A 71450-nucleotide genomic window follows, 5' to 3' on the forward strand; every position below is an offset into this window, starting at 1 on the left:
GATGCTACACGTAACTTGTTAATTCCGCCAGCTAACGCTTAAAAGGGAGATTTAATGTTGTGAACTAACTAGATGCTATTAAAGAGCAGACCAAGTGAGTCGTAATTATATTTAAATCACATCAAAACACAGAGAAAATCTAATACTCCGGCTTTAAAGTATGAGAAATTACTCAAGCCTTGATAAGCTAATTTATTAAGTAAAACGTCTCTCTCTTAACCAGGGGTTTTAAACGACATTCCGTTGAGTTAGCTTATGTCATTAACTAATTCTACAACAAGTCTGAACACGGAAAATCAGTGTTCAGAGTAAGTTACTTCGCCTAGTTAACTTAACATCTGGATCCGCCGTTTGTACAACTCATGTAGTTAAGATAATTGATTTGTAAAGCTTGTAAGTAAGCTATCGAGGGGGGTATATAGCAACTGCATTCTGCGCTAATGTTCAGTTCCTACACTGCGGGACAGATCTTACAGTGAAACCTTACAAACCAGCATGCGTGGTAACGCTAACTCAATTCATGATTTATTGACACCAAATCCACAGCTGAGTGCTGCAGCAGCGATATCATACTGACAATTAAATCTGAATACTTCCCAGATGTCACCTAAAAACGACGCGTCAGAAAACATGCACAGAGATAAGTAAAACTGGCGACAGTGTGTCAGTGAGTTGACACGAGTTAATCCTTAACCCCCAATCCTCCGTGAGGCCTACAAATCCTGAGGCCAAAACGGCTTTTCTTGCTGAAGTATACCCGAATCGTTTGCCTCCAACGTGGCACTCCTTTGTAACCAAGACCAGGGCTTCACGGCCTAAGTAACCTGCGCGTAATAACACTGGTCTATTCGCTTTCAGTCCACCGGGCTGGGGGTTTCAGGACACTGTGAAATAATGATATCAAACAAATACGTTTTTATTTTGTAGTAAAACCGTCTGCACAAACCTCGCTGTCTTACCTCTGCTTTTACTGACAGCGCTGGGGTTGTATGCGAGTTGTGTCTCTCTTCGTTTCCACAAGATGGCTGAAAATGGGTCACATGACAACGCATATCCCCAAAAAGACCCGGATGCCGGGAACTGGAGGGGGGGCTAACCAGAACCATTGAGTTTTAACGTGGTAACGTAGTATGATATTCATCGAAATTAAATCACGCACTGGTAATGTTAGGGGTAACTCAAAGGCGTAAAAGCGTTTTTTGGCTTACTTTCATTTACTTTCTAACTTGTAAGGAAAGTAAATAGGTAATTTTAAACAAAGTAAAATAAAGCGCAACTACTTCACTAAAAACCCAAAACAGTCAACGGCATCAGGTCCAGTGATGAAAATCTGGAGGGGATCAGAGATTAAGTAGTACACCGATTTTGTAAAAGAAGACAGAGTTGATTTTCTACAAACTCTCAAGTCACATCTCCTCCCGATATGTCGGATTACACACGTTTTTCCATCTTATATTATGTATTTTTAGCGAGAGTGTAAGTGTAGAATGTAGAGGCAGAAGTGTTCAAAGAACATGTACCTTTAATTATTGCATTCATCGTGGTATAATATAGTCTGTGATTGATTTTCGTACTGGCCCAGTTTCACTGCAGAAAGTACAGTGCTACACTAGCATTTAAGTACACAAAGTGAAAAGTAAAATGACTAACATTACTTGCCCAGTTTGATTACACAGACTACAAGTGAAACCTACAAGCAGTAAGAAATAAGATGAGAGAGATACATGGCATGCAACCTGGAGCCATTCTGGGAACTGCCAGGTACGTCATGTTAAATACAAGCATGGGTTTACTGTACTGATAGCGATTAGTCGATTTGATGTGTGGTGCACCAAGTGCTAAAAATGAAGTTTAGGCTGCATTTCCCAAATGAACACAGACCATCCATAAATGTTCTTTGCTTTGTTTTTCAAAGCTGACGTTTAGTTTAATACTATTTATTCCATATTGCTGAAATCTAAACCCATTTGCCAATGACACTTTAGCCCGCACAGCTCTGAGGAGAATGCTGTAAAAGTGTTTTTAGTAAGTATTTCGCTCTGGTTTCCTCGTCAGTTTAATCTAAATAAACAGACAAAATAAATAAATAAATGAAATTCAATACATTGCATTAATTCCAGTAACAAATGAGTAAAGACTGAGGGGTAAACAGAAAAAAAAAAAACATCAGCAGATTTCAATAGCTGACAAGGAAGTAGCGACAGAGAAACGCATAAAACAGAAGTTTTTTTCTCACTCTCGCCCAGTGCACATTTGAAAGACACCTCAAACAACACATCAGACAGCAGTCTGCAAGGTAGGACCGTGAAATCGCACACACGCAGAGCAATACATTAGTTTCAGGCTCTTTTAAAAATCAGTGTTATAAAATCCAGTCTGCAACTGAACTACGCTGTCAGACAGTACATTGAGTCAACAAGCTCAAATGATTATTTCCACAATTTGCACGCATAGTCTAGCTCATGCCTGCTGAAAGTGAAATAATCACTTGTCTATGGAAGGTTTGATCTTTAAGTTTCTGTTCATTGGTAACAGGAAAAAAAAAAATAGTTGTTACACGTGGTGGTTGTTGTTACCTTTTGTGTTTTGGAAACACGAAATTTCTTTTTTCATTTTTATTTCATTTTAAACTGAGTGCAGAGTGTCTTGTATAAAATGCAACATGCTATAAACTGTACAAAACAATGTATGGAATTTGCTGCGCACAGTACAAATTATATTCTACGAAAGAGAGTACAGTTCATTTGTGTGTAGTATGGTGAAGTGAGAATAGATTACATTTTGGAGAAATAGTAAAGAGTGTTCAGATTATTGTGAATTAAGTGCAGAGTACAATGTGTCAAATAAAATTGAGGTTACATGGTATATCGAACGATGTGTAATTTATTTTTTTTTTAAAGAACATGTCTGTAAGAAAAGAAATGTATTTGGTTTTCTAAAAAAAAAGATTATGCTGTGTTAATAATGGGTTATACTGATACTGATATTGTTTAGAGTATATTTTAGGAGTTAAGACTACTTTGCGCTAATCTTAATTAAGATTAAGTTAAGTGTATTTACTTAAGGAGATGTTGTGTAGAGCATCAAATTCAATTCAGAGTATCAGCATTAAAGTGTTAGCTCCAGACAGACTTTTCGTGAGTAGCTGCCAGCCACACGTCTGAGAAAGGGAAGAGTGTGGTTAAGAAACAGGACTGTCTGACTCATAACTTTGTCTGACAGAGTTGAAACTTTATCGCTGTGAACTAATGTGAACTAATTTTCATGGCAACAATTGCATTTAATCAATCTGTGCTCTGCAGTGACTGCTAAGAAGGACAGACTACAATGCAGAGCCAGTTCAGCTTAACAAAGTCATATTCACTTCAAAAAAGTGTAACATTTCTGTTCGTCATAACATACCTGGTGTGTGTTTGTGTGTTTAAGAGAGAGAAAGCAATGGAGGCCGTGCATTTCAGTGGACCCATTCTACCCTTTTAATCACATCTGGTCAGTCAGTTATTAGTGTGATTCAAAGGTGATACTACACACAGTCCCTTACGCAGTTGCTGCTTTATTTAGACTCAACACAGAGAGTGGTTCTTACATGTTCTTTTTGTTCACCTTCAGGTGGTTGAAAACTGGATATCAGCAACAGAAATGACACTTTGCACAAAGTAAGTCAGGCTAATTAATTATGCATTATTAATTACAACCATATGGGTTTCAGCTACACTTCATATGTGCATCTCAGGGTATTTGGTTTTTGATTTTTAAATAACATATTTGAGTGCTCTGACCAGTGCATTTTTTTTTCATTTTGCAAGGCCAGAAATAATCTGGTGTTGTTACACACAACCTGTCAAAACACAATTTTATTGTTACATATTTAGTTACACAAGTCATGAGGCTCATGGAGATGGATTTTTTTAATCTCTAAGTAAACATTTTGAATTATTTATATTTGTTGCATTTACAGGCAGATTGGAAAAGGAATACTTTGTAGTAATGACAGTTCATTTTTCTATTATCTGAAGAAATGCAGAAATAGCTGTCCAAAGATCTTGTTTGAAAGACAAAAAATGGCTTTTGTTAGTTATACAAATTAAAAACTGTTCAATATTTAATTTGCTCATCTCACAGAACAAATTGTTTTTTATGAATATTTCCATTGGTAGTCTGTGTTTTGACATTCCATATATATTTCTTTATTAGTCATAATAGTAATATCTTTATTAATCATACTAATAATTTATGTCACAATTCTTAAAGCAATAATAATAATAATAATAATAATAATTATTATTATTATTATCATTGTTATCATTATGATGATGATGATGATAAGTTATAGATGTTTTATGTTTTTAATAACTGTATACTTTAAAAAGTTCCTTTTACTTTTTACAGCTCACACATTTTTCAAATATCTAGTGTTTCTTCTTCATGTGTACTTTTGAATGATACAAAATAATCAGTGTGAAAAATGTGCAAATAATTAATATTTTAAGACAATTCAGAAATAGTTGTTACAGATTGGTTAAATGCAATGCAATTGCACTGGGACGAATGACATGACTGCTGCGTATGCTAAATTTAATGCTGAATTTGAATTGAATCATACGTAGCAACAATGCTTTCTGTTGACTAAAAACATAAAAGCATTACATTTTTTTTTCTGACCTATTTTGTTTCCCCCATCAGCTATAACATGAGTGACAACTGTTCCTTTGAGGAAGTGGATAAGCTGATGCGTTCACTGGAGTTGGTAATATATGTGCCTACCTTTGTTTTTGGGATGGTGCTGAACACCATGGCTCTGGTGGTCTTTTGCATCCTGTTACGAAAGTGGACAGAGTCAACCATCTACATGACGAACTTGGCTTTGATGGATCTTCTCCTTCTCATGCTGTTGCCCTTTAAGATGCACGCCACAAACACCTGCTGGTCTCCCGGCATGAAGCCCTTCTGCTCCTTTTTGGAGAACATGTATTTCGTCGGCATGTACGGAAGCATCTACACCATTGTCTGCATAGCTATAGATCGTTACATAGCCATCCGACATCCGTTTCGCGCCCGGGAGCTGCGATCCAAAAAGATCTCCCTATGCGTGTGTTTGGCCATATGGGGAATCGTCCTCTTGGCAACCTCACCTACTTACACGTTTGGAGAAAAGAGACTCAAAGAGTTTCACTGTTTCCATGAGTTTTCCAAGAAGGGCTGGCACCCAGCTCTTATCGTGTCCGTGGAGCTGTGTGGATTCCTCCTTCCAGCCACTGTGCTGGTGGTCTGTTCTTGTCTGAGCATACATGGTCTTCGGGAATCTGAGAGTGGCAGTCGAGACACCCAGGCCGGCGTGAGGATCATATTCAGCAGCCTGTGTGCCTTTCTGGTGCCTTTTACGCCATGCCACGTGGGCATCTTCCTGCAGTTTCTTGTCCGTAATGAGGTCATCACCGACTGCGAACACAAAAAAAAAATTTCTTTATTCGTACAGCTTGCAATGTGTCTGGCTAACATCACCTGCTGCCTTGACGCTCTCTGTTACTATTTCATTGCCAAAGAGGTTCGGTCCACCAAACCTCAAAGACTGTCTATCAGCGTGAGAAAAAACACCAGCACTTCCGAGACATAAAGCACTGATGAGAACTGTTTGCAGTCTTCCTCTTCTTCTTCCTAATGGAGGGCAGAGCTCATCAGGAAATTTCAGGATTACTATCAGCTTTTCCATGAAGTGTCCATGAGTGAATGGAACCTTCAGGAGGTCAGTTCTTTGCACACGACTACCCGAGAATGAAGTGAAATCACTGTTTGACTGTGTAGCTTTTATGTGTTGAATACATCTCAGGCTTGGAGAGGAACCTTGAAACTTCTCACACGCGACAGGCACTTGTCAAGTTTTACTGAAATGAGTCATTAAGGGTTTTTTTTTTTTTTTGTAATGTGTCCTGAAAAAGCTTGATGTTGACATTATGAGGAATTCAAGATGGTGACATATTACGGATGTAAGAACTGGTGATCAAACTGGTGGTTTCTCTTAACTGGTTTTGTCAGTAGTGGTAAGAGTCACATGGAGCTCTATCACATTTCAGATTCAAATTTTTTTTTTTTTTTTTTTAGTGCTTATTATTTTATTTTGTTTTGTTTTGTTTCTTGCTGAAAGGAAGCTGTTTCTGTTTTCATATGCAGGTTACAATTCAACTACAGCATTTGCAAATCTTTCAGAACAACACTGCACTGATCTGTATTTCCCACAGTTCCTTCAAAAAGTAGGAAGAAACGAGTTTTTCTGACACCCATTAATCTTTGTTTGGCTTCCTCCTTCTCATTGTAGAATCGTGGCAAGTCATGCGCCGACACCACGACACGTGGGCAACAATATACACTCTGGGGCACCAGCAGCACACCAGTGTCGCAAGCAGTCTTTGAAATAAACAATGTCTTTGTTTTGTTCAATTCTAAAGGTATCCTTAGATTCTCTGTAGTCTGTTTGCCCTGACAAAAGCATTACTGTAGTGCGTGTGTGTTGTGTTTGTTTCTTTGTTCTTGCTCCTTTGGTAATCCACCACGATGTGTACATTATTTTTATTTTTGTAATTGTGGATGCTGATTATAAATATGTTGCGACACTTACGCAATCGGCAACAGTTCACAGTGTATACGTGTATGTTTTACATGTGTATTCATAATGCCCCACTTCCTGCTTTGTAACTTATTGCAGTCACAATATAAACCATCTATTTTGAGTATGTAACTTGTCAGTGCTTTAACGGTTTCGTCGAATCTGTTTATTTCCCAATCGATGGCTTTATCTGAACACAGTTTGGTTTGCATTTCGCAGTCTATCAGGTCTGCCTAAACTGATAAGAGAAATTACACCACTTGTCCCCTCCTAAACCTTTTCATGAGGTCTGCGCATCCACGCGGAAGTTAATCCGATCAAACCAGACACTTACGTGGAAACGTTCTCGTTCTCAAGACTGTAGTCAAGAAAACCTGACAAACTAAATTAAAGATACACTTACAAAATCACATCTCTAACGCAAGCACATCTCTAACGCAAAACAACATAAAAAAACCTGCCCTAACTGCTAACAGTGATATACGAGATTAATCAAGGTTATTTTGGTTTTGCGCTCGCCCAATAAAACCACCCTTAAAACAGCGTTTCATGATTGAGAACAGGCTGAAGGATGGAACTTATGAATCAACGATTTAAGACACACTGCCTTGGACTGTTAAACACTACGCACCTGTTTTAAGACTCTCCGACGCTTATCCCGCGCAAGTGAAAATTGTGAACTAGAGGGATGGGGGCGGGGAGGAGGCCAAAACGTTGTGGCTGTATTTTCATGGCATTTGAGAAGAAATAAAGAGAAAGAGAAATAAAGAGAGAGAAATAAAGTTATAGCAGTGTTCACATATTGTCCCCAGTTATGCAGAGGCAAGCGAGATGTCATTTCCTTTTCTGTCAGTCGTAACAAAACGTTGCATCACAGTTCAAGCAAATCTGCAACCTCCACAGCGGTGTGCCTTTACCTTTGACTCCAGCAGAGCTTGAGATATTTGTAATTTACCACTGCGGCCAGAGGATGTCGCTGTTGATATAGTATTTAACTGATATAGTCGAGCCCTGCACGCTGACTGTGTGACCTATTCTGCACTGCTTTGTTTAAAGAGTTTCTCAGTGAGCATAGTCCAGTCCTGTTGTAACCTGATATAACCACCATATATTGGGTCCATAAGCAAGAGGCAACTACTTTCAATATGTCTCATCTGCTTTTATTCTGTGGGGAGAGAATTCCATAGAGAGTATGCATATAGAAAAACAAATATGAATGTCAGTTTGATTTTTTTTTTTTTAATGATTACAGAGTTATCAGACTAAGGTGTTGTCAGCTGCATTAAAAGCAGTAATTACTTTTCTCTAAGTGCAATGCCTGTTCACCCCTCAAGAGACGGTTAAGTGAAACCTCCCACTATTTCCTGTCTTGTAACATGTAAGAAAAAAAAACAAAAAAAACCCCAAAACAAAACAAAGCCAAAGGACTAAGATAGAGCCACTTGCTCTTCATGCAGAAATCAGACCACACTTCTATATAAGGGGCGTTTTCTCTCTCTCACTCTAACTCTCTCTCTCAAAAACAAAACATCTTTCCTGTTCTTCTCTCACACTCACACTCTGTCTCTCTACTCTTTTGTGGCGATTTGGAGCTATGTCTTGCAACAACGCCACTGTTCTTAACAGAAGCTGTGACACGTCTCATTTCAGATACCCGCTGTTCGCAGGAACATACAGTGTTGTGCTGGCGCTTGGTCTACCGCTCAATACCGTGGCTCTGTGGACGTTTGTTTGCCGCCTGGGTTTGACAAGATCTGTGCCAGTCATCTACATGGCCAATCTGGCCATGTCTGACCTGCTGTTCATTCTCTCCTTGCCTCTGAGAATTTTCTACTTTTCCACGGGACGCTGGCCCCTTGGAAACTTGGCCTGCATGATTCCGGGGACCCTGTTCTCAGTTAATCTCTACTCCAGCTCCCTCTTCATCACCTTCATCAGTGTGGACCGGCTGCTGGCCGTGGTGTACCCGTTACGTTCGCGCCCGCTGAGGACGGTGCCCATCGCCTGGACGATCTGCACCGTCGTGTGGCTGGCGATAATCGCACTGGCCGTTCCCATCGCCAACAACCACCCTGCCAACTGGGACAAACACTGCGAAGTGTGGCGCTGCTTTGAGAACTACACGGAAGCTGAGTGGCACTTTGGCTTCTACATCCTCTGTCTGGTCACGTTTCTTGGCATTCTGGTGCCGTTTGTTATCATTGTGGGCTGCACTGTGGCGGTGGTCAAGGAGCTCAGGAGCCAGAATGCATCTTCGTCCTCTTCATCCACAGCCGAGACACTGTTGAAAAGGTACAAGATGGTGAAGCTGTTTGTGTTCAACCTGTTGATATATGCTGTGTGTTTTATCCCATTTCATGTGGCGTTCATCTTGTACGGTCTACACAAACTTTGTTTCCTCAAATATAACTTCTTTGACTTTCAAACCATCACTCTTTGCATGGCCAGTTCCAACAGCTGCCTGGATCCACTGATCTACTATTTCAGTGCCATGTCAGTTCAGAGGCAAAACTATAAGGTGGCCCAGAGCTCATGCTGAAATAAGATTGAATTTGTATTCATTTGTATCCTGTGCACTGTTCTGTGTGTGGTAGCAATTAACATGAGCCACTGCTGATATCTTGTATGAGTTTGCGTGTGCGTGTGCGTGTGCATGTGCGTGTGTGAGTGCGTGCGTGCATGCGTGCGTGCGTGTGCGTGTGTGTGTGTGTGCCTGTGTGTGTTTGTGTGTGTGCGTGTTTGTGTTTGTTTTGCATGGGTCAGTGTAATATCATGCAATTCACAGAAATATGACTGGCCAAACAGGGTATAAAAAGCAACCCAGATGCGAAAACGAAAAAGATGCAGCTACGGCCTGTGGAATCGGACAGATGAATGGTTATCGAAAGAGGATACCACAGAAGACTAAATCCATACATGGCGCACTTTAGTGGTTCTAGTGGCTCTGTGGTCCATGTCATTTTTAACCTGAACATCATTTGGAAGGGTAAAAATGAAAAAGGTCCTCTGTGCAGAAGCAGATTCGGTTCTGTGTGTGTGTGTGTGTGTGTGTGTATATATATATTATGTTTAAAGCACATACATAAGGGATGGACTGCACAGGAACTGATCCATTATAAAATCATAAGCATGATCACTGGGGACGTCTGGCAAAAAAAAAATATGCTGTACTATTTTGCTGTTGGATACATTTTTGTTTGCATAATAAATTCTGCTTTTTTCGCACATTACGGGTTTGTGTTAAATGTCTTGATTGTGCTAGATTTACATTTGGAAGGGATCTCGTTTTTGGGAAGTTGCACTAATCTCTGAGCATCTTAACAACACACCCTGTCATCTCCCAGGCTGCCTCCACCATCTCTGTAACATCTCAAAGTTAACTTCAGCTGAAAACAAACTCATCACCTTGAGTACTTTAAGTGAAGGAGTAATGACTCTATGGTTGTGTTTTCTCCAAAAAAAACCCCATAATTCGCTGTCATTCCTGTGGTTTAACAAAAGTACAGGATCATCAGCTGGAAACAAGGTTCTCACAATATTAACAGCTAAAAATGACTTTCAATGGCCTCTCACGTGTTCCGATAATGCTCTCTAACCAAGCACTGGTCAAAGAACATGAATAAACAGTCATCGTTGTTTAAGAGTATTCCTTTTTCTGCGTCAGAATGTTCACGAGGTGACTGAACACCCATGCATCCAGACAGTATTTAAGTCTTCTAGTTCTCAACTGATCAAACTGATGAAGTTTTTAAATGTTTTGGTTATTGACATTACGAAATAAATATATATTCACGTGAGAAATACGGGTTACTGTTTGACATTCCAGTGGAGATGCAGTGGTCTTCAGCACCTGCTCAAATGGGTCTCTCAGTGTAAAACCCAAGCTTAACCAGAAATCCACAAACGCTCAAATCTAATGATTCATCATCATCATCATCATCATCATGACTGGGATTCACCTGCACCTTCATCATAGCTTAAGCAAAGGAGTATGCAGTGTCATGTTATTGTCCTCTGCGCTCTCATCAGTAACTCAAATCTAACTTCCTTTTTCCTCTGTGTGGGTTGTGCTGCTATGTTACTTATTCTGAAAACACCCTTCCATTTCTTGATTGCACTACAGCAAGTAAGCTAAGTACACATCTTCTTAAATGCACCACTGCAAACATTTATACTACCAGCTTCTATCCTCTACAACCCGCAGTGATGAGTCATCTCAGACCATCCGACTGTGCAGATAATATGCGCTGCATGTCTTGACGTATATTCTTCCTAACGTTATTTGATTCAGTATTGAAAGGGAGCAAAAAAGAGAATTTGTATTCTTGACCGGATTATTTCCCAGACTAGGATTAAGAATGAAACAAACTTCACAAATGCACTTTATAATTCAGGAAAGAATCAATATCCCATATATATATATATATATATATATATATATATATATGTATATATATATATATGTGTGTGTGTGTGTGTGTGTGTGTGTGTATGAGTTTTAAGGTTGAGATATAATGTCGAATGAGATATTTCATTAGGTTTCTTTTCTTTGTTGCTATGTAAACTGCTTATTAGCGTGTGAAATATGTCAGAGGAAAAAAACTAAACACCAAGACGGGAAAACATAATCAAGACAAGTGTTTGGGAGAACATTCCAAACTGAGACTTTGATAAAAATGATCCTTTGAGGGAACTTGGAGTGAGCAGATCTGGCTGAGAATGAAAAAAATAATTGTTTTATTTATTTAGGCAGTGAGGAAGCAATTTTCTTAATGCATAGCTAAACTGCCCGATCTAACAATCCTGTGAGGTAATATGGAGGATGTGCTGATATTTCTGTATCACACTATATTTGCTATAGTATACTATTCTGAACTACACTCATATGGACCCTGTATTACCCTATATTTGCTATAGTATACTATTCTGAACTATACTCATACAGACCCTGCTGCAGTCTTTATCCCTTGTGATTAATCCAGACTAATCTAAACATGACTTTACTATACCAGACTAATGATCATCATCTGACAACCAAGTGTCAGCCAGAGGAGAATGGACTCTCCACTCTTCTAGAACGTTGGTTCAACCACAGGGACTTTCTTCCCATCTCTGCTTCTAAACCACACTTGTGGGTGGGGGTGGGTGCAGGCCTGGTATTATGTAAAGCGTTGTCACTAGTGTAGAATGTCTAGTGTAGAACGTGCTACACGAATGATTGAATATTGACTTGCATATGACAACCTGCACATAAATGCTGATTGGAAACGAAACGCATAAAAGAAACATTTCAGGTTTCAATATTTTATTGATAGGCAGTTGGTCACTATACAAGCAAACAGAGTGTGCAGAGAAAGGGAACGGCAGGATTGGGTCCTTTAGAAGTTTTTTTTTTTGTTTTTTTTTTTTAACATAATCCTAAATCCTCCCTTTTTTTTTTTTTAAAGCGACTTCAGCCCAGGCTCCTCACTCTCAAACGATTTAAATAAAAAAAAAAAAAAGAAAAGAAAAAAGAAGTGATTCTGAGTTCTGCAGCAAAACAAAAAACTGTGTGAGACATCATGCAGAAAAGGAACAGTCCAACCATTAATGGTGCAAGAATATATAAGAACATGACGACTCCACCAGAGAGGTTACAGGATCTGCTACCTCAAGGACAGAACACGTACTATGAGAAAGATCTCGAGCCACATATGATGAGAGAGCTTCTGATGTCAGATCAAAAATACGCAGATTCACCCTAAACATCCTTCATGTTTAACTGATATAAAGTGAAGCAGATTTCTACTGTAAAATATGTAGAGCACAGAATTCTATTATGTACACGGAATATGAGCCACATCAAATTAGCCTAGGTCCTAATCTACACCTGACAGTTATTTTCAATTTTCTACAAACTTTATTTACACAAAGTAAATATTACAAAGATAAGAGAAGAGAGATAAGAGAATGAAATAAAACAAAGTAGATGACTTTGTTGATGATGAACAGTGGGTAAATGACACGAAACACTGCTAAAATATGAAATCCAAGATAAGAAAACTCTACATGCTCAATAATAATATTGCTTATTTACCTTGAAAAACAATGTGCGAATTAATTATCAAATAATTCATACATTTGTCAAAATATGAGGTATATTTTTTTTTTTGGCATTTAAAAGACAATTTTCCAATTCTGGATTTCTTATTTAACACAGATTTGTACAACCTAATAACACTGAATTCACAATGGCAGAAAAAAAACAAACAAATCAACCAACCAACAAACAAGACAGGAAATACATTGGTGCATAGTGTGTGTCATAACCACTGACTAAGTAGGTCAGTCCTGTCCTACAAAATTCTAACACAGCAGAGCAGACACAGGGAGAGAGTGAGAATCAGAGTGGGAGAGAGAGAATCAGAGAGAGCGAGAGACAGAATCAGAGAGCGAGAGAGAGAGAGAGGGAGAGAGAGAGAGAGAGGGAGAGAGAATTAGAGAGAGAGAGAGGGAGATGTATTGACAAACTCCAAATTAACCCTTCACGCTTTTCAGACTTATCTGCATTTATGCAAAGGAAATGAAAAAGAGAAAGAAAATCAAAAGAAAAAGAACAAAACTGACATCTCAAATCAAATCGACATCTCAAAGTCAATACAATACAAATAGTAAAACAAAAACTTCCTCGAAGCTACTTCAGATATACAGATCATTGTTTCCAAAAGAATATAATAAATAATATTAACAACAAGAACAATAATAACAACAGCAGAGACACAAACAACCTTTGTAAACTAATACATTACACAATACACAGACACACACACGCACACACACACACACACACACACACAAACACAAACATACAGACACACACACACACAAATATCTATGTATTGAGTATGAGACTGTTAAAGTGCAGTATAGCTGTACAGACAGGATATGGTGTTTCCGGGGAGAAGGGTGTGTTTCTGGCTTTAAGCTTAATCACAGATAACTGTCTCCACTACAAACTTGTTCTCGAAATGACGGATGCTGTGGCAGTTCCGCGTCGATCGCTTGTCAATGCCTAGGAGGAGAAAAAAAGCGAAAGGTCAGAGGTCGAATAGGCCAGTTTGAATGTAGCTCTCTACTGAGGGCTACATTCAAACTGGCCTACAGCTATACAGCATCATGTTTACATCAACTGTGAGAGCGAGTCGATACTTCTTTGCATGAGACAAGCTGACGAAACTCAACCAGCATTTGATAAGAGGCAAAAACGTCTGAATTAATCTACGACATCTCGAAAAACATTTCTTATGTGTGTGCGTATGTGTGTGCGTTGGGTTTTTTTTTTTTCAGTGATTAAATTCTACTCATCTTCGTACTGAAATCTGAATCCCCGTGTGCGTGTGTGGAGATTCAACTTTAAAAAGCTCATTTTATAAAAAGAACACCGTCACTGTCTAGCCACACAGCGTCACCAGATCCTTATGCTCCCGTAGCCTAGCAACCATCTGTGCTGCCGTACAAGAGACAGAGAAAGAGAGAGCCTCTCCATCAGAGGAGTTAAAAAAAATCCCACACACACAGTACGCACACATACACGCATCACATCCTCTCTCCCGTGGAGCTCTCTAATTGGAGCTGTACTGCTTATGAGTCATCCACACACACCGACTCACACACGTTACTCATGAGGGGAGCCAGTGACTACGCGCTCTGAGCCTACACACTTTTACAGCCCTGGATTTCCTCTTGAACAAGCTCCCGTTTGCCAAAAAAAGAAGAAGAAGAAGAAGAGGAGAAGGAGGAGGCGGATTTGTGTAATGTGTAGTGAAAGGATCTAAGTTTTGCGGGCGGAAGTTTGCTTCGGATTTGGCCAGTTGACCGCTCCACACAGCTGACTGAGATGTCTGGTGAATCTTAAAACTGAGAGACAAGGCGTTGTTATAAGGCCCCTTGCTAAAAAGCGGAACGAAAGCCTGAGAGCGCCGAACGAAAAAATGTAATAAAATGTGACTGAACAGGAAGCTTAAGGTTTCAGAAAAGGACAGGTGCCATTTTAGCAGAAGTGGTGGCTAAAGTAAGAAATGGCATGATGAAAGTGCAAAAACAGTGAGGAAGAGAGAGAGAGAGAGAGAGAGAGAGAGAGTGAGAAAGAGAGAGAGAGATGGCGAGAAGACAGCAAGAGACAGGCAAGAGAGTAAAATAGAAATACAGAGATAAAGAGAGAAAGAGATAAAGAGATAAAGTGGGTGGGTCGGGGGGGGGGACAGAGACGATGAGAGACAAAGAGAACGATCGGGAGGACAGATAACGAGAAGAGTCACTGTAAGCGAAAACGAAGAGAGAAGAGGTGAGTGGAGGACAGAAGGACGTGAAACGACGTGAGAGAGGAGAAGAGAGGGGAGGCGCGAGCGTAAGGACTCACGTCTGCGCTGGCTCCGGCGCCTCAGTCTGAACGTCTCCTTGCCGTAACAGAGCCTGTGAATGAACGGGCCGAGGAGACGCAGGTTTCGAACGCGTCCGGTCACCACCATCTCCTCCTGAACCATGTATGTCTGTGGCAAGTATGTTCCCCTCTGCAAAAACCATGCAAACAAACCCAAAATTACACTCATATTACTCATAATGAAACACACACACACACACGCACACCACAGCAACTTAGCATTCAGAAAACAGCGAAACCTGTAAGCTGATTCTTACTATGTGCTCGGTGCCCTAGAAGTTAACCTATATGTCGTTTCTCTTTGTTAACTGAGGGATAAGTTGCACAGAGACGGTTTCAGCTGCGGATGTATTTGCTCTCATATTGACTAACTGTGACTGTATTACCTTTGATACGTCTTTAAAAAACAAAACAAAACAAAACAAAAACCAACAAACCGAAAAAAAAAGAAAAAAGAAAAAAAAGTGTCTATCTGACAATTCCGTGAGGTGACTCAGTTACAGTCTTGGCAGGCATTCCTTTTCCTCCTCTAGCCAAAGCGAGGTGAAAAGATGACGGGAGCCAATACCTTGACGTTAACCAGGAGCTCCCACAGATTCCTGGGCGGCATGACCATGGTTGTATTAAGTTCGATCACGTAGCACTTGCCCAGCGCAATGTCATGATAGGCGGTGAGACCCTGGGATACAAACAAACAAACAAACAAGCAAACAAGAAGATCAGCAACAACTTTAAAACAGAAATTTGTTCAATGAGACTAGTGGCTGAGTTCCTTTTTTTTAAAGAAACTACTATCAAACAGGCTCAGATTAAGAGCAGGAAAAGGAGCATTTTGCATCTCCTCTAATGTAAACGGACATCTCATTCATTCGTAAAAAAGCAAAGAAAAATTCAAACTATGCAAAAAGGCAGAGCTACACGTTAATGATTAGAGCGACAAAGTGAAATAAAGTTTCCCTGGACTGATTAAACACAAGAAAGAAAGAAAAAAAAAACCCATTATATTTCATGCTCTGTGAGTTGGAATGTCCACTGTATGTTTATGGTATCTGGATGAATAGGTCCATCCCTCCACTAGCAGAGTATCTGTGACTTCCTCACCCTGTGGAAGTCGTGGATGATGTCAGCAGGATCGGAGCTTCCGAAATCTGGAACGGGAACGCTGATCTGCTCGTAGTTATCTTTGAGGTAGATGCCAACGTTCTCCTCCAGCTCCTGATGGCCCAGCAGGGGAGCATACACCGAATCCTCGTACATCACGTGACAGTGGAAAAGACTGTCTTCGGGAATCTGCCCGGGGCACAATAAACGGTTATTAAATGCACGTTAATATGTAACCACAATTAGGCCGTTCGTCACAAGAGTGCCGAGGCCCAGGGTTCCAATGGAATCTCTGCATGGAATGTTTTGAGCAGAATGGAACAAATGAGGTCATAATGAAGGAGAGAACAGCGATTGGTCATTCAGGCTCACCTGGGCTGTGAAGTAGTAGCGATAGACATATATGGATGCTAGGACCAGGCCAGACATGAAGATGACCAGGCCAAATGTGAGGCAGCATAGTCCATTCAGAGGGGACTTCTTTGACCTGAGGGGAAGAACCAGTTCCTCCTATAGGAAACAAAAAGGATATACATATTGACTTATTTTTGTAAGGAAAATGCAGGCATCATTTGGCATCCACTGGAAAGATGAGACAGAATTTTGTTCACGTGGAGTTAAGATTTTTTTTTTTTTCCTTTTTTTTTAAATCTCAACAGGCAGACGGGCGCAAATTGTCTTTGTGTCCGGCTTTGCCAAGAAATTAGTCACTCAGAGCATCTCTGGACGTCAGTGTAGTGAGCAACAGCATCCCACCTACAGTCTCTCGGTTAATGCGCGGCTGATCCAGCCCACGCCGCTTACACCCTTCAGCATAGAAATGAATGAAACAGACTGCTGACAGAGCTACTATGCCTGGCTGAGGGAATATAATTAGAGCTGTACTGTACTTCCACACTCCATATTTGTTCTGACTTCTTAGTCACGTACAGGGAACATGTCAAGAGAGGCTGGTACAATTTGCTTGGGCATGCAGCCAAAGCAGAACAGCATCATGAAACTGAACAGTACAATAATACCTGTCCTTAATAAAAAATCGTATTACAGATTCAACATGACAACGTAATGATAAGAAGATTTGTTGCATCGGCCTTTGAACCATTAAGGCAGGCTTACAGATGCTTGGGGGACGATAGAACATGTTAATGTTATAATGACCTTGTTTTGGTCTTTCTCCTTTTAATGAGATCTGATGGTTGGAACAATGCCAACATCCTCCCCTCAAAAGGATGATGAGAGAGAGAGAGAGAGAGAGAGAGGGGGGGGGGGGGGCATCTTTCACTTCATATCTCCATTACATCCTAATTACTGTCTCTATTCAGGACAGTAGCACATGTGGAATTTAAATAGGGCATCAACGAATTTCCCATCGGTTTTAACCCAGAATCTACATTTTTAACTTGGCACGGGTGATGCTGTGGGAAAAAAACCCCACTTAATTTTAATGTCAATACCGTAATTCTACTTGGGTATCGAGCATGAATTTTTAAAAAGCAGATTAATTCTATGTCATCCATTTTGCAAGAGTATACAACCTATTGAGTAACATGGCTGTCGCCCTCATTTGGCACGGGTAAAGTGGATAGAATGTTGCCTACGTAAAAAAAAAAAAAAAAAAAAGATAAAGAAAAGAAAATCCCGCGGTGAGGTTGATTTGCAACATTATTCCCGAAGTGGTAACGAATTAGGTTTAATGTGTGTGATAAACAGTCTACAGGTTCGCACGATACAAATATAAGTAACACCTCCCGGACACTCTGTTCTCTGTAGCAAACCCTGTCCTGTTTCTGCAGTGTCTGACCAAAGCAGTGATGTAATGTTAGCGTCGCAGCTCTATGCTGTTGGGCATTCACATTAGTCGGACTGTGGTCCAAACATCTTTATTTAGGCAACGACAAAATAACTTATTCATCATTTAACTTTGGCACCAAGTATACCATCCTATATAATCTTAATTCATTGGAATATGACATTGTTGCCATTATCATCGCCCGACTCAAGGGTCAAATAACTTTGTGTGTAAATTCAGCATTTAATCTGTCAAAGAAATAAAAATCGTTGCAATTATCAATATAATTTACTGGTAGAATGTATTCATTGTATCGCTGTAATATTTAAGGCTCATCGAAACATCTATTCGAAAACTGTACGTGCTATTGTCTAAGAACAGCGCACTGTCTAAATCCATCAAAGTCAATGCAAACAACAAAGGGATTTGGTATGAGAATGAACTCACGTGAGGATAAGACATGAGAATATCCTCTTTGTCTCCATCGTTCTCCTTCTCGGGTTTCTGTGCTGAAACCGGTTGAAAAGTTATCTTCACCATGTCTGCGCCTTTTTCCTCGGTTCCCTGTAGTCTCTGTAGGTAGAATTAATATCCTAATCCCGACCACCACTAAGGATGATCTCTCTGGGCTGTGTGTGAGGAGCTCCAAGAGGGCGAATTTAAAAGGGATGAGGATGGCTTCCGGTGTGATGTCAACGTAAAAGTCACTTTGTGGTCCTGATATTGTAACGGCTTGGTTTTTTATGTTATTAAAACCGAGTTCTCAAACATTCGAAATGTCTAGACACAAAAGAACTCATTTTTAATCATATTTGATGATATCTGCGTTTGAAAGTATATCCAAACATTTTACTGAACTTCTACATATAATTAGCTCAACCGCCGTTAGCCTACAGTGTTGTTCAGCTGCTTTTACAAAATGTATATTTCAAACGCGATTAAAGTATGCAAATGTGCTCTGAACATAAATACAACTGTGTCATAATATTTTTGTGGATTTCGTCCCCAAGCAGGTTGTATTACAAATCAGTGTTCTGTCTCCGAGAGGGGACTTTTATTGTTAATTCTACTTCCGAACCTTATTTTGGGAAAGCCTATTTACGATAGCATACTACGCACTCCGATTTGCATCAACTCTCCGGAAGTTAATAAATAACTTTGCCTTCAGTAGTTCTTTATATGGTTCTACTTTGATTTACCTGCTGATGAATCTGGCATGTAATTTTTATTTCCACGATATTTTCACCTCTTCTCTAAAATCAGAGAAAAGTGGTGACGCTTGATATGTTTCTCGGTTATTAAATTAAAGGTGAAGTCACGTTTACTCTAGATCTTAGACTATATTGGGCATGGGACCACGTCACTGAAATCAGATGATGTCTGATGTAGGCTCAGATCGACAATTGACACCATTTAGCAGATTAACATCTATTCAACTTGGATTGAAATTGGATGTCCTCCAGTACTTCCAATACAGAGTAATCACAAATGTCCTTTTTCCAATATAGGGACACCCTGACAGTTTGTTTTCATTGTTTGTGCTGGTAATAGGTCAGGCTTTATTGCCTTTTGAAACAATTTATAATCAAACTATTAACAACTTGTTTATTTGATCAAACTGTCTATCAAACCATAGACAGATTCTTGTACATGATTCTGAAGAACAAGGGCACACTGACTCTCAATAGCAGTTGAAATGACTGCGAATGGCTCTTTAACCTTGCTGTGAGCTTGATGTCACACTAAAAAAAAACAAAAAAACGAAACAACAATAATTCTGTGGTGAACATCTACACAGATAAAATGTCACGTTTTGCTTCCTGTGTAACTAGCACAGACAGACTATAACGTGTAAATGGATTAATATCCTCTCAGTGTGGAACATTCTGAATCAAGACTGTCATTTTCGTTAGAGTGATGCGTGTAAAACTGGCCCAGTATCAGTTCCCATGCGAGAGGCAACACTGTTCTTGTGAAGCTGACCTAGGAGGCCAAGAATTTTACCCTGATAATGTGTCGCACGAACACCAAATGTATGATCTGGCGCAAACTGTTTTATCTGCACTCAAAAGGAACATAAAACTTACAGCGTCTCTGTTACTGAACAGCTTGCCTGGCAGCCTGCAGGAAGGGGTGGGGTATGGGGTGTGGGGGGGGTGGGGGTTGTGGTTTGAGTGTTGCCAGATATGACACCAGAGTCCAACACTTTTAATCCAAAATTTGAGCCTTAAATAAAAAGAGGAAAAAGAGGGGGGGGAAAAAAGAGAAATTGGTAAGAAAAGAATAGGTCACAGCTCAGTCATATTTTAAGGTTTTTGTTTTCTTATAAAGGGTTGACACTGAAACATTGGCACGAACAGTCGTTTCCACTTGCTGAAGTCTCTGCCAGTGAGGCTGGTCTGTGCTAGATGATTCTAGAACTGTCTCAAGCCATCTGTCTTTGCAAAGACTTTTCTTTCCAAAGAACAAAACAAGCAAGTAGCTCTTTTTTTTTTTCTTTTTTTTTTTTTGAAGTGTCAATTTGAAAAAAAAAAAAGAAAAGAAAAGAAAAGAAAAAAGGCCCAGCGCTTTAATTTCTTAAGAACACGCCAAGCTGTGGGAAACTACATATTGATACTAAATCTATGAGATGCGAAGAAACTCGACCACAAAATGTGAGTGTGGGTGAAGCAAGCTCTGATCTATTTCTCAATACTTCCAATATGACTCCTGACATATATGCATATATTGTTCACCTCAGATGCCGTCAGACAAGGAAGTGCCATATTAATGTGTTACACAATTGTAGGTAGACTATCCTAGGGAAACAGCACTATGCAGCACTGTATTAATATGTTACACCATATGGTTCACAGGTTTCACTGCAACCCAGAACTGATGTATTTTAAATGATCAACAGCTCATCAAAATTCTTGTCTAGCTGAATCAATCATTTGAAGTTGTGTTTTGTGTCCCGTTGGTCTTCAGACCTGAGCTTGAGAAACAGTGTTCAGTTATCAGTTCACTTATAATATTAGTTAACTTAAACTTTTGAGCTCACTGATTCCAAGCTACACAGCCTATTTATAGCGTTTCGTTGCGCTTCGGAGTAACTGTGAATCATTCTCGGTTTCAGTCCAACTGGTACAGGGACAAAAATCTTAGTTGTTCACTTTAGCTATCAGTACGATTGAAACACACTGAAATTTGGAACGCAGGCACTCACTAACTCACATTGTTCAAACTGAATCTCCAGACTTGACAGGGTTCCTAATATAGTTGGTCACTCTTTCTCGATTAGACAAAGGAGGTTCTGGTGGTTCTGGTGCCCCCCCTTCTGGAATGAAATGGCAATGCAATGATTTTGATATTTAATTAAAATGTCATGATACAGAGATGGCTTATTTATGCGTGTTATGTTTTATATAAATTAAAAAGCAAAAACATACAAACAAACAAACAAACAAACAAAAGCCCTGTGTTTTGACCTATATCAGTGATGCACACACTCAGATAAGACAATTTATTTATTACACATTATTTAACAAGATTCAGAACAATGAGAAAACTTGCAAACACAAGTCTGATCAAAGACAGTAGATCTATCTGTCATTAAGTACTGAGTAGTACTAGACCCAACCCAACTGAACTACTGCTTGGGCCAAAGGTCTACGATGATCCATGTGCTTTTTTTGTTGCATAATATCTTTCTTCAGAGTGTGTGTTGCTTGAAGTTTACCAGGTGACACCCTCTTACCCTACATGAATGTGTGATCAGCAGTTGCCTGCCTCTACTGGTAAACTTTTTGTTTGCAAGAATGTAATGTTGCAAACGTAGTGTGTATTCTAAAAACTCAACCAGTTTATAAATAACTTACATGTAATATTTATTATATGTGTTTATTAAAAAAAGCAAAATCTTAAAATCTTTAAGTCTTACATCAGCTGTTCCCACGGACACACTCGAATGTCAGTTATAGAGAATGTCAGCTGGAGAAGCTAAGACCCTAAAACCACTTTGTGGTGGGTGCATGTGTAGTATAAACGGTGATGACAATATTTCCATAAACAGTGACGTAATAATACCTCTGTCTTGCTTTAGGGAAGAGTAGTGCCCCCTGAAGTTTACTGTTCTACCATGTTCTTTGTACATGTAAGTAATAAGTGAGAGAGTGAAATCTGGCTACTGTAATTAACTGGTCATTTTGCCAGTGCTGTGATAACACTGTTTGCATGTGAAAACTGTTAAAAGTTAACATGGGCCCACCAAAAACTGTATGGATTAAACACTCACAGGTATGAGTATTAGTGTAATAGGAAGCTTCCTTGATTAAACTGATTTGAAATCAGTGGTCATGTGTTCATGGTTCACCACGGAACCACCAGAGCTCCTCAGTAAAAGCTGCGGTCACATGAGCAGAGGAAGACGGCGTCTAAAGAGATAAACAAAGAGAAGCGACATGCAGTTTTGCTGAGAAAGAGACATACAGACAGACAGACAGAGGCCATAGGGTGAGGGTAAGAGAGCAACCAGTGTTTCAACAACAACAAATATTTCACTGAAACATTTATGTTCGAAGGCAGTCTGACTTATGTTAAAACAGACTCAAAACAGATTGTCAGAAACTAGGGAACGACCTAAGTTGTTTTTTAGAAATATCCTATAGAAGTTCGATGATACACTGGGTCCATTGTTAATTCTAACCTACGTTAGTCTCAGAGACTTTTTACATACCAGTTGCAGAAACTGGTGTCCATTTGAAAAAGGACATTTTGCTAAACTAGGTTAACAAAGTAAAAGCCGAAATCTGACATCAACATCTGCATTAGTTGCAACTGATTCCAAATGTGACACGTTGTTTACATGAGAGTCGTAAAGTACCTGTGTAATTACAATGTTATGCATCTAGAAACATTTAGACTTATATACAGATTTAATAGATTTATTACTAAACGTCGGTTTAATAACATTACCACAAGGCAAATTAAATTTGATCAAGAGAGATTTGGGATTAGTCCATGTATTCTCTATGTATCCACAGGTTCCAATACGTGGTTGTACAGAGGTAGGACAAAGACTTGACTGTTGATTGGCTGTTTTTCTGTGAGAGCACGTCGTCACCTAGTCGCGCAGACAGTCAGTGCATTCACATGTAAATTAGACCTCATAAATGTCCCCCGACAATAGCCCACTTTGGACAATATATGTAGTGCTTGTTAGCTCAGCGTGTCGACTTTTGTTTGCAGCTGAGGTTGCAAACCATCTGCCACACTCAGGAGTCGTAACGGCACTGCATATTTTCACCGCTTTGCACAACACAGAATAACGTCAACATGGCCCCTGCTTCTCGCTATGGGAGGGACGGACTGGACAGGAGAGAGGATGAATTACACGGTATTAGAGGAGACAGAAAGGTAAATATGGTATCTTTTATCGACAAATGAGAAATAGGTATCTATCAGTTAATGTAACTCATTAAGCTAACTGTACATTTCTGCTCCTTAGACGAGAAAACCTCTTGTGGAGAAGAAGAGACGCGCCCGAATTAATGAAAGTTTACAGGAGCTGAGGCTACTTCTAGCCGATACAGATGTAAGTTATACTCTGTTTCATCACTCCCAAATAGTTTCCCATCCCAACAATCCAATAGGGGCATTCAAAGTAACCTCTGATTTCTCGGTAGGCTCAAACGAAGATGGAAAACGCCGAAGTTTTGGAAATGACGGTGAAACGAGTTGAAAGTATTCTGCAAAACAAGGCAAAAGGTGCCATTCAAACTTTTATTATGTTTAATATAACGTACGTGGCTAAACACTCTCAGACAAACGCACTCCTCTTAAGTCTGTGAGTCACTCATTACTTTTTTGCGTTTTTTTCTGTTTTACAGAGGCGGACAATTTTAGCCGTGAGGCGAATGAAAGGTTTGCCGCTGGCTACATCCAGTGCATGCATGAAGTGCACACATTTGTGTCCAGCTGTCCGGGAATTGACTCAACGATAGCGGCGGATCTCCTAAATCATTTACTGGAATGTATGCCTTTGAACGACGAGGATCGCTTCCAAGACATCCTCTCGGATTTGATGACAGAGTCTCACACGAACTGTAGCACTTGGTCGAACGAGGGAATGTATGCTATGCTGTCCCCCGGTGGGAGGAGTGTGGCTAGCGGTAGTTCTTCTGCCCTCTCCCCGACTCCCTCCACTACCTCGAGCGACGACATCTGCTCTGACCTCGACGACACGGACAGCGAGCAAAACCACATTGCTGATGCCACGGAGAACCAGCATGTCCCAAACATGCCAACCATGTTCTATTCCAAATCCATGTGGAGGCCCTGGTAGACGAGACGGAGCGTTTAGAATAACTGCATGCTATGTAGCTTGTTATTAAATTATCTATTTTGAGTGTCGGAAATTATTCAAAAACAGATCAAGATTTAAGTTTATGCATCTTGGCATTCACTTCTCTGAATGAGGAGGAGCCGGTCATTGCCTTGTTTTAGTGAGTCTTACATAGCCTATATAAAAAGCTCTTTTTGGTGACAACCCCGCTGGTGCATTTGAATTTATTTAAAGTTTTGTTTGGATGAGCTATTACGTCATCGGTGTCTTTTTTTTTTTACTGGCCTGCGTTTAATGGGAATATTTATTGTAATTATTCTTACCAGGCAGATATGTAAATATGTGATTGCTTTGTGTTTAGACTTTGGCTTCTGTTACTTGAAGCCATAGAACAGTGAACAAAACTCCTCTTATAATAAAATTACATTTAGAAATGTACATATGTCAGTCAGCCGAAGCATAAGGTTCGAGCAGTAGTGTAAAGGTGTGTACTCTCTCTCTCTCTCTCTCTCACACACACACACACACGACACACACTGTGTGTTTGTTTGGTTAACTCCACCTTAATGCAGACTTTTCATGTTCACTGCTGACATTGCTCACTTCATTAAAAACTCATTGTTTTATCCCAGTCCTGTCGTGCCCTGATATAATTTATTTCACAAGTTAAAATTGCACGCTAGTTAAAACTGTACACAATTGTACACATCCTAAATTGGGTCTTCGTGTGTCTTGAATTCTCAGCTGTGGCCGTTTGAAGCTTATTTTCAAATGTCAGTCAACAGTAGATGACTCTGTCATTTGTTTATTAACTATGCTGAACAGTAGGCCTATAAGGTAATTTATAGCATGTGATGGCCTTACGTTGTGAAATGAACAGCTCAAAATAGCGGGACCGGCCGAAAGATGAGCAACCTTGCAAAGTCGAACGTCACACCTCAGTATTTTAAATATGAGAGCGTCCGCACTTGCTCTTCAGTTTCCTTTGTACTTCACTGGTGTGAAAAATTACGCCCTCCCATGGCTGTTACCATGCTTGTACAAGGCAACGGAACGGTGGTCCTTCCCAGAGGTGCAGATGTAGGCTATGAACAATTAACAATTCAACACTTAGTGTATTCAGGCGACGAGGGGGATGTCGGGGTAAGGGCGATTCCAAGGGCCCAGCACTGACTGGGTGCCCTCATAGAACAGTATCAATAACACTTAAGGTTTCTACCGGCGACCCTGAGTGTTCTCTTACCTCGCATATAGTGAGTGGAGAAACTAGGCTACTTGCCTTACTTCGCTCCTTATGACCTAACAAGAGACCGGCGCGTGTAAATTCTTAAATCCTGTGCAGAATTCTGAACACAGGCAAGGCATTGCTCCTGTCACACATGCAACACACTACAGGGCGGCCGTGAAAACGTCCAACACGTCCGATAGCCTAATTTTTCGGAGGAGAGCTTTAGTTTGAATTTGCGCCGAGTCTTTATCCAAAAATTAAATGTGCAATGGGCTACCTAAAGGTATCAGAGCCTATTCAGACACTCAATATATTTATCATAGGACATACAATATGTCGTTATAATCAAATTAGATCTAAACTAAGTCGAGGCTAACTTTACATTATGTAAGAGGCAAAGTTTTCTTGGTGTCACACCCGGTAAACTAAATAATTAATTTTATGCTTTCTCATTTGACATCAATTTCAGTCGCTGTCGTCTAGCTGATGTAAAACACAGACGCTGAAAACGTTCAGGTCGCATCGCATCAGTTAGCACGACAGGCGCAACCAATTTTTAATCTACTCAGTTTAACGGTTAAATGAGTCTTCTCCTGTTGGGTGATATTTAAGTACGAGTCAGAAATATCCGAGAACACTAAATACGTATTAATTCTTTGAAATATACATATATGTTTCACATGCAATTGTCAGGCTGTTGTCTAATTGGGATTCATTTAACACTGTAGGATTAACGGCGTCTACAAGGTGATGGTTGTTCACGGTTTTCTCACTTGGACCTGAATGAGGTTAGGTGTGAATATATGTGAGCATGAATGACCCCAGTCCCTTTCATCAGGCACTCTACAGCAGTGTAACATCCTCTTGACAGTTTGTCCGTGTCTGCGTTCAAAGCCGCTATAAGAACAAGGCCTAACATCAAGCAGTGGTGTTCATTACGGCTCAAATCGGACGTGTGTTGTAAAAAGGTCATATACGGACTATGTTTTGAACTCAAACTGCCCTGTCTCATCTTGAACATATGGCACTGAAACGGTCTTTCTTTCAACGGACTGCACACATGGGTTATAACGGTCGGTTTCTGAGGCAGCCGCTCTGGAGTTGGCTGTCCAACGTATTTTGTTAGACCTAATGACTAAAGACGTGCTGCTGCATCAAATGTTGATCCAAAACTAGCCCGATCACAGAATCCTGTCCGCTGAGAAACATCTTTGCAAACAGATGAAATGAACATAAATCAATAAGTTCGTGAAAGAATCGTTAGTTTTATGTATAGAAAAACAGTGGGAAACAAACTACAGTGTGAAGAACAAAAAATCACGTCGAGTTACATCAAGCACATATTTTCATTTAGAAATGACCAAATAATTTATATGTTTATTTAACTCGTAGTAACACAACATAAACATAACGTTTTTTTTTTTTTAAAAAACGTATTTATTTCTAAAAATAAACAACATTTTATACCGTTTTATTGGGCTTTTGCCCATCAGACAACACAAATGTAAAGAAACAAGTATAAGATTTCTGAAATGACATTTAGTGTGTGATCACTTTCATTTGATGTACAAAGCATCTGCTGCGGAAAAAAAATTCTCGTTAGCTCAATCTCGAGACATGAAAAGAAAATCTCGGTGTCGTCTCTCTCCTATTACCCCTCCCACCCCACCCCACTGATGTCTGTGCAACGAAGCTCCAGTCAACCCCCCCCCCCCCCCCCTCCCCTTGAGAAGTCAGCAATATCCCATTCGAGCCTAGGGTTTCAGGATACTTTGGTTGATCGTGTGATTCATGCACAGGGCACAAACAGTCTAGGTTATCACAAAAAATATGCCAAGTTTCCGCTGGAATGCTCGTCACCAATCCGGTTTGAAACGTTCGATTAAATTTGCGCTGCACTTGACGCTCAAGATCTACAGAACAACACTGAATAACGCTACATAGCCTACTGATACGGCTCTGAAACTGTAGCTTACGGATAGACCCTTGATCAAAGCTGATCGGTAAATGATCAACCGGATAAAATGGAAATTCCTCAACTCCTCAAAGAGAATAAATATCACTCTCCACAATTAAAAAAGTGCACTCTGTAACAGAAAAGATATTAAGCACCAGTCACCATAATTACCATTCTCCTGATCTATGGCAGATCCTATACAGGACTGTTATCAATGAAAACGGCAACCTAAACAGCACACAACTGCCCACACCATTTCCTACATTCAGGATATCCCGTTTTTCTGGTATATTAAAATAGTTTATTTTGTCTATTTCAGAAGACACATAAAATCCTCTGTATTAGTATTTCACTTGATACAAAAATAAAATTAAAATAAAATAAAATAAAATAAAATACAAATACAAATTTTCTTGACGTTCTTTTCTTGATGTGCTTTCCATAAAACTAGAAAGAAAACTAGGACACATGTACTCATATTTTGAGTTGAGGGGTAATTTGGAAACAACTGAATCTCAGCATATTGTCTCCAGTCAGAGAGAAAGTTGAACATCCATACAGCCAACAGCAACAAAAACAAAAACAACAACAACAACACGAACAACAAGAAGAATGACAAGAGGAAAAAAAAAACTAATTCAATAAAAACTATGAATAAACAATAGAGAAAAAAAGCATAATTTAAGAACTAGTCACAGAAACAGCATTACTATTTCAATAAAATAAGAAGTAAAAGAACTAGCTACCATTTACAGGGAAAACAGCATTTGCCTGACATTGGCTTTTGCACAATGCAGAGTTAGTGTGACTGGCAGGTGAAAACCTTTAACACAGTGTAGGATCCTGCAACCGGGAGGTCACTGAGGATCATTGTAGCCAAGGTCACACATTATAACACTCTCCCCTATTCAAAATTCACATATTCCATACTTATTCATACACGCATGCATATGTACAAGCACACAAACACACACACACACACACACACACACACACACACACACCACAACACAAACACACACACACACACTTCAGTGGTCCATTAAGGCATACCAACAGCACACGCCCTGTTATGAAGTCCAAATACACACTTCACCGTGAGTAAAAAAAAAAAAAAAAGGTCATGCCCTGTAAAGGACAGAGCAGACTGTTGCTAGGTTACGGGGCCGGGACACGGAGAGGTATCTGTTTGGTGGGAGTCTTGTCGGGTCTTTCTCGGGGGACTGATTTCGTTTGTCTCCACCTCCCCCATGTGCAGGTCTGGAGGGTCCTCTTCGGTAAGGGTCTCTGACATGCCCACACAACCAACGCACTCCTGCACACAACAAGAAGACACACAGTTAACCATACACAGGTCAGATTAGGTCACTCGCTTCACTCTCACACACACACATTCACACCCACGAGCGCACATGGTAACACACACTCCCGCAAAAACCTACAGAGGTGAAATACCACAACCATAGCATACAAAGATGTAAGATAAGGCTCCGCTCTACGGCTTTACATACACTGCACAGTTAATGAACGTTAAGGACAACTGAGTTTTGTGTTCACATAATCCTGAAGACCCGAAGTGAAAGACACCCTGTTCCTACAGGGACATGCACACATTAGACCTGATAATTAATTGTTAAATAAGCCTAACAGCGGACGTGAAAAGACAATAATTAACTGAAAACTCTCGGTGGGAAATCACATCTTCCCTGCTGTCCTGCGACATCTTTCCCCCCGAGAGATTCCGTAGCTATTCAAGACAACTGGATAACCACTTTTTTTTTTTTCTCGGGTAAACTCTTAAGTTTGTGAGAGAGGTCAACTTGAAACTTAGGTATGAAGCAGTAAGAGCCTGTTCAGTGGATGTGGTGTATTCGACTCTCCACGGGCTCCAATGAGAAATGTACTATGGGGCTGAACAGATGTTCTTATTGACTGTTGAGAACTGGTTCTGTGGTGCGTACCTTGACGTCGATGACTTTGGGTAAGCCTCCTCTCTTCATCCAGGAGTGGACTTCGGCCAGTTCCCGTTTCTGTTCTTCGGTGAAGCGTGGCTGGTTTTTCTGCATCTGTCGCAGCTTCTCCCGGTCCTCTTGCAGGACTTTCTGCTTGTCTCTGTGAAGGCCACGATAACACATACACACACGCACACACACACGCAGACGCACACACACGTACACGCACACACACGCAAACACACAGACACAAACACTACCACTCAGAGGCCGAATTTCTGTGGGTGTAATAGAGTCATAAAGATATTTAACTGATGCAAACAAACACACGAAATCAAAAATGACCAGATTGGATTTGGAACCGTCACAGACAGTTTGTCTGTTTTAGAATTAAAATAAACGTTACTAATTTTGTATCGTATTAAACTCAGGACATGAGCTCATTTCCTGTGCCCATTTTCAGAGGGAGATATCACGTTAAACTTCACTTCCCCCTAATGGGCAAAAATAGAACTACAACCAAAAAAAAAAATCCTAGTTTGGTCCCTCGTCTCTCAGAATTTAGCCAAAACAAACACATAAGGTCAAAAGTCAGTGGAAACAAAAGGAACATTTATTCCACTCCTATAAACTAAGATAACGTTCTATGCATTTCTGTTTTCACTTTCTCTTCGCTCTTTTCCTGTAACCTCCTCTCCTCTCCTGATGCCTTACTCGCTTTTGTAAACAAACAATAATTAGAATAATACTGATATTAGTATTTCATTGGGTTGAGTATGGTGGGGGTTGTGGCTTTGGGAGTCAGAGTTCGAGTCAAAGTCCCATTGCGGGGAGTGGGAAGGGAGTGAATGAGGGGGGGTTGGGGGTGGGGGGGGGGTTCTCCTCTCTCCTCCCGCTCACCGTGGGGGAAGCTGGTATGTCATCATAACGCCTTCGTCCACGTTGGCCATGAGGAGCCACATGGGCTCCTGCAGTACATACTTGATGAAATGCTCGCTCTCCTCCACCTCCATCGGACCCGCCCCGCCGTGCCCCTTGGCCTTGTGGGAATTCTGAGACGAGTCGACGCTGCCGAAGTAGTTACTGCTGTTGTTGCTGGCGTGGCTGCTCCCTGGGGAAAGGAAGGAAAAGCCGGAGAGAAAATCCCGTCAGTCGGTTTTTCTGGGCTGTTCACTCGTCTAAGCTGAACTGTGAAATACGTCAGATTCACCCTTGATCGGACTTCTCTGCTGATCAGCATGTCCTTACTGAACAAGAAGAGCTAGGGGGAACTTCAAAGGAGTCGATGATGTCACAGGGGCAGTGATGTAATATTCAGCCTCGATTTGAGTTGTGCCCCAAGTGATTCGTTAACTGCCATAAAAATCTTACTCCCTTTCCCTCATCGTCACACGTCACTTAGGAAAAAAATGAACAGACCTGTTCCGCTGGCCGATCCCGCGCTCCCTGACATTCCGTTGGAACCAGAGCCCATGGAGCCCGACGTAGCCGACCCGGTTCCAGAATGGGAATCTTCGGGCAGGAGGATGTCCAACAAGTCGCTGGACGATGAGAGGGCATCGCTCTGGTGACCGTCGGCGTCCTAAAAAATAGATTTAGAAGTGTTTTTGACCGTCTACGCAAACCACACACTCCGCGATCGTTTCCGGCCCCTGCTGTCAGTTCTCTCTGCTCACGGCTCCGTGACCCCTCTCTCAAAGAGTGGAAGTCACTCTCGGTCACTTTAAATGAGCTGTTAAAGCAGAGATGTGATTAAGCGCCATCGTGAAACATCAAGTGTTTTGAGTAAGGACAAATCCTGACTAGGGTGTATGAACAATGGTGAGTGAATTTTTTAAAATCAGTTGAAGTCTGAATGAAACAAGGCTGCATCAGATGACCGCTGTCGTGAAGTCACACAGTCAAACTTAATATGAACGTTTTGAAAAGGGCAGCTTGCACACGGTCAGTGGAAGGTTATAGAATGAGAAGGAAAGTTTGACCACGACGAGCGAAATGTAAGCAACATAAAGAACTATTCCAGATAAATAAGAATGAAAAACTGAAATAAAAACTCCGTCAAAGATACAACGTTTATCTCTTGATGGAAATGTAGCAGCATCCCCAAAATGAAAGTCCTTCAAAAATATGCTTTGTCATATTTGGGACGGTAAATGTGTGTGTGTCTGCAAACACACACTTAGACACAGATGCAAAACAAACACACATAAAACACACACACAGACACACACACACACACAAATTTGGCATATGAGCGTGTGTGTGTCTGTGTGTGTGTTTGTGTGTGCGCGCGTGCGCCTGTGACTGTGAGAGTGAAGAACACAGTTCACGTACAGCACAGAGAGAATGTAAGTGCATGTTTTTCATACAGCAGACAACATGCAGATTGATCTAAAATACCAGAAAAGAAATGATGGGGGAAAAAGAGTGCTGTGCAATGGCAGGAATAAGTTGTATCTTAGTCACCATAGCAACTGTCCACCATTTTGATAGGCATATCAGTGCTGACATTCAATGCAATAACATGCTATTTCAACAACGGAGCAATTCAATTTTTCAATTACATCAATCAATTACACTGTAGAGCTAATATCAACATGGTGGACAAAGCCACAGTAAACACAGTCCAGGCCGTACATTTGGGAAGAAGATTAACAGCTTAAAAGAAAGTCCCATAATCAGACTAAAAAGAAAAGCATTCGTATTGCTTTGATCACATGGCATAGGGGGTGGAGATAGGAAGTCGGAAATAGGGATGCGGGGGGGGGGGGGGGGGGCAGGGCATGGTGGGGAGCAGAATGTGAGATGGGCAAGACAGTAAGTGAGAGGGAGAAGATTAGAGTAAGAGTGGAGAGCAGGAAGTGAGAGGATAGAGACAGGAAGTGAGTGGGGAGCAGGAAATGACAGAGTAGAGACAGGAAGCGATAGGGGAGTAGTAAGTGATGGGGGGGGGGGGGGGGGGTCAGAGGTGAGGGGAGCAGAAAGTGAGAGGTGGGAGACAAGGGAATGGGGGTGGGAGAGCAGGAAGTGAGAACGAGGTTACAGGAAGCGCAAAGAAGGAACAGGAAGTGAGGTTACAGGAAGCCCAAAGAAGGAACAGGAAGTGAGAGAAAAGGATGCAGGAAGTGCAAAGAAGGATACAGGAAGTGCAAACAGGGAGCAGGAAGAGAGAGGGAAGGGAGGAACCAGGAAGGGAACAGTTGTGTGTTGAGGGCCTACCTCTTCGCTGTGAGACCTGAGTTTAGAGATTAGTCTATCCCCAGATAAAACCCCAACATCTGTCTTTCTGAGCCCGGAATACAAGATTCCCATCGGCAGAGGAAAACGAGGAGACCCTCCACTGAGGCCTACTAGACCAGGCCAAGCGAATGGGTGCTAAAGGGTGTAAGGGACACAGGGATTAACATAGGCCTTGATTACGTAAATATAGTTTTTAACGACTGCGTTCTACAGACGCCTTCTTTATTGTGCTTCAACATGGCAGCTTTAGATCAGTCACTCTAAGGTTAATTTGAATTGCATTGTTAACAGTTTTAGGGCTGAGCAGGATAAACAAAAGAAAAGAAAAAAAAAAAAACATGAATAAAGGTTAAAATGTTACGTTAAAAAAATATGAGGATGGATAATTAAATAAATGCACGCATTCTATCTTATTCGTACATTTACGTACCATGGGACATTAAAAGCTTTGTTTTGTAGTATACTGTTATACTTAAATACATCGTAACTCCGTGGATATTACAAATGTTTTAATGTGTGTTGCAAACAACACGCTACTTCTTATGATTTCACTGTAACATTAGAAAAAATATATACATTTTACATCAATTTTCATTCATCTCATTTTACTTCATGGGGCATATATGATGCTCCTGTTCTTTTGCATGAGTACATGCTACCAAGTTCAAAAACAGAGGTACAGTATCAATGTTTGCTGCCAGCTGAAGACAATAAGGGGTTTGGTCAAGTTTGAAGCCCTTGGGGACCCTAAGTTTTGGAGATTTCAGCGTTAGCACTCAACGATTCAACCTCAGGTTAATGTCGATGGTGCTCAGCTGTCTTTTGCTGGGAAATGTGGGGGTGTACCATTAGAGGGTAAAAACAGAAAACGACTTCACCAAAAAAAAAAAAAGTTATGCCTTTGTTTTGGAGGTATTATGCGCCATCTGTTGGTAAGAACGAAGTATTGCAGTTAGGTGAAAAGCGAGAAGTGTGGGGAGAGTTACAGAAAGGACAGAATGAGACAGATAAAGTTCAACAGACAAGAAAACTCGAAGCAGGAAACAAAAGCTGTGTGTGTGTGTGTGTGTGAGAGAGAGAGAGAGAGAGGGAGAGAGAGAGAGAGAGAGAGAGAGAGAGAGGGAGAGAGGGAGTAAGCAGATAGAATTTCTACCTGCTGCACCTCTTTGTCACTCTTTGCCTGACTGGTGCTGCTCACTCCCTTCTCGCCGGTGCTGTTCCCCTGGGCTCCAGCAGAGGGAGCTGAGCTGTCCTGCCTGTCCACCGACCGCTGCGTCTCCTCCAGCTGCAACAGGTTCAGCTGCAGGGGCGAGCTGCACCGCGACTGAAACAAGGGCGGAGACGGCTGGTCACGTCCGCCCACAGACTGAGGGGTGGAGCTCCGGGATGGCCCCTCCCTCTGTTCCGGTTCTGGAGCTTTCGGGGGCACCTCTGGGTGCAGGAAGGGAAACGGCTGCGCAGGGAATGCAGTCTGTGGAGTGAAAGGGTTCTGTGCGGCGAACTGCGTCTGCATGGGAAAACTGGGACGAGGCTGCAGCTGGGGCTGACTGGGGAATGCCGTCTGGGAAGGGAATGCCTGGGGCGGAAAGGCACCCTGGTCCGGATAAAAAGGCTGCTGAGGCGTGGCGCCCATCTGTGGGAACACATAGTTGGGCAACACCAGCGCCACCATTGGGGTTACGAGGGGGCCGGAGAAAGGGGGAGGCGGCTGAACGTGGCAGCGTGGATCTGGGCTGCACTGATTGTCCCTAAAGCCCGGGAGAGAGGGGTCCACTCGGGCCGGCACGGTGCTAGCGCCTGGGTACATCTGGAGAGGGTACGTCGGCACCACCGCCGGGTACGTGATGGGGAACGTGGACTGGGAAGTGTCCGAGGGAGACCACGAGGTCTGGTTCAGTCCCTGTAAGGGTGGCCTGGGCTGCTGCTTCCGGTGGGATACGGTACTGTCCGACGATTCGTTTTTTTTCACCCGTTTCGATTTCGTCTTTTTGTTCCGTCCACCTCGTCGTGTCGTGTGCTCTGCTCCACCAACCTGCTTCGTGGAACGAGGAGTGGGTGCACCTGCAGAAAGAGAGAGAGAGAGCGAGAGAGAGAGAGAGAGAGAGAGAGAGAGAGAGAGCGCAACAGATGAACGGCACAACATAACAAATCAAAAGAAAAACTATTTCAATAATACAACAGGCTACAGAAATATTTAAGTTCTTTAATAATGCATCAGGGAAACGAATGAATGGAAGCCATTTAGTTCAGAATTTTGGAATGTCAAAGACTATTCCAAAGAAGGGGCAACCATGCAAAGCTGGTGATGTCAGAACGGGGTGCATGGAACCAACAGAATGTTCATCTTCGGAACATTCTAAAGCTTCTGCTCCTATTACTGTGGGGTTTTTTTTTTCTCTTGAGACTTTAAAAACGTGTCCTATTCCAGTGATTTCGTTCATGTCCAAAGGAAAAATCTCAACTGCACTTACATCCAGATCCCACCTGCCCCTTCTGCCTCTCCAGGTAGAGGGAGCAGTCGGCCTTAAAGGCGTGAACACCCCGGAGCTCCCTGAACCGGCTCAGGAACGCCTGCTCCTCCTTCTGTGTGTGGGCTGCCAGCACTTGTTTGGTTAGGCCAAGCTTCTTGTATGGCTCCCTCTCCTGGCTGGGAGGAGAAATTGTGCTCGTTGGAACAGCCTGAGTGGGACCCTCTGCTGTGTCTCCTCCACCCGCCACATCCTCAATGATCTCTGTAAGAATAACAGCAATGAGACACAGAGGAAAGAGTCCAAGACAAGACTACAAGACAAGAACAGCTTGTTCGCGGTCAGTCGAAATGCATTAAAAAATGGCAAATATGTTTCAAAATGTTTTAAGGTAGTTTAGGGCAAATGAAACATCCCCTATACCGTATAATCCCCATATGGCAACATAAACATACTACATACAATGGTTTCCATATTTGAAAATGGCGACTGTTGAATAACATCAGAAAAAAGTGTGACAGATATGAAGACCACACAAAGCTGGTGATATCATAAAGAGGAGCATGGAACCAACAGAATGTTCAGCTTCAGAACATTCTAAAGCACCGTTCCCATCGCTCTGCTGTGTTTTTCTTTTTCTTGAGAACTACTGAGAACTACTTCTTGAGTTCCTATACAGAAGAGCAATCTGTACCGCACTTACCCCCACTGCAGTGACCTGGGGGTAAGTTTGAGACAGTTGCAGAAAAAAGACACAAGACTCTAAAAGACAAACATTAAATAACGTAATAAATGAATTACTCCACAATGACACAGCGATTAGGGAAAACACATAAGTACATGTACATTACACTGACAAGCCCATGGCAAAAGATTTGTGGAGACCATTTCTGCTGTCATTGGTGGGGGGAAAAAAAAAAATGTAAATAATAGGCTGCTAGGGCCTATAAAATGAGATATTCCTGTGGCTGAAGGAATGCTGAGTCTGTGCACCTTAGTTGCCGGGCAGAGGTTTAAGGGAGGGCCAGGCTGAGAGACGCAGGATGAAAGGACGAGGCGTGATTGCTTCACTCACCTGACTCCGGCTGTGGTTTCTTGTCTCCCACGTGGACGATGGTACTGCTGTAGCTGCACTGGCTGGTGATGGACACGACGCTCTCCGCTTTACTGGGCAGTGCCAAGGGCGCCAGGGAGGTGCCCACTACCGCAGTGCCCACGGGCTTCTTGGCGACGTCTATAGGCGATATCCCAGACTGGGTCTTCAAATGGGAAGCCTCTGATTGGCAGAGAGGTCAAACAGGATACAAGCATTAGAACAGGATGACACACACACATAAGACTCCGCCCCCATAGGTCTTAAATGGCGCTGTCACGGAATGAGACGCCCTTCATACAGAATCACTGCATTCTTCCGTATGAGTTTGTTTGTAAAATCACAAGCCAAACTCACACATATGAGGGCAGTAACATTGTGTAATATTAGGCCTGGCACCAAACTCTCTGTAAAATATGTGAACTGTTCCCTAAAAGGAAAGGACTGGTTTATGCGTCGTTGTAGCACACATTCCGGAGGGATTCCACACTTAATGGTACAACGCCAGCAGCAACCTCCCATAATCTCGTGGGATTTGGAGTGAGAAATGACTTGGCAGGAGGGGGTTCTGCATTAGAAACGATTTGGTATAAAATTACATGAAATCTGCTTTGGCGCTTATGTGAAATCGGTATGAAAACAGAGCTTTAGTACGGTGGACGACAAAAGCGATCCGACTGGACGGAGAAGTTTAGAGCGGCAGAGACGAGCTTTGGGCGAAACTTTACCTTCCGATGCCTGCATCGCCCTCTCGGCACCTTTCTGTTTGTCTTCGTCAGAATTGGAGGATGTTGTGTTGGACGACGACTGGCATTTCCGTTTTACGGTAATGGGCACGTTACAACTCTCCAAATACCTGAGAGAGAGAGAGAGAGAGAGAGAGAGAGAGAGAGAGAGAGAGAGAGAGAGAGAGAGAGAGAGAGAGAGAGAGAGAGAGAGAGAGAGAGAGAGAGAGAGAAAGTACAAATGTGACATAACGCACAGCAACAGAGACTCTTCTTAAGGCTGCTGCTTCTCCTATTTCTCAGGTTCTCAGGTCTATATCAATAAACACTGGACTGAATCGTTTTCGGGACATGAAGCCCTTTGAAAATAGCATAAGCAGAGAGCCCACAGCAGTTTATCATAGTAGTTTATTTTCTGTGAATCTACTAGTTTTTACTATCACTGATAAGTAGTAAAGTCACCATATGGCAAGAAGCGTCTCAGTAAACAGGAAACACTGCACTGATTTAAAAACAAAACAAAACGAAACAAAACAAAAACAAACAAACAAAAAAATGGGATTAAATGAAACGTGTCTTCCATGTGAATCTGGAAAGCTCTAGATTTGAGAGATGTATGTGGACTGAGCAGATGTGGGATTTTTTTTGTCAGATTAACCTGATTACACTGTCCAGGCAGCTGATTTGCTGATAGGAGTAGACGGTCTGGTCCTTGTACGCTAACTCCTCGTTTACGTTGGCCCGCGGATCGTCTGGACTTCCTAACGGGTCCCTCCAGTTCACGGGGAAGGCTGTGTCTTTAGGCCGGACCGCAGTGTTCTTCTGGGTCAACTCTGTCGATCAGAGAATTTCATTAGGTTCTGATTAATGCGTGTGTGTGCGCGTGCGTTTGTGCGCACGTGTGTGTGTTTGTGTGTGCACATATGTGTATACATGTGTGTTGTGTGTTTGTGGTTGTGTTTGTGTGTGTGTGTGTGTGTGTGCATATGTAAGACAGTTGTGTATGATTATTTCGGCTTACTGATTTGGCCTCTTTTGGACTGCTGCTCCTGGTTCTTTAACATGTGGACTCCTTTACAGATCTCCTGAAATGTTTTCTGTCGACAGACACACATTTCCAAATTCACCACCAGTCCCTACTGTATGAGCAGCATCAACATCAGAAAACACTAGATTATAATCTTATAATAGATTGTGAAGGTGGAGTTCTTATCTAGATTTTCTGAATATTATTTTGGATTACATATGTTCATTGCAACAATTAAATCTGTGCATTTCCTTGTTGAATCAGCCGTACGTTACTTTCTTTCCATTACTTAACCGACTGTCTTTGACCGGCTCTTTCCAGTCCATTCATCCTAATGAATACAACGGCATGTATCGAGTGCAGCTGATCTTAGATCAGCACTTTGAGACACTTGATACAGATGGGGCTTGACCTGCAATTGCTACGTTACGGCCAAAGAGCAATGAAGCCAGTTCAACCTGACACTCCAGGCGCAGTTATCCGGATTAAACGAAACGAAACAGAAACAAAACAAAACAAAAAAGATAACGAAATGACACAGAGAAGAGAGTTGACGGTGGTCATGTGACTCACCGGTTTGCTGCGGCCGCCCTCCTCTTCCTCGGCTCTGGCTCGAGCTCCGTTTCCGTTGCTGTCGCTGGAGGAGGCGACGCTCATGAGGTGATCATTACTCCCCAGACTCCCATAGCCACTGGAGCTGTTATTATGCACGGGCTGCGGAGACACATGACAGGCAGGGGAAATGACAATCTGTTTTGTTCTCTTTCTCTCCACTGCTCCACTTCTCTGTCCCTCTTTGTCTTTCGCTTGTCTTTCGACCATTCCCTCTCTCTCTCATTCTCTCTCTCTCTCTCTTTCTCTCTCTCGCTCTACTGACCTGTAGTAGGAGTCGGTGAATTTGTTCTGTGATTTCCTGGATGTCGGAGTCCATGGCCTTGCCCTCTGCAACCGACGGAGCCACAAACACGTCCTCATTCACAGGACCCCTGGCCAGCAGAAGCACAGTAAAGTTAATGTGTTATACAGCAAACACCACATCCCATTCTACTCCATTCACAAGGCCAGTGAATAACAATGCACATCAGAACATAACAGATACAGTAACCCAGGGTTAATGGAATTCACCATACGTGGTACGAAATATGACATAATACTGCATCAATTCATGCTTTGGTTACGATCTATTCCAATTGCACTCGTAACCCTCAGTGTTGAATACCAAAGTGCTAAGGACGTAATCTCGATTTAATCATCAACTAAAACAGCTGAGCCAAAGCCGCTGATCTTTGCTCGATGTCCTGGCGAAACGTTGCCAGATTGAGGCTGTTGAGTCAGAGTGCAAACGCAAACGTGGCTCCGCGCCCTCCTCCCTCCCTCCCTCACTCACATGCGGACTTTGTGACGTCCAATAACGAAGGAGACCTTTCTGCTCCACGGATTCACGAAACTGGACCAGCTGGTGTCAATGGTGATGTACTCGCCGTTCCGCGTGCAAAACCGAATGGAGGAGTGGTCAAAAGGTTGACCTGCATACTGCAAAACTGAAACGGAGAGCGAGAGAGAAAATCTTTAGGTTATTAATGAGAGAGACACAGGGAAAGAGAGAGGGGAGAACTCTGTAATGACCGCTGTGTGTTAGAATGTTTTACTGTATATGAAGACCATACATACTCTTTCTGTGGATTCCAAGCATGATTGGTCTGTCATTAGGATGAAGGTGCAGGAGCACGGGTGTGCCAATGAGATCCTGTGGTAGGTATCCTAGCAACGGCACCGCCCTGTCACACAAACAAATAATTATAGAGTTTATAGAGTTTACACCGTTTTGTTACTGAGTAATCGTTTTTTTTTTTTTTTTTTTACATTGATATAATTATGTCAAAATAGCATTTTCAGACTTTAGGCCTTCATGTGAAGCACTATGAGCAATATGAAACGTTAACTTAAATGTTTATCACATCACAACTCAAATCACCGTATCAAATCAAATCATCAGTATGTGTCAAACCCATCGTCATATGATTTTTGACCAAATCATGCAGCCCTAATAGACAGACAGAGAGACAGATGGACAGAAACACAGATGGATGGATGGATGGATGGATGGATAGATAGATAGATAGATAGATAGATAGATAGATAGATAGATAGATAGATAGATAGATAACTGGATAGACAGAAAGCCAGACAAACTGATTGATAGATAGATAGATAGATAGATAGATAGATAGATAGATAGATAGATAGATAGATAGATAGATAGATGGACAGATAGACAGACATATACAGTTCAGACAGCATAAATCGTACCTCTCGTCCACATCTTGGAACACACAGCTGGGAGTGTGGGTGGTGGTGAAGATGCGTTTGTCTGTGGGAATTCTGGGAGCTGGAGGTGGAAACAGAAATAAAATCGAGACAAATGAGCTTCCAGGCCGTCATGCAAATGATCGCTAATGCTGTGCATCACAGTGACAGCTTCACTCCAGCGTTTTTGTTTCAGTTAGAAAACAATGCCTGGTCTTTTCACATTCAAAAGAGTATCAATGACTCATTCATTTTCTTTTTTCTCCATTCAACAAAATCTTATTCTCTGTGCGATTCGAGACGTTCTCAATATTCATAACTCTTTTGATGAAAATTTAACATTTAACTGAAGAAAGCGTTATTCTATTCTATTCTATTCTATTCTATTCTATTCTATTCTATTCTACACTATTCTATTCTAGTCTAATCCAGTCTACTCTAGTCTACGCTAGTCTGATCTAGTTCATTCAATTCCATTCACTGGAGTTCATTCAGTTCAATGCAGTGTGGCGCAATGTGATTTGATTTGATTCAGAGGTTGACATGAGAGCAGAATGGCAGGCTGAGAGTGTGTCTGTGTCTGACCTTCGTAGCCGGAGTGCACCCTCTCTGCCAGCAGGAGGCAGCAGAACTGATCCTCATTATGCTCTATATCCTGGACCTTCATCAGGTATGGAGTCATACGGAACGGGTAGTACTGTAGGTCCCCTTCACACTCCTTACCCCCGCTAAAAACACACACACACAGACACACATGTTACAAGAAAGATCAGAGTCACACACACACACACACACACACACACACACACACACACACACACACAGGGGAGATCAGTCTTTCTCTCAAATACACAGACATATTACAAGAGAGAGCAGAATCTCACACACACACACACACACACACACACACACACACACACACATTATAAGGGAGACCAGAGTCTCTCTCTCAAACACACACAAACATTAAAAGGGAGACCAGAGACCAGAGTCTCTCTCTCAAACACACACAAACATTAAAAGGGAGACCAGAGACCAGAGTCTCCCTCTAAACACTACGCACACACACGCGCCCTCCTTACTCCAGCTGACCACACACTCACACACACATATTACAGTTGACATCAGAGTCTCTCTCTCACAAACAGACAGGCATACACAACCTTCCTTACCGCAGCAAACCAAACACCCACGTGCACACACACACGCACACGCACACGCACACGCACACGCACACGCACACACACACCTTAACCCAACTAATAACAGACAGACACACACACAGACAAAATTAAAGCGATGCGCTGGATAGACCTAAAGAATGCTGGAGTGTACCAGAGAGGTGAAACTTCCATTAGAAGCATCAATGTTATTAGGCATGAAATTCATGCAGCAAATATATTTAAGTTTCCTCGGTAATTCCGTCTTAGCTGACTTAAAGAGAGTAGTAAATTCTACTACCAATCCACAGAGCTGTTTAAAAAACCCCACTAGGCATGTTTCATTCCAACACTGTATAAATGTCTATTTGTTAACTGCAAAAATGATATCTGATGATCTTTTAATTAGTAACTGAACGATTGGCATTAATTTGCATAATGCTTTAAATGACAAGTATGGTTTGAACACCTCTAGAGGGCAGTGGTAATCTGACTATGTGGTCTCCAAGGCGATCACAGGTGTATTAGTAGAGATGAGGAGCTTCCTGTTTACGAAAACGTACAAGCTCTAAAAGTAATTTCCCAGAATAAATTGGAAAAAGGAAAGAGCAAATGAATAAAATCACGTTAGGCAGATGGGACAAGGCCACAAAACTGCATATTACAACAAGCACGCACAAGCACACACACACACACACACACGCACACACATTCACTCACCCTCTCACTAACCTAATACGGCAGAAGAATGACTTCTCCTGCATGCAGTCAGACGGCGATGACTCTACAAGAGAAAACAAGAGAAAAGAGATAGAGAGATAGAGAGATAGAGAGGGAGAGAGAGAGGGAGAGAGAGAGAGAGATGTTTAATTTAACAGGAGAACTACGGTGGTTCACTGCTTTGCACAGGCTGAAAGGTCACATACGGTGGGAGACCCTAACAATAGAGTGGCAGCTGCTCTGCTTCATGCGTTTCAATCAGTGCTCCATTCACAAAGAGCCCACAGCCCAGTGAACAGACAGGACCTTATTATAAATCAATGAATAAATACAAAATCTTTCCACATGCTTTGCCACAGCACAGTCTATGCTGATGTGTGTGCGTGTGTGTGTGTGTGTGTGGACCACACTTTTTTTTTAAATTTTAAAATGTTGTGTAGACTTATGACCATATAAACATCTGACAAGTGGTGATATTATAGGGATGTTTGCTGATTCCCATGACATTAAATGTTTTTTTGTTTTTTTTCCCCTAAAAGATATTGTTGTTATCAGTACAATGTGTTAAATACGTATTTGGTCAGGGTTAAGGTTAGTATTAGTTTTAGTCATAGTAAAATGGAAGTCAGTGGGAATAAGATAAGAACACAATGTGCATGAGTCCATGTATGTGTGTGTGTGTGTGTGTGTGTGTGTGTATATATGCGAGCCGGTGTGTGACGTGTGTGTGTGTGTGTGTGTGTGTGTGTGTGTGTGTGTGTTTGCGTGTGTTAAGCCCGTCTCTTGATTTTATTAATTTCTTCAGTCACTCTAATTAATGCGAGTCCCTTTTATTTTGACGGTCCGGTCATTGACGTGGAGCATCTGAGACGCTCATTAGCATTACACACAGGCTGGGAGACAGTGAGGTAATGGGGAGTGAGTTTTCCCCTCCTCTTGTCTGACATCTGTGTTCCTTTAATTCATACTCTCCTTTGTCTAACCCAGTACAGCACTGCTAGGGTGTAGTTTTAAGTGACCGACATATTCTGGAACACCATGAATAACACATTTAATTACACTTCTGTAGGGGTGTGAATGAGTGTGCGTGTGTGTGCGCCTGTGTGGCAATGACCAGTAAGTGACTACTCCTTGATTGCTGAGGGGCTGTAAGAAAGTACTATTAAACTTGACACAAACTGCAAATTTAACAAAATCATTGATTTGATAAAACTTTTTAAGTCTAACCAAAAGTAAATCAGACTTTAACACCCTCTAAAAACTAAACCCCCATCAAGAGACTTGAGGAAATTTGCTTATTTCATAATTCACTGATTAAAATATTTTAGATTTTAAATACAGAGTTTGAAAGAGCGCCTGTTTTTCCTCTGTGGTCCAACACCCTTCAGAATCGCACTTCCAAAACGCTCTTTTAGCCCATGTGTGGGGAGAGGGAGCGAGAGAGAGAGAGCGAGAGAGAGAGAGAGCGAGAGAGAGAGAGGGAGACAGACAGAAAAGTGAGTCCATGCTGCTATGAGAGTATGGGGGAAAGTGCATTCCTAAGAGGATAGATATTGCCAGGTGATGGAAGTCTTAAAGCATAGAACGGAATCTGAATGTATCCAGTTCACAGCAGAGGATCGCCGAGCGACGTCCGCCGTGAATGAAACGATGAGACGGTGTATCAGGTCCTGCCGTGTTCCGTTAATTTTTTCCCTTCTTACGCACGATCTGAATCCGTCGTACGTCAGTGTCACTGTATTCTAATGGCCTGCCTCATTACACGCAGTCATACCACGTGATGTGTGTGTGTGTGTGTGTGTGTGCGTGTTTTTTTGGGGGGGGGGGGTATTTGGGCTGTGTGAACATATGTGTAAACATATGTGTGACATTGTGAGTGTGTGTGTGTGTGTGTGTGTGATTCTGTGGGTGTGTGTATGTTTGTCGTACCGGCCCCTGTGCACATGCTCCACGATGGCAGCCTATACGGCGTGGTGAAGCTGTAGAACACGCTGACGTCTTGCGGCGTCAGAAACTCCACAAACTTGGCATTTTTAAACACCTCCCGTTTGCAGTTCAGAATGTATGCAGCCTGGTCGGATATGTAGATAATCTTCCCCGTGATCAAAGACACTGCGACTGCGAAGATGTCCTGTACAGAATGAGAGAATCATCATCAGGTGTTTAATTATTTACATAGGTTTTCTAAATGGAACAATAACCAAAATGGCTCAGACAGATCTATACTTCTTGCATAATTTACTCATAATTTTCATAATCTTCACACTTCTTGCGGTGTAGCGGGAAAACAAACAAAAAGTGAAAGCAAAAAGTGTGTTCAGGAACTGTGTAGTTCCTGTCATGGGAACTTTGTGGTTCCTGTAAAAGTTCCTGGTACTTGATGAAATAGCTCCTCATGTATGGATTTGAAATGAATGTCAAAAGTATTGCTTAAAGCAAGTAGATCTACAAACATCATCTTTAGAAATGAACTCACACGGGTAGACAGCGATATATACAATCATCCCAGACTTTCTACCAATACAGAGGTTTTTTTTTTTCTTTTAAAAGTGTAACTACTTATCTATAACACATTGGTAACATATCTGCAATTAAATTAAAAACAAACAAAAAACATTTTCATCATGGCTCACAGTGTTTTTGAGTGTGTACTCTGAGGTGATGCTGTCAATCTCCTCTATTGTGTAGGAGGATACGTCGAGTCCTGAAAGTTGGCTGTCATTGATCATCAACAGCTGGTAGTACTCCTCGTTAGCTACAAACATAACGAAAAAATCATGTCCTAAAATGTATATAATCGGCAGGTATAAAACAACCAGCGATAAAACAAAGAACATCATAAGAATAATTAAATGAAAAAAAAAAAAAAATCAGCAAAACTCTACACCAAACACTTTAAAAGAATTATACACGAACATCTACGAACATTACAACCGCGTAGCCGCTAAAAACGGCATAAGCATTCCGCGGCGATGCTAAGTGAGGCTACTTAGTTTGTGATTCCACAGAACTCTTCACAGAACGACACTTTGTTAAGTCTTCAACTTTCTGGAGCGTACTCACCTTCTACCTCCTTGACGCAGCGCAGTGCGTACTTGAGCGTGTTCAGCGTCGTGGATTTGTTCCCTTTGCTGCGTTTCTCCGGCGGTAAGTGTAGCTTCAGCTCTTTCAATGTCTTGATGAGCTCTTTCTGCGTCTTGGCTTTCGCCGATTCCTCGCTGCTGCAGGTGCCCAGAGGACAGATGCACATGAGCGTTAGCAGCAGATTCTTGCCTCAAACAGCGCTAATCTCAAACAGCGCGACTTTCGGTAGTGCACGTACACGCACACGTGCGCGGTACAGCGGCGCTGGCCAAATGGGTCTATGCCCATTCATAAAGAAACAAGCTTTATTCAAGCAGTACACAATACAACCCACCAAGCTAACAAACTATGAAAATGCCATGTTTTTTTAACGCAAGAACGTGTTTTTTTTTTTCTTTATAAGATCTTGCTGAGAGCTAAAACTAAGTAGGATTCTCACTTTCTCGGCGGGTAGTTTGTTCTGTTCAGGGCTGAGAGTCTCGCTCTCTCCCTCTCTCTCTCTCTCTGTGTGTGTGTGTGTGTGTGTATTCTAACCTGCAGCCACTGGTAGAGGGGTTATCCTGTTCAGAGCTTGCACTGAGAAGACTGAAGGCATTGGAACTGCTGGGTGGAGATGGACTGTGGGAGTTGGAGCTGTGGACACAAAAACACACACACACACACACACACACACACACAAACAAAAAGGCCATAAAGATTACAAATATGCAAACGTATGCCAACATCATCTTTTAAGAGACAAAAAAATAACAAGGGGTAATATGTTTACTGTGCAATCCATACACAGACACAACAAAAGAGCTAGTGTAAGGCATTAGAAGCCTCATCATCACAATCCACAGAGCCCTCATAATCACGACCCATAATGTTTAACAGCCTTTTATACAGCCCCCCTCGAACAGTATTTAAGTGAAGAAAACCAGATGTGTCTCACTGAGAGGTTGAAACCCAGCTGTGTGTCTTCCAATATGAAAATGAAAAAAAAACTTGTGTTTATTTAGAGGGAGAGCGCTTATTTGCTCCAATTTCTTGTACTCAATATCTTGGGAGACAGAAGAACAAACAGCGAAGAACAGCTGGTGCTGGTGCTGCTCTGTGCAAAACACCCTATACATTATCCCAATGTTTACTCTTCATCTAAAATTTAACTCCCCTTGATACAACCCACATATTCATGCATATAACACAGATGTAGCCGGTACAAGACGCCTATTCTTTCTGTCTTTGTCTGTCCTGAAAAAAAAAAAAAAAAACCTGTTTAATCTGTTTGCTAAGCACATTAAATTTTTGTAAATTATGACCTTTCCTCAACAAAATGTTCTCTGTGCCCTTTGAGGGTAATCAAAAACACATCCTCACAAAGCGCTCTAACTCAGCAGTGCTTTTAAAACCTTGTTTCCGAGGCATAAAATTGCAGCCTTCATTAATGGGGTTTTAAGTGCCAATTGAACTTCCTTTCTGGCGAACAACATTGCAGTTTCTTTGTTCCTGAGTTAGTCCTCCTAGCAAACTAATTTTTGCAAGCATTCATTATTTTAATGCTTTTTTTCTCACTTTTTTTTTCTTTTTTTATTCCACTGCAGCGGGTTCTGAAAAGTACCGTCTGGCGATGGTTCAACAACAATTATAAACAACAAGGTTCCCCCAGTGGTCCAAACACCATCGCTCTCCTCAGCGAAACTCTATTATCGACTTCCACACGGGAGGTCAGAGCGACTCTCCCCTGTAGCTTAAGCACCCAATTACCTAACGGTAATCCAGTTCGGTCCAATCTCTCACTCTCTTTCGCTTCAAAAGTCTGTTCCCTTCAAAACAGAAGGCCATGTGTCTTCCCTTTCCAAGCCCTGGCTTCATCAGCAGGTCCAGAACAGGTGAGCGACGGGGGATTTCTGTGTCGTTTAACCGCAGTCTGTCTGAGACGCTGACATGCAGCCTACGGCCTTCGGGGCTTACACCTGTAAATATTACCGAGCGGCTATTAGCAGCTGCCGAAGACACGATAGGCTCCTTATGCACAGGAGGAGAGGGTAAAAATAGCCCAGAAAGGAGCTTAGAATAGAAAGCGTCGTCGCAAATAGCACTCCGACAAGCAGAAATAGCGTGCTAATTATATGAGCGTACCTGTGTTTAGCAACCAGGGAATTAGATTGTATGCTATTGTTACAGTAGGTTAATGTTGCAGACTAATGAAGTCTAAGGCTTACAGCCATGTCCTTTACTACTGCTGCTACTATAACTACTACTGCGAATTCATCACTTCATCAGTCCAGAACCAAAGCCCCAGACGAGGAGTAGTCTAGGACAGGAAGTGACATCATTACAGACAAGGGCTCTCATCTGACATCATTAACTTTTAACAATTCTAAACACTGTAGAGTTTTCCTTTTCTTTTTTTTTTCTTTCTTCACACCATCTGGATGTGCTCTGGCCCTGGATTTGCTTTTTTGCTTTTGTTGGGCGCTCTTAAAGCAAGGCAAAGTGGCAAGGCCACTCGAGAATTTGGGTGAAAGCTTTTTTTTTTGTCTGTCTCAGGTTAAGTTGATAATTGGGGGGCTGACATGTACTGAGTGTGACAAGAGTGAGAAATCTTCAAGCTCTCCAGGGACATCATTAGCACCCACCGCAGTGGCAGGTTCTTAAGAGTCATGTCTCTCTGCTGGAACTCACTGCTTTTTGACAGTCAGAATGATGGTGTCTGGGCTGTAGAACATGTTTGGTGAATGTAGGAAGGAAACAAGGGTGTAGAATGTCAGCAGGGGGTCAGACAGAGTGAGAGAGAGAGAGAGAGAGAGAGAGAGAGAAAGAGGGGTGGGGGGTTGGACAGAGAAAAAGAGCATTCACAAGATAGTCAGAGAGACAAGGACAGAGAGAAAAGCGACCAAATACAGGACACAGGATGAGAGAGAGAGGTGGGGGGAATCTGGGTGGATGACATGAGAGAGAGAGAGAGAGAGAGAGAGAGAGAAAGAGAGGGAACGAGACAAAGAGAGAGAGAGAGAGAGAGAGAAGGAGAAAGGAGTTAATCATAGAGTTCACCGCACCCAGTGTTCTGAGTTTTGTGTTTATACACAAACTGAGTGTTGTCATGGTTCCGTACGTCATCACAGTTTTCCATTTGGCTCTGCTGGTCTGGAGCCGCCCCAGTCTTTACGAAAAAGCATAGATAGCCCCTTTTTTTTTTACAGATCAAACCAGGCCTTCAACTTTCATCATATCTTCAGCCAGGTCCTAAACACTTTAACATTTCAGAAACGCACTGAAACGAACTACAGTCATTTATTCATTCATTGATTCTGGTTAAATCCCCTTTCTCAACAATCAAACACAAGTTGAGTCACGTCTGTTAAAAGCTCCCAACCGGAATTTTCCATGCCGTCAACCCCTCTCTGTCCTTTCCTTAACGGGTGAAAACAGATGTGGTCGTACAGTGCGTAGACCTCTGGCTGGACACAATCATAATTACATCTTAGATATGGATGAATGCAAAAAATGTATCTGACAGCATCTTGTTCATTATTACCAGCTACCACACATACAAACACAATTATCCATGCGCGTTCAGCTTCAGAAACTGTACTTCTGTTTGAAAAAAGACCTCTTTCACACACGGCTCTCCTTGTTCAGAGTCTCCGATTCACAGTCAGAAAGTTCCTAAAATCCCTGCACACGAACGCGAATGGTCTCTGAGCACGTTACAGAGGGAGGAACTGCCAAGAGATCTGAAGTGTGGAACAAATAGCAACTGTTGCTAACTGATTTTTTTTTTTTTTTTTTAATGTGCTGTTTTAGTGTGAGTCAGCTCAGCTCGGCTCGGCTCAACCTACGTCAGGCGTCGGAACAGGTGACAGAGACAACTCTGTGTGAGAAAAGAGGGAGAGACTGAAAGCCATTTGTGCTAACTCTGCTTTTCCCCCTTCACTCTATGGTAAGAGTCACAACATGCAACCACAGCGTTCGATCCAAACGCCGCCCGGTTTATCTGATGGTTTTTATGATCCTTTGTGCATATGCCAAAGGTGCTATCTTGTTAAACGTATAGATGTATGAGGCTTTCTTTTTTTTTTTTGTATGAGATGTGTAAATCATAAATGTCTGATCCTTTTATATGACCCATCCCCATACACACACTCTACCTCGGACTCTAAATGTCTGTTCCTGTGCCATCCGTGGGCACAGGAACAGGCAAGCGTTGAAATACGCGCCAGCTGACATTTTACTCACATTTTACAGTTTGCGTAATTTCTGTAGGCGTGGTAATGTCAGGAATTACTGCCACCTCACTGTGTCCAAGTTCAGCAGGAATCAATTTTTTTTTTTTTTTTTTTTGAAGAACATCGGACCCAATTCCACTGTCTACAGTTCAGGCTGATTGAATTATAAACCTCTTTTGGCTTGGAGGCCTGCTGACGCACTGGCTCGCTACTGGGGCCTCATCTCCTGCGTTAAGAGGCCATCAAAGAGAAGAAATAAATAACCTGGCCACCCGTAACTGGTTTGGCTTCAAAAGGTTTGATAGAGTTTGCTGTTCTCTCTGATGCCCTTAACATTAAAAGACAAGGACATTCATTTCCATTTCCTGTTCACTCTGATCTCATCTTCCTTTCCCCCATCTTTATTTATTTATTTATTTTTTTAATGATCCGTTTAGCTTTTGATTGGCTGTGTGCAGGCAGACAATGCAATTGATGTCTTGTTAGACCACAGTTAAATTTTGGAGAGATTTCTTGCATAAGCTCATCTATACAACGAAACACACTTTCTCTAATATCTTGACCAAGTTAATCCCAGTTCATTGTGTGCTAAGCATGTTTACAAAATACAGTAACACCCATCCAATAGTGCCAACACTTCTTGGACACCCCTTTTATCCTGGGGGGAAAAAAAGGCCAAATCTCGTGGCAAGACCTCGTGGTGGCGACAGTAGCGCGTCTGACTCCAGAGCAGAAGGCTGTGTGCTCAAATCACACTGGGGGCCCAAAATTTTGGGCAGCCCATGGCCTCATGGTTAGAGGAAGCGGTTTTGTGCTCGACCGGTTGCCGGTTTGATTCCCAGAACTGGCAGGAGAAAGATCCACGGCTGAAGCGCCCTTGAGCAAGGCACTTAACTCCCAACTACCCCCCCCAGACACAGGTGTGCTGCCCACTGCTCCTGCCCCTAGTGGTTGTGTGTGCTCACTACAGGTGTGCACGGATGGGCTTAATGCAGAGGTTAAACTGACTGCGCACAGTGTGTGCGATCACAGAGATTTAATCTTCAATTAAAAAAAAAAAAAAAATCACCTTTTGTTACTTCCGGACAGTTCCAGAAGCGCTGAGTCTTTGCTGCGGCTGTTGGAGCTGCCGCTTGACACGTTGCCGTGGGACTCGTTGCCACGCGACTCGTTGCCGTGGGACTCCGTCCCGCTGCCGCTGGAGCCGCTGCTCTTCATCTCGACGTCTTCCTCGTGCAGGGAGCGCGCCATTTTGCGGTCGCTGCGTGGCGACGTCGGGTGATCCTGGCTGCTGCTGTCGCTGCCCTCCGACGCCACGCCCAGTTCGTTGTTCTCCGTGAAGCCGCCCATGTGGTGGAGCTGGGCCATGGTGCTGGGGCCCGCGGCCTCATCCTGACCCTCCAAAGAGGCGAACAAGTAGGCTTTGGAGTTTGAGTCTTCAGACATGAGGACAGGTTTTTGTTTTCTTGCTTTTGGACCCTTAAAAGGCAATCACCCCATTTTCACAATGGGGTACGCTGATGGAACGGGATGAGGCTCAGCAGGATTTTCCTGTGAGGAGAAGAAAATAAAAAAAAAAGAGAAAAAAGAAAGATACAACAGAATGAAGTGAGTAATGACAAATCAGAATTTAACTGAAAAGACAGGTTTCATTGTCTTATAAAAGCATGCGCACTCCCCTTTACGTGGGTTCTGTGACGATGATATAACAATGTTGTAGCAGGGTTTACTTAAATCATTCTATCACCAGTCATGTAATTCCACTGGACCATCAAACCCATCCTAAAAGTTTCACACCTGCACACACACACACACACACACACACCAGAACCTGAGGGTGGAGCAAATTTCGGCTCCCTTCCTTTTCAGACCAAAGCTTGCAGACTACACTATCACATCAAAGCTGGTGGGAAACTGGCCTAACCTTGCTGTGCTCAGTAGTGCAACAGACCTCCAGACACCTGGCTGAAGGGACCACTGACCGGGCCTTCAAAGGGGGCCAACCCCAAACAGCTCCCCGGTCTGGAACCACCCCCTGACCTTTCGTTTTCGTTAGACTCCTCGGCTAAGGTTCAGGTCATCCACTGAACTAGACAAGAGTGGCCTTTCGACTCACATAGGCTTTTCCCAATCCTTTCAAAGGTTTTATCCTTAAGAGAGACATGAAAGATGGCACTCGCATCTGTCTGGATAAACAGCAGCTCCAGACAGCCTTTGGTCTTCAGTAGCTTATGGCATATTAAAAAAAAAAAAAAAGAAGAAAAAAATAAACAAACACCCCCCCCCCCCCCCCCCCCCCCAAAAAAAAAAGACAAGCAAAAAAAAAAAAAGGATTTGTAAGCGAAGGCTTGGCACGGAGATTCCACCATTATGCTTTTAGATGGACTGAGAAGGTAATTTGGAGCAGTTTCCCCTTCACTCACATTACATTACATTAAATGTGTTCATTAAACTCACTCTCCTACGGGGAGTGACAGAGGTCAGACACACCTCTGATGGAGCAGGGTTGATACTGAGAACTTGCTCAGTGGTACATGCTGGGAATTTAGAACCACAGTCCCAGTTTACGAGGCCGCTTTCTGTACCGCTACATCATTTTTAGGTCAATACTAGTCTTAAAAACTGTGTCAAACACACGCGCGTGAGGACTGGTTCTCTTCACGCTGTGTGTTTCAAGCTGCAACGCTTTTGTCTATTTGACATGCTGATATCACTCATCTGTCTTGTTACAGCTTGTCAGGTGAGTCTCTCTGGAGATCAGCCAAAAGTAAAATAAAAAAAAAGAAAAGAAAAGAAAAGAAAAGAGAGAAAGCCCACGGGGCAAACAAAGGAATAGTTTTGCTTCTCGTGCTTACGTCATTGGCAAGGGCTTAGCCTGGAACCTGCTTTCACAGAACTGTCCGTGGAGGAGGACCTGTCATCGCGTGGATTTCTGAAAGTCTCCAGTACAGTTGCTGGCCAGCGAGGACGATAAGCTAATACTGAAATAGACCAAATGACCAACCCTCAAACAAGCTTATCCGGTTTCCTGGACAAGGTCAGAACCCTTCATCCGCCATTTAAACTGGAGTTTGGCCCTGGTTCGATGTCCAGAGCAGAAGGCAGGGTCTTGGGTTGGCTGAGATTAACACAGACCCTCTCTCTCTCGATCTACAGCTTGACTCATATTATCACTTCGTGGCTGAAAATACCCGTGAAAATTCCACATCTGGGGACACTGTAAAGTTAAACAACTTGCACAACTAGAAGCGCCGGAGGAAAAGAGATACACGCTAAATTATAATAAACACAAATTTTAAGTCGCAAAAATCTTGTTTGTGGTTCTTTAAAGATTCTGTCTTTAAAAGGCGTCTGCGGCTCTGCCCAGGCCACCTGCTCCATCGCGTGCGAAAACCATAACGGGCAGAGTGCCAAGGAACTATGGGTGAACTTTGAAATTTGCTTTGCCGTTCTCATTCTCTACTCACATGTCCAGGTAAATGCGATAAGAGTCGGTGAGAGTGCTGGCAGGAGCCCAGACTAACCCAGTTACCCATCGCCATGGTAACCTCTGCGCCTGCATGCAAACGTACGGGCGAAAGTTTAACTCACCGATTCACCTCTGGCACTCTTACATAAAATGGCAAGTTGAAGAAAAAAAAAAAGAAAAAGCGTCATAAAGACACTATGGTCAAATTGTATTTCACGTTTAATATGAGAATATACACTTATTATACTGCTGAAGTTTGGGGGCTTGACTGCCTGACAGACAGGTCTGTGTCCTCTACTGCTGACCTGCTGCTGTATTGTTACCATTAGTTTGCGTAGGCAAAACATTCTAGTGATAAAATAAAATATATCAGTTGAACTGATGGGGGAAGGTGGGGGTGTGGGGCAGTTGTCTCCTGCTCTAAGTAAACACCCCCCCCCCCCCCACAAAAAAAACTGTCCAGCACTATACACTGTTCCAGTCTCCACTTTCCACTTTTTTTTTTTTGATAAACCGAAGCTGTTAAGGGCCCACTGGTAGGAACACTGTCCTTTAATGTGATTATAGTCAATGGATAGTATTGAACACCTCAGTTAACACAATCACCGGAGCTATTCTCTGATCAAATGTAATGACAAATCATCACATTGCCTCTGGCGGAAATTCACAGAGGTAACGAAGCTCTTCTCTTCCCCACATTACCAATTTATACTGGTTTACCTTTCGGGAAACCTTTTCTTATTATAATCCGATCGGTGACGTTATTCTGCGCACCAATGGTTCCTCAATACCTGGCACGGTCTCGTCGAGTTCTCTTGTTCTGCACAATCAACTAATCAGTGGTTATACAACGTCAATACTCAACTGCAACACAGCAGTCGGTTCTAACACACCACCTTATAAGGTTCTGTGAGATTTATCGCGAAAGCTCCAAACTTGTGCAAGACCAGGAAACAAAAATATCTAGCTTTTAATAATCGGCATGCAGATTCCTCGACGAACAAAGATGATGATCTTCTGATCTTCTGCCCCCCCCCCCCCCCCCCCCGGCCCCCGCCCCCCGCCCCCCAAACGAATCTGAGCTAGCTGACTGTGCGCTGCTTAACCTCTGTCCAGCAAAGGTCATGAGGACGCCCAGCACTTCACAGCGTCCGATGACATTCTGCACAACATCTGACCGAAGTGTTCAGGCTTTGCCAACACAACATGAGCAGGTGGATCAACTTGTGACACGACGACAGCTCATCACGCGGTCTCCGTCTGCTTATCTTTTCGTTCATCCGCGCCGCTACATTCCGAAATCATGTGAAAATGCGAACTACACAGAGGGAGACGCATTTCTAGACACAGCACCTGCCTTCCTTTTCAGAACGCAGGTACCTCGGTTCGGCCGTCCCTATTACACGTGAAGTTCTGCATCTGAACACTGCTCCATTGACTTAAGCTCTGTTTGGCAGGACTGTTTCACAGTGCAACACGTTACAATCAAAATCAAACTTATTAAGCCACTGTGCAAACAATGCTGAGAGACACAAATTAACTAATGCCATTTAAAAAGGGGGGGGGGGGGGGGGGAAACCCAGCAACCTTGTGGATGGTTTTATAACACAGATTCGAGTTAGAGAGGCATTTATGTAAGTGAGTGTGCAGCTATACGAAAGGCCACTAGTTGCTTTTATATAAGGACTTATATAATTTGAGACCAGGTTCACGCTGCTCACTGCTACAGACATTCCAAGAAGAGGGTGTGAGGGGGAGAGAGGAAACGAAAGGACCGCAACTGATCCGAACACATCTGTGTCAGCAGACAGCCACTACTATCTGTCCACTCTCACTGTTACTGAGCTCTCTCGTTCACAGACAGACAGACAGACAGACAGACAGAGTTTAAGGCAGCTTTTTGGATCCTTGCATACTAGTCTTTTCATATGCATCACACATTTACCCCCTCAGGACTGCTCCGTGAAACCACTGTAAAGTCTGTCATCAAGTTCTTAAGAATCTTGATTTCAACTCCACTGCGGATGCTGGATGCATTTGAGCAAAACGACTCAAGACGGGCCAATCTTAACATGAATATTTCCAATCTTATTTTAAGCACATCTGCAATGACAACCTAATCTCTCAGCTTCAAACGATCTCACAATGCAGATTTGTTTTTTTACACAGTTGTTATAGAAATTTTGTTTAGGATTGTGACCTCAGATGAGGCCCGTTGACAGATCCACCACTCCAGGCCAAAAAAAAAAACTGACCTGGAGTGAAATCGTTTTTAGTCTAGTACTTTGCATGTTTGGGCGTTAAGTAAAAAGAAAGAAAAAAACAAAAAAATCCCAAAAACTGTAAAGAAATGCAGCATTCAGAACAAAAGCTTTCGTGTGTGTGTGTGTGTGTGTGTGTGTGTTTGTTTGTGAGCTGCTGATCAAAACACTGTGAGGGTGTTATGTTTATCAGGTTATGCAGTAGGCTTAACTAGTTGGGGACAGGAGTGTTGTCCAGACCAGTTTAATCTACCTCTGGTCTTATGGAAGGTTGCCCAATCAAAGCATCAGATAAGTATTGTGACGATCAATTTCAATACCAACATCTGTTCAGCCAGAGCCTGCTACTGAAACTGAGAGGGGACCTTACCAAACGGTTTGTGGCGCCTCATCTGTGTTAGATAAGTGCAACTGTATACTTCAAATCAGACAATAACAAGATGACTGGGACCTTGTGTGGAAGAGACGGAGCTTATCCTATGGTCACAATACTCAGCCATCAATGCTTGTTCCATGCAAGCAGATAACCTTTTTTTCATAATTACATAATAAGCACAGAGGTAATTACGACGCATCTTCTCAGCATGGACGTGGTCTCACAGCGGTATCCTCTCATGGCATGGCACCAGCAGGATTTCATAAGACCACATGTTGCACATTTGAAAACACAAATCTATCTGTTTGCTGTCGGTGCACCAAGACTGATTACGAAGTGCATGGCGCTTTCTCTATGCAAATGTGTCTGGCTTGGCCACCTGAACAAAACAGAGGATCAAGTCCACGAGGGCTAATCCACAAGAGTGTTAGCGTTTGTCAGTTTGTAATATTATTTTCATTAAATCTGGTGTCTAAGTCGTTTCGTTTTGCTGACTCAACTGATCAGTTAAGAGAGAGAGAGAGAGAGAGAGAGAGAGAGAGAAAAAAAAAAATTCAAGATCTGTCTCTCAGAGCCTCTAATCACCTAACCTGAGTATGACCTCACAAATAAAACTGCAGTTCCTGCTGAGTCAACAAAAGGCTACTGTATCACACAAGTCTTGCCAAAGGCACCGAGTCGTTATCAGCTTCATCTTTTTTTTTTCCTGGCCCCGTGTGTGAAAAGTCAGGTCAAGAGTGCAGCAGTGGGAGGGGCATACATTATGCAGAGACAGATAACATAAATTATCTCTCGCTGTGGCCTAGTCACGATCTCCCCAGGAGTTCCACGACCAGAAGAATCTCCATCTGGACCAGAGAAGATTGTCATACGGTGACACACATCAAAGCAAGGCCTATCAGAGACATTGCGATGGAAATCTAGGCAGACTTCGCAGTTAGCCTGTAAAGTACTAAAGTGCATCATTTGGGGATGGGCGCGGGGGTGTGTGCCTGTGGGGGGGGGGGGGGGGCTCTGGCATGAGATGAAAAGAGTTGACAAACTTTGTCAGTGGAGATAAATGACTAGCACTGAGAAAGACAGCTGATAGGCTAAAGTCTATTTTTTTTTTTTTTTTGGACTTCATCTATATATCTTTGATTTAAATCTTATCTTCTGCCACTATAAAGTCCACCGTGATAAGTGGCGACAGGCACCTTCTGAAGGCGAAGATGAGATCTACCGCTCTGGGATTAAAACCGTGACTTGTGACAGAGAATAGAATATCATGTGCAGGGCTGATCCAGGCCTGTCTTTGGGTCTTATCAGACTGAGAGCAGAAGCCGTCATTGACACATGCATTGACACACATATGTGACGATGTTAAAACATTTGTTGAGTGTTCTTCCATTCACATAAGATAATTCTTTATTGGACTGCAGCCATCCTAATCTCACTCTAGAAACATGCCCCTCAAAAAACTGCCCTGTGATGTATCACTGGGAAAAAAAAACCCAAACCCCCCCTCCCCCCAAAACCCTGAATAAAAGAGTGACATCAAGTTAACATGTCTCTGTTTTTTCTCTGAGGAAATGAGAATACACGCACAATCTACGGCCAGATTCTGTCTCTCTCCCCCTCCCTCTCTCTCTCTCTCTCTCTGTGCATGTCTGTGTGTGTTTAAAAAAAGAGTTTAAAGAACAAATGCATGCCCTCAGATGACTCTGACTATGTGCGTCACATTTCCTCCCTTGACTGGGAGTATGGAATGTTCTTGGAACACCCTTTTAAACACATCAGCCAATGAGAGAGCACTTTGAGCCACTTCTGTCCAGTTTGGCGAACCCTCGAGAGCCATAGCCCATACACCCACAGCTAGCTACAAAAGTAATTCAATCTCCCAGGTCACACACCTACTGCCAGATGTCAGAAACAGGTTTTCAACAGAAAATTAAAGGGGCAACTCAGCTTACATAAAACATAATTGCTTCACACACTGGAAACATCATTGATGATGCAGTCAAAGATCGACAGATATTCTTTCATAGGCTGAAATGTCGATTAGTTTCCCTGAACTGTGGCTTTTATAACAGTGGAGATCAGTTTCTCAACAGACTTACTGATATTGATAGGAGTGATGTCATTTTGACAACAGGAATAGTACAGTTCACAGTACACAGACTTAGTAAGGAAACCATAAAAAACATGAAAATGCTCAATTGGGATTCTCATAAGCTTTACTTTGAGACCATACACTATGTGGTTCATGTCTGCCAAATGCCTACTAGTTTTCCATTTGCGTCAAGGCTATGTCATGGCTTAAAAAGAAGAAAGAAAAAAAAAAAAGAAAAGCTTATTCATTGTTTTAAAAATAGTTCCACATGTGTCCCATTGACTACTGTTTTTCATTTGGTGGAAACCCTGTAATTTCCTGTTTTCTACCAAGATACAATTAGCTAGTGAAACAGACTCCTGTTAAAGACATTTGGCATTTAGTCTCAGTTAAACTCTCTATGATGGCAACTGCACAAAACTCTTCAGGAACTGCTATAACGAGAGGGCTGGCAATCTAAAAACAGCACTTCATCGAACATATCTTAAAATAACCTTGTAACTAGGCCTCAAACCAACAACCCAGTGGTCACTGGCCTTTCAACCCCTTAGCAGGAGGTCTTTGAGGGCCGATCAGGACAAATTTACACTCCACAAAAATCAATAACTAGTGCATACAAGTATTCATATTCAACCTTCCTAGCAAGAGGAAGCAGACATATTCACTGCTACTGTTTGAGAGAACTGTAATTTACGTCGCCAATTGCTGCTTGGTTGAAAAATTATCCCCAGTGACGCAAAAGCTCCTCTGAAAAATATTTTGGAGAGCTAAAAAAACAAAGAAACAAAAAAAACGCCTATTGTGTTTCACTGTGGCATTGAGTGTGACATTTGTAACTGAAACTGAATGTGTTTGTCAGAAACTAAACGAATCAAAGCTAAACAAAACGGAGAACAAATGCCCACTTAATCTCTCAGTGCTTCAAAGGCCTTATGTGCACATCTCTGGGAAAATTAGGAAACTGTTCAAGTCGTCCAAATCTGACACATTAAGCAATGAGAACCGACATGTTATTGACCTATAAGGAATATGCATGCAAACCCAGAGTTGCTGCAATAGTGTAAGACTCAGATGCCCAGGCAGAGTTGTGTTCTCAATGCATTAAAACGAGATTAAGGTATTTGGAGCACTTCATCTGGGTCTAGGTCAGTTATAATAACTTGCTGGCAAACACTGATTGCACTGATTATAACAGACTAGAAACCAGCGCCTCCTTGAGAGAGCTTAAGTCCCTCGAATATTTATTTATTTTTTTATTTATTTATGTTTGGGGGGGGGGGGGGGGGGTGTCGTGACAGTCTGTATCATCACTATATATCGCTGCTAAACGACGCTTCTGTTTCCATCGTTGCAACGGTGCGTGAATAGTTGGATGTACCGATTCTCTGAAGAACAGCCTTGGACATGTCAATGGGACAGGTGTTTTCCTTTATACGCTGTTTTCAGTTCATTTTAATCTGTGCAGCGCTTTTTATTTCGAGACAGCCACAAAGCAGCGTCAGAGAATCCGTTGCACTTAGCGTGCGTGATAGTCATCCGATGAGTATCACTCTCATACTAGAGTATCACTTTTTTTTTTATAGGGTTAAAGGTTTGCTCTTGGCATGAGGTTATGCCTCCACCAATTCTGCAGTAGCATCGGAACAACAACAGGGGGTGGACAAAATCTTGTTTTCAGTTATAATGTGAAAAAATTTCTCAAAAATGATCTCGATGCAGTTGACAGTGTTGCTCTATCAAAAAAAAAAAAAATACATAGCGTAATCTCTGCAGTGCAAGAACATGCAACATACGACCCAAACGTCACACAACTCCCTATATTAAAGTTCTGAAAAACAGGTTAAAGGCATAACGACCAGCTCCGACCTAAATTCAGCAGAGCGAAAAGTCAGACGCATCTCCAGAAGATAAGAACGGGAAGGAGCATACTGGTCAGCTGGAGCTACCCACACGTACAAGGACCACGTATACTGACTCTGTACATCCGAATTCCTAAGTCACGTTTGTCAACCGGAGAGAGCAAATGTTTAAGCATTCTATTATCTAATGTTCATGTCTGACCTCGTGACAAAGATATGACAGAGTCTATTTGTTGCAACAGTTGCTTCAACAATGTTGAAATTATTTAATGAGCTAACTTTGAACCAAGTGTCAAAGACAGTCCTGCCATATCCGATGAAGTATGTGAAACAGCCAAGAGCCATGGGTCAGTTATCTGACTACGAAACGTCACATGAAAACCCCTTTAAACGTTGATTGTTGCTAAGTGTCATTAAGGCTTTTGAGACAATTCCCATCCCAGTTTAAAAACTCTTGTCATGAGAATCGACAAATAAGGAATGGAAAATTGTAAGAATACAGTGGTCTTTATTGGGCAGGGCTTGCGATACAGTGGCTACTCCAGTAACCGGCTTTGACCCACTCAAACACTGGCACAGTTATGCAACCTCCGTGTCTGCGCAGACTAGAAAAATATATAGACAAATCTCGTTTTGAAAAGAAAATCTTTTTATTTATACTTTTATCAGACACCGTTTTACTCTTTTTAGTAAGGAATGCGCCTGTCTCTTGTTTTAAGCAGTACATCCCAGGTTCGCATGAGTCACATTGCAGCCAATGGAACACTAGAGCGTTATACAACGTGTTTTTTCTGGCTGCGTAAATATCCAGTCAAACTTCAATGAAAACCTACCTCTCAGAGTAACAAACGGCTCCTTCGTCCGAATAGCGAGGTCGACAGGTGATCTTTATCCTTTTCGTTCTTTTGTTGCAGAAGTTTCAGGAGAGTATATTCCTAAATGCTTTTTGCGTCCGATTCGTTACTGTGGTTGACACACTGCACTTTCCTATAGCCGCTGAATGATTCCTCATTCTGTTGCCCTGAATCTCAAGCTCTCAGCATGACCTCAATTAGAGCTCCGCCTCCGACTCCTCCTAAAGCGCATTCTCACTGGCCATGAGATTCGTGTTACCATGGGAAACATACGGAATTCACAAAGCCCAATGATCATTGGCTAAAAGGTCCGCCAGTCTTTTTATATAAGGATGTCATCCGCCTCACGTGGAAATCCATGGCCACTTACAGCATGCGCGACGTGTGGGCAAATCAGTAGTACGGAGCAAGGCGGGTGAATGGAACCGTGGAAAGGAGGAGAAGTGGTTGGTTCGTTGAGACTTTGTGTTATCTAAACAGTTATACAAGTGTGTGTAGAGTCAATGTGGGGTGCTTTACACGTCAAATGCCCGGCGAGTAGTCATATGATTGTTATGGCTGACTTTCAGCGAGGAACAGGGGGCAGCCTATAACAATGTTGTTCTATAATGTTGTAACAATGCTGTGAATATGTATGTATGTATGTATGTATGTATGTATGTGTGTGTGTGTGTATATGTATATATATATATATATATATATATATATATATACTCACACACACACACACACACATATACACACACACACACACACATATATATATATATATATGTGTGTGTGTGTGTGTGTATATATATACACACACATACATATTAACAACATATACATACATACATACACACACACACACACACACACACACATCTATCTATCTATCTATCTATCTATCTATCTATCTATCTATCTATCTATCTATCTATCTATCTATATATATATGTATCCTGGTTTAGCTAGAGTATTTCAACAGTCATAAAATTCTCTTGCATTCATTATTTCCCCTCTCCTCTTTCTTTTCACGTTGTTCAGACAGATGCGTCATTACAGCTATGCACATATCAAAACAAGTTGAACACATACGCCCAAGCAAAATTCACTCACGTTACAGTTTTTTCCAAAAGAGTGAAATTAATTATTTTCTTTTCTCCACATGAGAAAGATTAGAATTTGGACTGAGTGACTTGTCTCTATAGCTTAAAATCTGAAGGATGCTTAAAAGGGAAGATGAAGCAGATTTTGTAGAACACGAGCGAGACTTTTGCCCACTTAGTCACAGATGAAACGATTTTAATGATATTTTTACTCTCTCAGTTCAAGCTCTGCAGCCTCATCTGTGGCGTCGTGCTGACAGGCACACAGCAGGGTGTTGTTCAGTTCAGTTCAATTCAATTCAATGCTTTTGTATTTGTATAGCATTTTTTTTTTTTAATAACAGACAGCGTCATAAAGCAGCATTACAGGATGCTGGACTTGATACCCCGAGAAAGGAAAAACTCCCCAAGACTGAGAGCGGAAGAAACCTTGGGAGGAACCAAGACTCAGACGGAGGTGGGGGGGGGGGGGTGGGGTGCGGCAGCCCATTTTGCTTTTTGGCTGGAAGGGGAAAGTTCGATTAGTTGATAGAGTGTTACATAGAAAGCAGCTGAAAACAATATTTATTGGGCGGGGGGGGGGGGTGGAGGACAGGAGTGAAATACATTTGGTGACATTACAATGATAGTGTGGGATAGTGGCTTTGTAAGTGATAATGAATAAAAAGTGAGAGAGGAGAGGTCCAAGAGGAATGGCGGTGGGAAGGGCCAGCGTTGAACAGCAGTTTGTCTGTGGTTGTTTGACAGGGGAAGGGTCGCGCTGGCAAGCGGACTCATACGGGGGTGGGGGGGGGGGGGGGGGGTGGCTGGCATGCTGATCCGTAAAATCAGTCCGGGACTGTGGTCTGCCACCGTCCTTGGGAAGCATGAGGTGGAGTGCTCATCCCTGTATACATGGGAACCACAGCTGTTACACGGTCACATCTGACAGACAGGCATAATGGGAGGTGTGCAGAACAGGTTTTAAGGCTGGAAGAAGATATCTGGTACCCCTTTTCCACTGAACTGGCTCTGCGTCGGCACCGGCACCGGCACCGGCCTAGTGGAAAAGAGCTATGGTTGTGGCTTGGTCTCAGGGAAGATCCACCCTATGGGAGTGGAAGAAGAAGAAGAAGGAAGAAGAAGGGAGAGCATTAGTGATTGTGAGGACGAGGGTGGGATGGGGTGGAGGGAGTAACTTGTAATCAATATGATATTTAACAGGGAACTTGGTGTTCAAACGACAATACAGGGATAATGTGCTCAGGTTTTCTAGTTCTAGTGAGCTGCTAGTTCTAGTAGCTGCATTTTAAACCACCTGCAGCCTGTTCAACGCTGTTGTCTTGGGTATATTCTCCACTATTGATGCGAGCCAAATAGGTGTGGGTTGAAAGCTTACCCATCAATTGAAAATAGACCTCAGATTATGTTTTACAAGCATCCGTTTGTGAAGTTTGAAGTTTTTGATTGATTTGTCCTTTTGAATGCCTTCTTTAATGTTAAAAATGTTAAATAAACTAAAACAGAACATAGTATTGGACTTGTTGGGTTCCCATTTTGAAACCTCAAAGAAATCCCTCTCTTCTCCCTCACAAATTCCTTAAATATAAAACTTCCAGCAGCTCTGCTGGCCAGAGGCCCTGTTGTCAGAAGTGCTTTTTTTTTTTTTTTTCCCAGCGATACAAATTTGTGCTGATTTATTGTCTGTATCTCTTCCAAGGGTAGCATTGTTTTAATGAACTCTATTTCAAATCTCTCTACGCACTCTTCGCCTACTCTCTCCCTCTCTCTCTCTCTCTCTCTCTCTCTCTCTCTCTCTCTCTCTTTCTCTCTGGCTGAATTGAGTTACTGTCAGTGTAATCATACAACAATAAGTATTTTTGCTGTTTGAAAGGTACCAATAGGAGTACTTGATGACTTGATTAAAAATAGTAATGTGACAACTACTGGGTTGGGAACTATAGATATGGAGCCTTTAAAAATGATAATTTCTCATGGATTTTTTTCCCTAGACCCATAAAGGTGTGTGAACTGGATCATCTCTATCGTGTAACAGTTTTTACTTGTGGACTAAAAGGTACACGGGCTGTGTCAAGTCTGCTGACTTTGTCAGTTTAACATGTTTGCAGTTACTGTGGTTCTTGGGCCCTTCCACATCATTTAATCCCTTTCCAGTTAGTACTGTGTTTTTATATAACCTGTTTAATAGAGCACAACCACTATATCCAAAAGAAAAAAAACCTTTTAAATGTGGAGGTTTAAAAAAAAAAAGAAGCAAAAAGCAAAGCACTTCATCTTGAAATGTATTTGACCCGTTTGAAAATAAAGAGTAATATGGTTCCTTGTAATTGCTATCTGAGTCAGAGGTCTCTCTCTCTCCCCCCCCCCTCTCATTCTCTCTTTCTCTCACACACACATACAAAAAAAAAACTGTTGTGAAAAACAACTTCACAACACCAGATGGTACCAAATGCTTCCATCTTCGCCAATATGGCTCCTCAAGACTGGGCATCAATTTCATGCCAAATCATTTCTGACACTGGCATCAAATACACACACAGACACACGCACTCAAGCACACACATACACAATAACACATTTTCTCAGAAAAAATGAGGCAACTCACACACACACACACACACACACACAAACTAACACACTCCCACGCATGAACTCTCTCTATCTCATTTTATGGTGCTGTAGGTGACTCTTTTGTTGGTGATTCTAAGACTTGGATGTTGTCTTGGATTATTACAACAGTCAGTGCTTAGAAAAACTGAATGTGAGGTCCAGACTGACAAACTCCACGATGACAACGTTCAGATGGTGCAAAAACAATTTTGTGAAGTTCAAGGCCATTTACTTTCACGTCCCCTTTCCCTCATCATCCATTTTTGTGACTGGCTTAACGAGTACGAGAAAGAGATCGTTTTCGCTTGTGATCCAGAGAAAGTCGGCGTGGGCGGTACGTTCCAGGGATGGATGGATAGATAGATAGAGAGGCAGACAGATAAAGAGATAGAGAGATGGCTTGGGCCGTAGAGGGGCGGGTGTTGTGTGTTTTCGCCCGGCGGAAGCACTTCAGCACGTCCGCCGTTGCAGAAATCCTTGTGACTCACTGTTGTGAGTGGGACTGCCCACAGCACTTTCATCCACCGCATGCCATGAACACACCAGTGTGTGTGTGTGTGTGTGTGTGTGTGTGAGTGCGTGATGAGTTTTGCCCTTTTTTTGCAAATCTCTTGGTATAAATGCGTTAAAATGACGCACGCACAATCCATCTCGATTGACGAGTGGGCAGCCGACGAGATCTCCAGAGCTGTTATTGGCACGACTGGTTTTCTGTGTCCTAGTTTGAGCCTCAATCTTTCGACTTCCAACAGCTTGGACGACAATGGAGTAACGGTACTGTAGTAAAACAGAATGCATTGTCTGTTGAGTAAAACCGAAACTGAGCAAGTTTAGAGAAACATGACCACGTAAAGGACAACAGTAACAAAATGGAGTGGTACTTTTATACGATCGGGAAATCCCGCTCTAAACCAAAGCTATTCTTCTGGAGTGTGAGCTATTTTCAAATTCCTAAAATTGCATATCTTATTGGGCATCAGGTGGGAAAAAACAAACAAACAAACAAACAAATAAAATACAAAAACATAAACAACAAAGTTTACTTTTCTCCTTACATCTCTAAGTCAAAGTTCGCAGAATGAGAGGAAGTTCACAACACAGGCAGCAATGCAGCAACATTCTTTGAGTTCTTGGACCACTCACGAAAACTGATGAATTCCACAATGTCTCATTTCCTAATATCATTTTCACCACAGTCATGTCCTCTGAGACTTCTGCTGGGCTTTGTAATAGATTTTAGCTTTACACTGAGCCATATTAATCTCTATTTTCATTTTAGCATGTGCCAAGAACCTGAGAAAGTCGCTAAAGTCTTTTTTTGTTGTTGTTGGAAGAATGAACCGATTGAAATATTCATATCTTTAAAGATTGGCAACTGTCTTTTTCTTTCTTACTTTTGTAAACTCGAATAATTTTCGGTGATCTGCTGATGGATGGCTATTTTTGAGAGATATTTTTCTCACTTTTGTATAATCAGACGACATTCTAGCATTTCCTGTCCCTAGTGGATTTTTTTTTCATTCAAATCCATTAAATTAACTAATGTGCTTCGTTCACAGAAATATTTGGATCTAATTTTGAGTTTCTGGTCTGTCAGTATATGAGTGTGAAAATGACGCAAATCGCCCCTGTTTCTGGCTTAGAGTCTTAGCAAACAGACACTGATTCTGTTTCCCCCCTCTCTCTCTCTTTCTCTCTCTCTCTCTCTCTCTCTCAGTTTCTAAAAAATCTGGATGACTGAGTAGGCAGAGTGACACTCACATTCTAAAAGTGTTGTCATCTGCAGGCCCTGATATTTGGTGTCTGCGTCTCTGTGGAGGATCTGCCCTTTCACCCTCGCTGTTTCGAGCAATGTACCAACATGAGAGTCAAGTTACTGAAAAAGAAACATCAAGTTAAAAAAAAACCAAAACAAAGCAAGTCAAAGTGCTTAGGTTTTGAATCATTAAGGTACTTTGGCTAGATTTGGTTCTATACGGCCTAAGATAATTTAAGACAAATATTAAATATTAATTATTATTAAGATATATATATTTTTTTTAATGCCTGAGGAGGGAGGTGTTTTGAGGTTTTACCAAAGGAGATTATGATGTTGCCATGAATTGCTGTGTATCTGCTGTGTTCATATGGGAGCCGTTATGGTCAGATCTCCCTTGACCGAGAACTGGCATTTATGGTCAGATCTAAAAACACTGCAAGGTCAAATGAAAAGTGTACCCCACAAAAGTGGTAGCAGATGAGAATGCAAAAAAAACCACAAAATCAAATGTTTGTGCAGAAAGTACACCGCAAATATTTGCACAGAAAGTACACCGAGTTCAAATTACGGAAAAAGAGAGAGAGGGAGAGAAAGAGAGAGAGCGAGACAGACAGACAGAGAGAGACAGATAGACAGAGAGAGAGAGAGAGAGAGAGAGAGAGGGAGAGAGAGAGAGAGGGAGAGGTAATGGTATGTACCAAAATTTGGTACTTGACCTTTCTCTTCGCCAGCCCCTCTGCGAAGGTCACGAAAGGGCCAGCGAACAGAGGGATGAGGTTCTGTCTGCGGAGAGGCTGAGTCTGTTTAAGTCTGTTCACCCTCCCACTTTAATCTGCAAAAGACTCCCTCTCTTTTTCAGAGAGAGAGAGAGAGGGGAAGGGCGGTGTGAGCTAATGTCCGAAATCTGTCCAAAAGCCTTGCGATTACGTCACTTTGAACTTTGGCAGTTACAAACGTGAGGAAGTCTGCTGGCAACGCGGCTGGAATGTGTTCCGTCTACTCAACTCCGCCCGCTTCCTTTTATAACCTCTCACTAGGCCAAACTGCCCCCCCACCCCCACCCCCCTGCCTCCCTACACGCAAAGTACAGTATGAGGAAAATAGGCTAGAGGGAGTCACGGTGACTTGACACAGAACACAAACTTTAATACAATTCACAGACTCATTTTCGAACGCTGTGAATGGTGCTTAGCTGATGCAAGCAAAGAGCATTGACAAGAAACAACAAGTATTACGAACGTTGTCGAAACGGTTCCAGAATATCTCACGTATTAAGTTATTCCAGAGGCTTTTTTTTATTTTTTTAAAGATAGTAATTAGACTCAGATTGTGCATAGTGTAATCCCCCTATCGTGATTAGTACGTCCCTCGGCGAAAAAAAAAGCGTCTTGGTGGAAGAGACGCCCTCTTAACTGACCCGCGGGGGGAGACGGTGTTTTGCCCACACGGGCTCAGTAGTTTAGGAAACTGAATGAGCAGTTTAAAATCATCAGAGACATGCATCCATTGTGTTTAAAAATAGCCAGTGCCAGTAACTGTGTGTTGTGTGTCAAGCGGTGTCCTCAGGAGAAGATAAGCAAACAGGACAGTGAGGCCGTTTTTCCAGGACTCTCCATGACGCTATAAACCTTTAAATCCTTAAGGGTAGAGGTAGGCGGGCAAAGCGCACACTGTCACCGCTCAGGTGTGAGCGTGTGTGTGTGTGTGTATGTGTGTGTGTGTGTGTGTGTGTGTGTGTGAGAGAGAGATACAATATGAAACTGTGTTATTGTACGTATATGCTTCTATGTGTGTTTTGAAGGCTTGTGCAAGAATGGTTGTTGGAGAGAGAAAGAGAGAGAAAGGTTAGCAGATTAACATAAGATTATATATTGTTTTAATTTGACTAGGTCAGTAAAGGAGTCCTTGTGGGAACTGAATGTACTGACTACTGAAGATTTCAAGAAAACCTTGATCCTTCTTGTCTGTCTTTTCCTAGCTAGTTGTGCTGTGCTGTGCAGGTCAGTTATTAGCATTAGCAAGTGTCACCTCTGCCCTATGGTATGCTATTTTATATAACCAGTGGGTGATTTGTAGGGGCATGAGGGGGTTGATGCCATCCCTCTTGTTAGCAAAATGACCAAAATGGATCCCCCTTGTTAACCTGCCATCCCTCTGTATACTCTATAGAGTAGTCTCAGTGCCCATTGGCCCATCCCTTCTGTTAAAAAACAACGAATCACCCTACGCATATAATTATATTTAATTGGATGATGTAAGGCAAAAACTGATTGTAGTTCAGGAATTACAGGGACATGTGACCCATGAATGTGCTTCATACATTGCAACCATATTCCACTATTCAAATGACTATGTAATTTACACAAGTGGTCTGTGGTTTTACAGAGCACAATATTTCCCTACACGTCACAATACACACACACACACACACACACACACACACACACACACAAAAGCCATTGTTCTCCTTAATGCTGCATGTATTCACAGTTTTTGGGATTTAATGTTGTTTCTTGAAGTTTGTATTCATATCTAAATGGGGAATTCCCACTGACTCCCAGTTTCCTGTAAAAAAAGAATACTAACCTATCTCTAACCCTAACCCTAACCAAGAAAATGTTTTGACGCTTTTTGTTTTTACCAGTAACACCACTATACTTTAGAAAAACACTGTTCACTTAGTGGGGAACAGCATTTTGTTCCCCACACCTTGAGTGTGCAGTCAGGTCACAAGCCCCACTAAGCTAGCTTTACCTAAAACACACACACACACACACACACACACACACACACACACACACAAAAGGTTAATTCCACAGAAAAGAAATATATAGTACCAACTTCTGGCTCTTTGCATATCTGTGTATCGCATTGCAAAAGCATGTAATGTGAGAAAGACCATCCCTCCGATTTAGACTAGATACTCCTCAGCATTGGTATTAATTTAGTTATCAGCTGATAGAGAGAGCACCAGCTGCAGTGTGCATATTTTAATTTGAATACCAGACCTCTTACAGTTTTGGCCTTTAGCATTTATATTAACTCTGAACATGCCACGGTTCGCCCTATTAATATAGAAACCGGTTCATGTTCCATACGTCTGTGTGTTTCACTGATGTTTTCATGGAGCATTTCATCCGTCATGGATATTTAAACATGCAAATAAATGCACTGTGAAAAAGATTCAGCAGTAGTTGACTTGAACAGAGTCGCAGAGATAGGAGAGAGATAGGAGAGAGAGCGAGAGAGAGAGAGAGAGAGAGAGAGAGAGAGAGAAAGGTTGGCAGATTAACATAAGATTACATGTCGTTTTGAATTTGACCAGGTCAGTAAGAAGACAGAGGAAAATGAACAGATCAGACTCCAGTGTGCGTTTGGAAGGTTTTCAGTAACCTCAACCCCTCAACCCGATAACCTGCCAAAATGTATGAGCTCTCACTTCCTTTGGAATCTCTGTGAAGCTGTGACAGCGGAGCAGATGACATGTCTGTGGTGCTTCTCACACCTCCCGAAAAGAGATCGAAGGTGTGCTCCCATCTGGAGACATTCCGGTGCGGCACCAGCCGCCACCGGGGAAATGGAAGGGAAAATCCAGTAAACGCACAGACACATTTTAACCCCTAGTTTTAAACCGGACCATCAAATGAATCCACTTTTTTTTTCAAAGTTTTAAACCTACAGGTTTAAACTGCTCGATCACTTACTGCCGTTTTTTCCTTATCTCAAATTTGATGTTTACTCTGTTTTAATCCCACCTTGATCCTGACTACAGTCCTTGCCGTATTGTGTACTGTTTGATATTGATTGTTGTCCTGACTTTTAATTCCCCTCGTGGCATGTGTAATGTTTACCATTATTTTACCTCACGTGGGTCCTACCAGTCTTTCAGTGCTGTGCTTTTAAAGAATGGAACACATGTACATATCATGGTATACGATGAATCACAGTCAGAGGCCAGATCCCCGGGCTCCCTTCACAGATCATGACATTAAACGTTATTAAAAGTATTAAAGACTCGTTAAACAAGTTTTAGTATGTGGTCTTTTTAAAATTGGATACTACTGACTTCATGTCAGGATAGACACTTGATCTTGAACAGGATTTGCTAAGCATTATATAAGGTCGGGATAAATACGCCTTCTGTTCTGCAGTCTCACGCTCATCGGTTCTGTGAGGAGGAAATAGCTGTTTTCTATTTCCATAAATGTGACCTGAGTCATATATTTAGAGACCCGGGAACGAATGTAACGCTTCATCGGAACATTAATGTCTTTCAGTCCGAGGGAAACTCTCTTCTGGTTTAAATGGCCTTCCATTGACATGGAATCAGCAGAGGCTTATACTGCAACTTCTGTCCGTTCGTTGACGCTGATTTGAAAGCTGAGAATTCAGAGAACTGATATCAGTTACTCTGGAGAACATTCCACCGTGTTGTTGCCGGTTTGTCGTGGACAAAAAAAAGGCGATTGTTTTCCACAAAGAGAGAAAAATTCTTCTCAACACTTTGGTTTGGTCAGAACATTCCAACTCTTCAAAGTCAGAGTTAGTCAGTGTTGGCACATCATGTTTGGGTACAGCTATGCTGTAGCGTCGGAAATCCTAACCCTCCCACTACTGTGGGTGGAATGGGGGTGGACAGTAACTGGCTGGCCTCATTACCATTCTCGGTCGACCATTTGTCAGACGGAAACTGCTGCGTATCTCGTCACGCGCGCTCGACAGCTGTCGTTCTTTCCCTCTTTATTTTTCTTCTCGCTCCCGATCAAGCTCCATTCTCATTAATGTGTTAGCACTGTAACAACAATATTGCAGCCTTCCTCATTAATATGTGTGTGTGTGTGTGTGTGTGTGTGTGCGCGCGCACGCACGACATCTCAGAACTCTGTCTGCAGGTGTCCCTCATAAATGCTAATTAAGATGCATCAAAAGAACCACGCTTCATTTCTGTCATGACATGCCATTTATGAGTGAACATACACACGGAAATGAGAAATAGTTGTTTATTAAAAAAGGAAAAAAAAAAAAAAAAGTCAATCTGTGTGTGTGTTGTGTGTGTTCTGGCGGCACACGGGCAATCTGTCGAAAGCGGAACATTGTTTTACGTAGCCTAGGTGACAGACTCTCTGTTAAATCTGACGTTTTCGAACCGGTTCATCCATTTTTGATGGTAACCGAAGTAAAATGTCTGGATTTCACCAACGCATGTGCTTAAGCTCCGACCGGTCAACCTTACCTGTATTCGTGTCGGTCGGCTTGAGCCAAGCATGACCTTTATGTGTCTAACACATAATTCATGCCCCATACTCTGCCTCACCTGTGAGTTGGTTTAACTTTGAAATGAGCCCTGTACGAGGGTTGCCTAGAAACAGACGAAAAATGGCAAAAGTCATGTTTCTAAATCTCTGATAATGGTTTTCTCAAAAAAATAACTGACCAACTAACTAAATAAATAAAAAAAAAAAACAGAAAAGAAAAAAAGATTAGAAAAAATGATCCAGGGTCAGGAGACAACGTCACTGCTCTCCCGAATGATCACAACTGAAACAGGTCAACAACACTTTCTGTTTTTGAATGATGCATGTAGAGTTGCAGACCGTGAAGTGAAAAAGTTAATGACACATCTATTTCAAACTCAGTCATATATGCCAGAGGATCCATTGGAAATGCACTGGATG

General features: G+C 42.2%; 6 protein-coding genes across 8 annotated transcripts in view; 3 read left to right on the top strand and 3 right to left on the bottom strand.

Annotated features, from left to right (window-relative positions):
* The window catches only part of gigyf2 (GRB10 interacting GYF protein 2), a 24691-nt gene extending 23690 nt beyond the window's left edge, over window positions 1–1001 (bottom strand). Inside the window, exon 1 of the mRNA XM_030773477.1 lies at window positions 960–1001. The gene's annotated coding sequence lies outside the window, so the exon portion shown is untranslated. The remainder of the gene's footprint in view (window positions 1–959) is intronic.
* A 3689-nt stretch (window positions 1002–4690) lies between these two features.
* Window positions 4691–5614, top strand: LOC115811324 (G-protein coupled receptor 55). The gene has a single exon (XM_030773478.1). The coding sequence runs from the start codon at window positions 4691–4693 to the stop codon at window positions 5612–5614; it is 924 nt and encodes a 307-aa protein (XP_030629338.1).
* A 2581-nt stretch (window positions 5615–8195) lies between these two features.
* lpar5a (lysophosphatidic acid receptor 5a) lies at window positions 8196–9140 on the top strand. Its single transcript, XM_030773484.1, has one exon. The coding sequence runs from the start codon at window positions 8196–8198 to the stop codon at window positions 9138–9140; it is 945 nt and encodes a 314-aa protein (XP_030629344.1).
* Window positions 9141–13566: 4426 nt separating this feature from the next.
* Window positions 13567–18450, bottom strand: itm2cb (integral membrane protein 2Cb). 2 transcript variants are annotated; one of them, XM_030775320.1, is made up of 6 exons: window positions 18358–18450; window positions 16494–16628; window positions 16122–16310; window positions 15589–15699; window positions 15000–15150; window positions 13567–13652 (listed from the first exon to the last, which is right to left on the bottom strand). In XM_030775320.1, exons 1-6 carry the CDS (start codon window positions 18448–18450, stop codon window positions 13567–13569), a joined length of 765 nt encoding a protein of 254 aa, XP_030631180.1. The 2 variants fall into 2 exon arrangements, with proteins under 2 accessions (XP_030631180.1, XP_030631179.1); XM_030775319.1 differs by having other exon boundaries at window positions 16494–16631.
* A 4773-nt stretch (window positions 18451–23223) lies between these two features.
* On the top strand, window positions 23224–24232 carry hes6 (hes family bHLH transcription factor 6). The gene is made up of 4 exons (XM_030773125.1): window positions 23224–23304; window positions 23396–23482; window positions 23574–23655; window positions 23778–24232. The coding sequence occupies exons 1-4, from the start codon at window positions 23224–23226 to the stop codon at window positions 24230–24232; spliced, it is 705 nt and encodes a 234-aa protein (XP_030628985.1).
* A 3596-nt stretch (window positions 24233–27828) lies between these two features.
* Window positions 27829–60434, bottom strand: per2 (period circadian clock 2). Of its 2 annotated transcripts, XM_030773123.1 has the most exons (24): window positions 60295–60434; window positions 50474–50955; window positions 45728–45826; window positions 45173–45330; window positions 44743–44864; window positions 44039–44240; window positions 42122–42173; window positions 40815–40957; window positions 40233–40311; window positions 39594–39700; window positions 39310–39463; window positions 38800–38908; window positions 38496–38636; window positions 37917–37992; window positions 37554–37728; window positions 36899–37026; window positions 36153–36353; window positions 35081–35341; window positions 33763–34670; window positions 32589–32744; window positions 30789–30951; window positions 30270–30480; window positions 29379–29529; window positions 27829–28732 (listed from the first exon to the last, which is right to left on the bottom strand). In XM_030773123.1, the coding sequence occupies exons 2-24, from the start codon at window positions 50848–50850 to the stop codon at window positions 28571–28573; spliced, it is 4335 nt and encodes a 1444-aa protein (XP_030628983.1). In that variant the 5' UTR covers window positions 50851–50955; window positions 60295–60434; the 3' UTR covers window positions 27829–28570. The 2 variants fall into 2 exon arrangements, with proteins under 2 accessions (XP_030628983.1, XP_030628984.1); XM_030773124.1 differs by lacking the exon at window positions 32589–32744.
* Window positions 60435–71450: the final 11016 nt, after the last annotated feature.

Source organism: Chanos chanos, chromosome 5 (genome assembly GCF_902362185.1).
Source record: "Chanos chanos chromosome 5, fChaCha1.1, whole genome shotgun sequence".
NCBI classification, from domain to species: Eukaryota; Metazoa; Chordata; class Actinopteri; order Gonorynchiformes; family Chanidae; genus Chanos; species Chanos chanos.

Coding starts and splice junctions, on each gene's coding strand:
- LOC115811324 (XM_030773478.1), top strand. CDS start 4,691: ATGAGTGACAACTGTTCCTTTGAGGAAGTGGATAAGCTGATGCGTTCA.
- lpar5a (XM_030773484.1), top strand. CDS start 8,196: ATGTCTTGCAACAACGCCACTGTTCTTAACAGAAGCTGTGACACGTCT.
- itm2cb (XM_030775319.1), bottom strand. CDS start 18,450: ATGGTGAAGATAACTTTTCAACCGGTTTCAGCACAGAAACCCGAGAAG. Junction 16,632..18,357: donor TTCTCATGTCTTATCCTCAC/GTGAGTTCATTC, acceptor TGTTTCCTATAG/GAGGAACTGGTTCTTCCCCT. Junction 13,653..14,999: donor GCGCCGGAGCCAGCGCAGAC/GTGAGTCCTTAC, acceptor TTCTCCTCCTAG/GCATTGACAAGCGATCGACG.
- hes6 (XM_030773125.1), top strand. CDS start 23,224: ATGGCCCCTGCTTCTCGCTATGGGAGGGACGGACTGGACAGGAGAGAG. Junction 23,305..23,395: donor GTATTAGAGGAGACAGAAAG/GTAAATATGGTA, acceptor TCTGCTCCTTAG/ACGAGAAAACCTCTTGTGGA. Junction 23,483..23,573: donor TACTTCTAGCCGATACAGAT/GTAAGTTATACT, acceptor ATTTCTCGGTAG/GCTCAAACGAAGATGGAAAA.
- per2 (XM_030773123.1), bottom strand. CDS start 50,850: ATGTCTGAAGACTCAAACTCCAAAGCCTACTTGTTCGCCTCTTTGGAG. Junction 44,865..45,172: donor CTGCGTCAAGGAGGTAGAAG/GTGAGTACGCTC, acceptor TTATGTTTGTAG/CTAACGAGGAGTACTACCAG. Junction 28,733..29,378: donor CCAAAGTCATCGACGTCAAG/GTACGCACCACA, acceptor TGTTGTGTGCAG/GAGTGCGTTGGTTGTGTGGG.